This window comes from Zea mays, chromosome 7, assembly GCF_902167145.1.
Source record: "Zea mays cultivar B73 chromosome 7, Zm-B73-REFERENCE-NAM-5.0, whole genome shotgun sequence".
Classification (NCBI taxonomy): domain Eukaryota; kingdom Viridiplantae; phylum Streptophyta; class Magnoliopsida; order Poales; family Poaceae; genus Zea; species Zea mays.
This window is the reverse complement of record NC_050102.1, coordinates 6733377-6805465: the sequence shown is the minus strand read 5'-3', so window position 1 is coordinate 6805465 and position 72089 is coordinate 6733377. Positions and strand designations below refer to the sequence as shown.

Sequence of the window (72089 nt, the reverse complement as noted above, 5' to 3'; positions counted from 1 at the left end):
TCCGCAGACAGATGGTCAGACCGAAAGAACTAATCAAATCCTCGAAGATATGTTGAGAGCTTGTGTGTTGCAAGATCAGTCCGGATGGGACAAGAGATTACCTTACGCAGAATTCTCCTATAACAACAGTTACCAGGCCAGCTTGAAGACGTCACCATTTCAGGCACTCTATGGAAGGAGTTGTAGAACTCCGTTGCAATGGGATCAGCCTGGAGAAAAGCAAGTGTTCGGGCCAGACATTTTGCTCGAAGCTGAAGAGAACATCAAGATGGTTCGGGAGAATCTAAAGATAGCGCAATCAAGGCAGCAAAGTTATGTAGACACAAGAAGGAGAGAGCTGAGTTTCAAAGTCGGAGATTTTGTCTACCTGAAAGTATCACCGATCAGAGGAGTCAGAAGATTCGGAGTCAAAGGCAAGCTAGCACCCCGCTATGTTGGTCCGTATCAGATTCTCGCAAAGCGTGGAGAAGTGGCCTATCAGCTCAGTCTACTAGAAGGCTTGTCCGTAGTGCATGATGTCTTCCACGTGTCTCAATTGAAGAAGTGTCTGCGTGTGCCAGAAGAGCAGTTGCCAGTGGAAGGTCTGGAGGTCCAGGAGGACCTGACCTACATAGAGAAGTCAACGCAGATTCTTGAGACTGTAGACAGAGTCACCCGGAGGAAAACTATCAGAATGTGCAAAGTCAGATGGAGTCACCACTCTGAGAAAGAAGCAACCTGGGAGCATGAAGATGATCTGATGGCCAAGTATCCTGAACTCTTTGCTGGCCAACCTTGAATCTCGAGGGCGAGATTCTTTTAAGGGGGATAGGTTTGTAACGCCCTGAATTTTGGGGTAGAATTTTTTCTTCTTTTTACTCACCAAATTCAGGCGTTACTCTCTTTTCTCTTCCCGTTTTGCTCCTTTTCCCAATTTCAAAGCAGTATAGCGACTGGTGCTCGTGTCATGTGTAAACAAAAACCTAAGTTGACATGGGTGTTGCATCATGCCGAATCATATTTCTTTTGTCTGATTTCGTGCTTAATCGTGTGCGTTGCTTAGTCTCGTTTCGGATTTTGCTTCGCGAATTGGATTCCGATCTGTGGTTGTGCGTGCCACGGGATTTTGACCCGCGGTGCGGCCCAGCCCAGCCCGACCCGGCCCAGCTTGGCCTGGCCCTGGCCCGCGTGCCCCTAGCGCCTTTGCCCCTCCCCCTCCCCTGGTCTTTTCCTCTCATTCAATTCTCCCGCGCAACAACTTCCTCTCTCTCCCACCTCTCTCTCTCCCCTGTGGTGCCCTAGGTTTTGGAGACGATGATCGCCGGATTTGGACCCCGAGGTGAGCTCCCCTCCCCTCTCCCTCTCCCCTCTCTCTTCCCCTCCCCTATGGAAGAACCTCCCAAGTTATTGGACACACATGCACCTGTCCTTGTCTCAAAGACCTCAGACGGCTATGCATGTGCACCAGATAACTTAACCGGATCCGTTTGAGTGTCCCAAGGACCTCGGATAAACCACTTTTAACCAGGACCGCAAGATTAAGTAACACAAATCACACACACCAATATTTTTGCAGCGGAAATCTTATTACCAAATTTTACAAGTTACAAAAATTTTACATTATTTTATCGGAGTGATTACAAAAGTATAAGTGAGAGCACCTAGAGGGGGAGTGAATAGGTGATCCTGTAAAAATTCAACAACTAATAGCCACAAAAGTCGGTTATAGAAATATTAGTGCGACCAAGTAGTTGCGAAGCGAGTTCTTGTGGGCAAGACAATCACAAAAAGATCAACACAAGAGACACGCGATTTTATCCCGTGGTTCGGCCAAGTAACACTTGCCTACTTCCACGTTGTGGCGTCCCAATGGACGAGGGTTGCACTCAACCCCTTTCAAGTGATCCAATGATCAACTTGAATACCATGGTGTTCTTCTTTCTTAGACTTTCTCCCGTTTGCGAGGAATCTCCACAACTTGGAGCCTCTCGTCCTTACAATTGATGATCACAAAGAAGCACGGAAGTAAGGGAGGGGAGAGCAACATACACAAGACTCAAAACGAGAGCACAATCATGCACACAAGTCACAACTCGAGCTCAAAATACAACGCAAGGAGTTCTCAACTCAAATGGAGCTCAAGTCACTATCTTAAAGAATCGAATGCGTGAGAATGAAGTCTTGGAGTCTTAGGATCTTTCTTGTAAGCTTGGGTGACTCCTCCATGCGCCTAGGGGTCCCTTTTATAACCCCAAGGCAGCTAGGAGCCGTTGGAGACAATCTTGGAAGGCTAATCTTGCCTTCTGTCGGGTGGCGCACCGGACAGTCCGGTGCGCCACTGGATAGTCACTGTAGACGGTCCGGTGCGGATCTCCTTCCTTTTCTGGCGCAGACGACCGTTGCACCTTGGCGTCTATTGGCGCACCGGACAGTCCGGTGCCCCCTTCCGACCGTTGGTGCGGGCCACGTGTCGCCCACCGATTTCGCTGCCGACCATTGCGCAGTCGACCATTGGCTCACCGGACAGTCCGGTGCACCACCGGACAGTCCGGCGAATTTTAGTCGTACGCCATTGAACTTTTCCCGAGAGCGACGACTTCGCCGCGGACGACTCACTAGACAGTCCAGTGCACCACCAGACAGTCCGGTGAATTATAGCCGTACGCCGCCGTCGAGTCCCGAGAGCGGCCGGTTCACCTTGGACTCGTCTGGCGCACTGGACACAATCCGGTGCACCACCGGACACTATCCGGTGCACCCAGACCGAGCAGCAGTTGGCTGTACACAGCTAACTCTTTTCCAATCTATTTTCTCCTGTTTCTAGCACTTAGACACAATACATTAGTACCCAAATCAATGTACTAAGTCTAGAAATGTACCTTGTCACATGATTTGCACTTCTTCAATCTTTGGCACAAATTACCACTTAGAGAATATGTGTTGGGCACTTAATCACCAAAACACTTTAGAAATGACCCATGGGCACATTTCCCTTTCAATCTCCCCCTTTTTGGTGATTTATGCCAACACATCCAAAAGCAACAAAAAGAAGTGCAATATCAATGCAAAAAGAACCAAATTGTTTTTGACTCTAATTTGGCATATTTGGATCATACTTTGCCACCACTTGGTTTGTTTTTGCGAATCAAATTCATTTTCCTATCTCTACAACAAACTCAATTGTTTGGGCACAAAGAGAGATAGTCCAAGAGTAAAATTGATTAAGAGCCAAAAACTCCCCCTTTTCCCATAGTCATAAATTCTCCCCACAAGAGACCAAAATTTTGCAATAAGAGTGTTTTGGATAAATCAAAAAGTTCTAACTCTACTCTTTTCGAAATTTCACAAGTGGTAGCTGATCCATTTGCTTTGGCCTTAATTTCTCCCCCTTTGGCATTAAGCACCAAAACGGGATTATTATTGGCCCTTTAACCCCATTGCCTCACCAAGAATGTCAGTTAAGAGTAAAAAGGCAATACGAGTATAAGAATGAACTTGGAGGTGAGTACACTAATACCGGAGTGCAGTGGAAGTCTTTGCATGGTCCAAGTTCACCTTTCCCTTTCAATTCACCTTTGAAACTACATTAAGTAAACTCAAACACAAAGGTTAGTCTTCAAAGGGTCAAGTTGTAGCACTTCTCCCCCTAAATATGTGCATCACTCACACATGGACTGGTGAGGTCCGGGGATCCCTTGCACAACTTGAGCACCATAAATAAACAACAAATCTCATAAATGCATAAAGTAACATGATCAAAGCATAAAAAACATGTATGCTAGAGATCAATCCAAGTTACGCGAATCTAAGACATTTAGCTCACTACGCAGCCTGCAAAAGGTTTTCTCATCTAAAGGTTTGGTAAAGATATCGGCTAGCTGGTTCTCGGTGCTAATATAGAACACTTCAATATCTCCCTTTTGCTAGTGGTCTCTCAAAAAGTGGTGCCGGATGTCTATGTGCTTAGTGCGGCTGTGTTCAACAGGATTGTCCGCCAAGCGGATTGCACTCTCATTGTCACATAGGAGTGGGACTTTGCTCAGATTGTAGCCAAAGTCCCGGAGGGTTTGCCTCATCCTAAGTAGTTGTGCGCAACACTGTCCTGCGGCAACATACTCGACCTCAGCGGTGGATAGGGCAACGGAGGTTTGTTTCTTAGAACTCCAAGACACCAGGGACCTTCCTAGGAATTGGCACGTCCCTGATGTACTCTTCCTATCAACCTTGCATCCAGCATAATCGGAGTCTGAATATCCAATCAAGTCAAAGGTAGACCCCTTTGGATACCAGATCCCGAAGCAAGGCGTAGCAACTAAATATCTAAGAATCTGCTTAACGGCCACTAGGTGACATTCCCTTGGATCAGATTGAAATCTAGCACACATGCATACGCTAAGCATAATATCCGGTCTACTAGCACATAAATAAAGTAATGACCCTATCATAGACCGTTATGCCTTTTGATCAACGGACTTACCTCCTTTATTGAGGTCGACATGTCCGTCGGTTCCCATCGACGGCTTTGCGGGCTTGGCGTCCTTCACCCCAAACCTCTTGAGAAGATCTTGAGTGTACTTCGTTTGGGAGAGGAAGGTGTCGTCCTTGAGTTGTCTCACTTGGAACCCAAGAAAGTATGTCAACTCGCCCATCATCGACATCTCAAATTTCTGTGTCATCACCCTGCTAAACTCCTCACAAGACTTTTGATTAGTAGAACCAAATATTATGTCATCGACATAAATTTGGCACACAAAAAGATCACCGTCACAAGTCTTAGTGAAAAGAGTGGGATCAACTTTCCCAACCTTAAAAGCATTAGCAATTAAGAAATCTCTAAGGCATTCATACCATGCTCTTGGGGCTTGCTTAAGTTCATAGAGCACCTTAGAGAGCTTAAAAACGTGGTCGGGATACCTGTCATCCTCAAAGCCAGGGGGTTGTTCCACATACACCTCCTCCTTGATTGGCCCATTGAGGAAAGCGCTCTTCACGTCCATTTGAAACAACCTAAAAGAATGGTGAGCGACATAGGCTAACCGAATGTGAATAGACTCTAGCCTAGCCACAGGAGCAAAAGTCTCCTCAAAATCCAAACCTACGACTTGGGCATAACCTTTTGCCACAAGTCGAGCCTTGTTTCTTGTCACCACCCCGTGCTTGTCTTGCTTGTTGCGGAACACCCACTTGGTTCCCACAACGTTTTGCTTTGGACGAGGCACTAGGCTCCAGACTTCATTTCGCTTGAAGTTGTTGAGCTCTTCCTGCATGGCCAACACCCAGTCCGAATCTTGCAAGGCCTCTTCTACCCTGAAAGGCTCAATAGAAGAGACAAACGAGTAATGCTCACAAAAATTAGCTATCTTGAGTGAGTAGTTACTCCCTTGCTTATGTCACCCAGAATCTGGTCAACGGGGTGATTCATTTGAATCGTCGCTCGGACTTGAGTTGGAGGGGCCCGTGGTGCTTCTTCCTCCATAGCTGGTTCTTCTTGTGCTCCCCCTTGATCACACGCCTCTTCTTGAGGAACCTGTTCATCATCTTGAGTAGGGGGATGCACCATCGTTGAGGAAGAAGGTTGATCTTGCTCTTGTTGTTCCTGTGGTCGCACATTTCCAATCGCCATGGTACGTATCGTGGCCGTTGGAACATCATCTTCATCTACATCATCAAGATCAACTTGCTCTCTTGGAGAGCCATTAGTCTCATCAAATACAACGTCGCTAGAGACTTCAACCAAACCCGATGATTTGTTGAAGACTCTATACGCCCTTGTATTTGAGTCATACCCTAGTAAAAACCCTTCTACAACTTTGGGAGCAAATTTAGAATTTCTACCTTTCTTCACTAGAATGTAACATTTGCTCCCAAATACACGAAAGTATGAGACGTTGGGTTTGTTACTGGTAAGAAGTTCATACGAGGTCTTCTTGAGGAGGCGATGAAGGTAGAGCTGGTTTATGGTGTGGCAAGCTGTGTTCACAGCTTCCGACCAGAACCGCTCAGGCGTCTTGAACTCTCCAAGCATCGTCCTCGCCATGTCGATAAGCGTCCTGTTCTTCCTCTCTACCACACCATTTTGCTGTGGTGTGTAGGCAGCGGAGAACTCGTGCTTGATGCCTTCCTCCTCAAGGTACTCCTCCACTTGCAGATTCTTGAACTCAGACCCGTTGTCGCTTCTTATCTTTTTCACCTTGAGCTCAAACTCGTTTTGAGCCCTCCTTAGAAAGCGCTTTAGGGTCCTTTGGGTTTCTGATTTATCCTACAAAAAGAATACCCAAGTGAAGCGGGAAAAATCATCAACAATTACTAAACCATACTTACTTCCCCCGATGCTAAGGTAGGCGATGGGTCCGAAGAGGTCCATATGGAGAAGCTCCAGTGGTCTTGATGTAGTCATCACATTCTTGTTGTGATGAGTGCTTCCCACCTGTTTCCCTGCTTGACAAGCTACACAAGGTCTATCTTTTTCGAAGCAGACATTGGTTAGTCCTAACACATGTTCTCCCTTTAGAAGTTTATGAAGGTTCTTTATCCCAACATGTGCTAGACGGTGATGCCACAACCAGCCCATGCTAGTCTTAGCTATTAAGCATGCATCTAGATCGGCCTCCTCTTTCAAAAAATCAACTAAGTAGAGTTTGTCGTCTAATACACCCTTAAACGCTAATGAACTATCACTCCTTCTAAAGATAGAAACATCAACATTTGTAAACAAGCAATTGTAGCCCATGTGGCACAATTGACTTATAGACAGGAGATTATATCCTAATGACTCTACTAAGAATACATTGGATATGGAATGCTTGCTTGTGATGGCTATCTTTCCCAAGCCTTTAACCTTGCCTTGGTTCCCATCTCCAAAAATAATCGTGTCCTGGGAATCTTTGTTCTTGACGTAGGAGGTGAACATCTTCTTCTCCCCCGTCATGTGGTTTGTGCATCCGCTGTCGATAATCCAGCTTGAGCCCCCGGATGCATAAACCTGCAAGGCAATTTACACTTGGGTTTTAGGTACCCAACTCTTGTTGGGTCCTACAAGGTTAGTCACAATAGCCTTTGGAACCCAAATACAAGTCTTATCTCCCTTGCATTTGGATCCCAATTTTCTAGCAACCACTTTTTCATTTTTACATGAAAGTACAAACGTAGTGTTGCAAGCATGAAAGACAGTGGTAGGTTTATTCCACATTTCTTAGGAGCATGAGACACAAAATTTCTCCTAGGCCTACCATTAAAATTAGAACTTGAAGCAAACATAGCATGAGAGTCATCAACATAACTCCTATTAAAATGATCATTTCTAGAAAATTTCCTATCATAAATGAAAGCATGATTCTTTTGATTGCTACTAGCCATAGGGCCCTTCCCTTTCTCCTTGTTGGGAATGGGAGCCCTTTGGCTTGTTAAGTTCTTGGCTTCCTTTCGAAAGCCAAGTCCATCCTTAATCGAGGGGTGTCTACCAATTGTGTAGGCATCCCTAGCAAACTTTAATTTATCAAAATCTATCTTGCAAGTCTTAAGTTGAGCATTAAGACTTGCCACTTCATTTAATTTAGTAATGGTTGCAAGCTGTTCATTACAAGCATTAATATCAAAATCCTTGCATCTATTGCAAATTACAACATGTTCCACACATGAACTAGATTTATTAGCTTCTTCTAACTTAGCATTTAAATCATCATTAACACTCTTTAAGCTAGACACAGTTTCATGACAAGCAGATAATTTAGAAGATAGCATTTCATTCCTTTTAACCTCTAAAGCAAGAGATTTTTGCACACTAACAAACTTTTCATGTTCTTCATACAAAATATCCTCTTGCTTTTCTAAAAGTCTATCCTTTTCATTTAAAGCATCAATTAACTCATTAATTTTATCTACTTTTGCTCTATCTAAATCCTTAAATAACTCGGTATAATCTACTTCATCATCACCAGAATCATCATCGCTTGAAGTAGTATACTTAGGGGTTTCTCGAATGCTTACCTTTTTCTCCTTTGCGATGAGGCAGGTATGGCGTTCGTTGGGGAAGAGAGAGGACTTGTTGAAGGCTGAGGCAGCAAGTCCTTCGTCGTCAGAGTCGGAGGAAGAGCAGTCCGAATCCCATTCTTTGCCAAGATGCGCCTCGCCCTTCGCCTTCTTGTAGGCCTTCTTCTTCTCCCTCTTCCCGCTCTTTTCTTGTCCCTGGTCACTATCATTATCGAGACAGTTTGCAATAAAGTGAACAGTCTTACCGCATTTGAAGCAGGAGCGCTTTCCCCTTGTTTTGTTCTTGTTGGGGTACTCCTTGCGTCCTTTAAGAGCGGTCTTGAAACGCTTGATGATAAGCGCCATTTCACTCTCGTTGAGTCCGACAGCCTCTACTTGTGCTACCTTGCTTGGTAGCGCCTCCTTGCTGCTTGTTGCCTTGAGCGCAACAGGCCGTGGCTCGTAGATGGGCATGGGGCCGTTTAATGCATCATCAACATACCTTGCCTCCTTGACCATCATGCGCCCACTCACAAATTTTCCGAGTATCTCCTCGGGCGTCATCTTTGTGTACCTGGGATTTTCACGGATGAGGTTCACAAGATGAGGGTCAATAACAGTAAAGGACCTGAGCATAAGTTGGACGACATCGTGGTCCGTCCATCTCGTGCTCCCATAGCTCCTAATCTTGTTGACCAGGGTCTTGAGCCTGTTGTACGTCTGTGTTGGCTCCTCTCCCCTGATCATAGCGAACCTTCCTAGCTTGCCTTCCACCAACTCCATTTTGGTGATCATGGTGGTGTCGTTTCCCTCATGTGATATTTTGAGGGTGTCCCAGATTTGCTTGGCGTTGTCCAAGCCGCTCACCTTGTTGTACTCATCCCTGCACAAAGATGCTAGCAGAACAGTGGTAGCTTGTGCATTTTTATGAATTTGCTCGTTAATAAACACAAGGTTATCCGTACTATCAAATTGCATTCCATTTTCAACTATCTCCCATATACTAGGATGGAGAGAAAATAGGTGACTACGCATTTTGTGAATCCAAAAGGAGTAGTCCTCTCCATCAAAGTGTGGAGGTTTACCAAGAGGAATTGAAAGCAGATGAGCATTGAAATTAAAAGGAATACGAGAATAATCAAATGAAAATTTTGAATTAATCGGTTTCTTTTTCTCGTCGTCGTCGTCTCTTGGTGAAGAAGATTCGTCGTTGTCGTAGTAGACGATCTTCTTGATGCGCCTCTTCTTCTTCCTGTCCTTCTTCTTGTGACTCGAGCCAGAGTCAGTGGGCTTGTCGTCCCTTGGCTCGTTGAAGATGGACTCCTTCTCCTTATCATTGACCACCATCCCCTTTCCCTTAGGATCCATCTCTTCGGCCGATTAGTCCCTTAAGTGAAGAGAACGGCTCCGATACCAATTGAGAGCACTTAGAGGGGGGGTGAATAGGTGATCCTGTAAAAATTCAACAACTAATAGCCACAAAACTCGGTTATAGAAATGTTAGTGCGACTAAGTAGTTGCGAAGCGAGTTCTTGTGGGCAAGACAATCACAAAAAGATCAACACAAGAGACACGCAATTTTATCCCGTGGTTCAGCCAAGTAACACTTGCCTACTTCCATGTTGTGGCGTCCCAATGGACGAGGGTTGCACTCAACCCCTTTCAAGTGATCCAATGATCAACTTGAATACCACGATGTTCTTCTTTCTTAGACTTTCTCCCGTTTGCGAGGAATCTCCACAACTTGGAGCCTCTCGCCCTTACAAATGATGATCACAAAGAAGCACGGAAGTAAGAGAGGGAAGAGCAACACACACAAGACTCAAAACGAGAGCACAATCACGCACACAAGTCACAACTCGAGCTCAAAATACAACGCAAGGAGTTCTCAACTCAAATAGAGCTCAAGTCACTATCTTAAAGAATCGAATGCGTGAGAATGGAGTCTTGGAGTCTTTGGATCTTTCTTGTAAGCTTGGTGACTCCTCCATGCGCCTAGGGGTCCCTTTTATAGCCCCAAGGTAGCTAGGAGCCGTTGGAGACAATCTTGGAAGGCTAATCTTGCCTTTGTCGGGTGGCGCACCGGACAGTCCAGTGTGCCACCAGACAGTCACTGTAGACGGTCCGGTGCGGATCTCCTTCCTTTTCTGGCGCAGATGACCGTTGCACCTCGGCGTCGGTTGGCGCACCGGACACTGTCCGATGCACACCAGACAGTCCGGTGCCCCCTTCCGACCGTTGGCGCGGGCCACGTGTTGCCCACCGATTTCACTGCCGACCGTTGCGCAGTCGACCGTTGGCTCACCGGACAGTCCGGTGCACCATCGGACAGTCCGGTGAATTTTAGTCGTACGCTGTTGAACTTTTCCCGAGAGCAATGACTTCGCCGCGGACGACTCACCGGACAGTCCGGTGCACCACCGGACAGTTCGATGAATTATAGCCGTACGCCGCGATCGAGTCTCGAGAGCGGCCGGTTCTCCTTGGACTCGTCTGGCGCACCGGACACAGTCCGGTGCACCCAGACCGAGCAGTAGTTGGCTGCACACAGCTAACTCTTTTCCAATCTATTTTCTCCTGTTTCTAGCACTTAGACACAATACATTAGTACCCAAATCAATGTACTAAGTCTAGAAACGTACCTTGTCACATGATTTGCACTTCTTCAATCTTTGGCACAAATTACCACTTAGAGAATATGTGTTGGGCACTTAATCACCAAAACACTTTAGAAATGACCCATGGGCACATTTCCCTTTCAATAAGTTTGAAATATATTGTAACACCCCTGGTGTTACTGTTACTAAAACTTGAGCATAACATCATGAGCATCAGCATTTCATATGTTTGATACACCTAGGATGCATTCACTAGGTAAAAATTTCGAACAAGTTGTATTGCTATAGCATTTTGCAAATAAGACCCTAGTGTAGGACACTTAACCCTAAAGGGGATCCTGAAGGGTAAAACAAGAGCCAAATAGAGAAAACCCCAAAGACTAAGTAAAATAGTCATAAAATATTACTAAGGATGTGTTTAAGTTACATTTACACCATTGAGATACCAGAAACCCTAATTGAAACCCTAGAAAACCCTAAATCCAAACCCTAGGGGGTTAAGTGCAAAATTAGTCCACTTTTGGGCTAAGGTGCAAAAACCATGTTAATAAAGCATCTTAAGTATTATGGTTCACAATAAGGTGGATTTGTAATCCAAAACTTGAGATTTGGACTTAAGTGCAAAAGAGCCACACTTGACCCTTTTGGTTAAGTCTGAATTTCAGTGTGGTTGACTCAACTTTGAGCCCTTGTATCTTCCAAATTATTGAGAATTTACCCTAGGTCACCACATTAGATGTGTAAACCTATCAAAGGAGAACAACTTTGCTTAAGAAGGTAAGCCTAGTTGTTATGAAGAAATTGGAGATAAGCAGACCCAAAGTTGGGCTGTCAGGTCAATTTAAGTCTGAATTTTCAGACTGATAGTGCACTGCAGGAACTTTGGGCACCAATTCAAACATGATTTAGTAGGATTTTGGCTATAGATGCTGTGGCAAAATTGTAGCTGAATCCTTGGTCTACAACTTTGCTGCAGAACCTTAAGTGAGTTGCCATCAAAATTTGGGAGAAATTTGGCCCTGAACTTCGACTGTCAGGTACACTGAATCGGATTTCGCCATGGTACAGTGACCTGATAAGGATCAGCACGCCAGCGCAAAATGCTCACCGCCGGCGACCTCTTCGCCGGGATTCGTGCCACGGGCGTATGGATTTCGTTCACCGGGTAAAGATCTCGTCGCGGATGTGCATGAGCTAATGTGGCCTCGCTGTCCCCTGCCCCTTTTCACCGGCGACGTGGCCTCATGGCCGTCACCAGAGTTGTCGTGCTTTACTGCGGCTGTGCCACGCTCCAAGCCTTCCACCACGTCATCCCTAGCCGCACCAGCTCACCGGTAACCGCCGTAGCTCCTCAACCGGTGATCACGGGAGAAAGCGCCACGGTGAAAGCCACCCATCCCCTGCTCTAGTATCCCTGTTTCCCTCCGGCCGCCAGCACGACCTTGCAAAATTGGACACCACCGTCGATGGGATCTATAAATTGAGCCCCCTCGGCTTTGCCATATATTCCAGCAGCTACTGCACCCACCTGCATCCCAAACCCCCCACCAGAGAGCGCTAATTTCAGATTCTCCCCAAACCGGTTCGAATACACCGCGAAGAACAGCTCGCCGCGGCTAGCGCGATTCAGGTCAGCCCACACCTTCTGCTCCCTTGTTTGAGTATTCTCATAACCCCGTGATGCTTGCCAAACCACCGAATTGAACTAGGAGCCCACTAGTCGCGGGGAACGCGTGCAATAGTCCTCATCGTCCGCAGTCCGCGTGGACAGAGCTTGATAGTTTACCAACCATGAAATTAAGCTAGGGGAATTGTTCGGGGGAGATCCAATTCGGTGTTCACCACTCGGGGCCGCCAGTCTTGGCTCCCTCCGACCGGTCCAGGTGCTCGCCGGAGTACGTCCCTACGCGGTTCGCCGCCATGGATTTCGAACGGAGAAAGGATAGAAGCGCGGGGTTGTTTTTGTAGATGTCAGTGAAACGTTGAACAGTAGCCAGGGGTTCTTAACGGATATCCAAAGCTGCGAGGGCCTCTGTGCAAACCTGCCTCCTCGGGCGCGGCCGCGCGCGCGTTTCTGCCTAGGTTTGGGCCGCCTGGGCTAGAATCAGCCCAACACTATTCATAGCTTTCCTTTTTCTTTTTCTGTCCACATTTAGAAATTTGTAGAAAATTGCAGAAAAATGGCAAAAACTTCAAACTAATTTTCCTAGATTCTTAATTTTCAATAGAATTTAATAAAAATAGTTTTATGATTTTTAGGACAAATAGGGAATTTTGGGTTATTTAAAATATCCTAAAGCATGGCTTCTAGATTTTTAGAAAATAGATAATAATTCCAAAAATGCCCAAACTTTTTATTTGAACCTTAAACATTATTTAGAAGCCTTGGGTAGAATTTGGTTTGATTTGGACCTTGTTTGATACTAGAACCCAAAACCCTACCCCCTGCTCTTTGAACTTCACTATTGACTCCGGAAACCCTAGGTTCTCGGAGTTCCATGAAGGAAAGTTGTATCAAGACTTTAGATAATAAACTATTATTATCTTTGCACTCTCATGAGCATTACATGGCATTCATTCTTATATATATATCTATATGGTTATATTTAGAAAACGAGGAAGAGGTTGAGATAGAAGAAGAGAAGACTGCACCACCACCACCTGCGGAACATCAGGCAGGAAATTGTTTCTACTTTGACATCTGCAGATCCGAGCCTGACTCACCTATAAACAAAGGCAAGCCCCGGTGCATTTGCCACCTCCTTGATGCTTTTAAAATCTTTCTCACTTGCTTGATGCATTAGGTGATAGGAGTTGATTGCTAAAATAATTCTTGCATTACCTTCCTTCGATTTGATTACCTTCCTTGATCACCCGTTTTACAAAAGATTTTTGATGCTTAGCCTTGCTTTAGAAAAACAAAATATGTTGTTTTTACAAAAAGATGATGTGGCAAAAGTGGGTGGGATGTTTTCGAAAATAAAACTTGATGGTGGATCCATCATGGCCGTGATGGGTTCAACATCGGAAAAGATGTACCTCTGTCAGGTACCAAACTTTGGGTTTGAAATGATTAAGCTGAGACCGGGTGTTGGGGACTTGTTCTTAACTTCTTCGAAATCAAGAACAAGGCAACACAAAAATGGTTAAATATTATGGTCCTTCGTCCTTCGAAACATTATCTCCCTTAGGATATAATGAATTCCGGACGAAGGTTATGAATGACATACCTTCATAAGCACAATGAACAGTGAAGAAGGATTTACATAAAATATGAAGAAATAATATAAGCAATTGATTATTATTATTATTAACTCGTTTTTATTCTATCATTATGGAAATGATGACAAATTATAAATGTACCTTTGGCTTGAAGGAAAGCTGAAATACCAGTGTAATACAGAAGCAAATGCCCAATGCGTGATTACAGAATTCCGTGAACAGTATAGGGGTACTGTTCACCTATTTATAGGCACAGGATGCAGCCTGTGTATAATTACATTTATGCCCTTTACAACAAACTATAATAATGACACAGAATATCATGGGTCTTTAAGTCATTTCATCTTTAAGTCGGTTCATCCCTTCGTCTTGAGACATGTCACTATGCCGAAGCTTTATAGGCAATAGCTTCGGCGCTGCTTTGAAGTGAACTTACCGAAGGTGTTTCTTTCTTTAGGATCTTCGGCTTCGAAGCATACCCCCAACACCGGGCGGGTGACTTGCACGAGAAAGGAGTCTCGGTGTAGTGTCTCCATCTGAGTCGATTAAGGACCGTCTCGATGTAGGCTTGATGACCGAGGACCCTTTAACTGGTCACATGCCTCTTCATGGGTAAGCTTTGCCTCGGGCAGACTAAGGCTAGATTAAGATAACACGCAATGGGCGTGGAGCGGTGGCGAGAGTAGCGTGTACCCTCCGTGGCAAGAGGCTGGACGGTGGTGTATCTGTGCTCTCGGTTGACGTGAACCTGATCTGGTCTTAAGAACCCCGGTGGCGGGTTGACATATGCAAGGGTTAAGTGCTACATATGTCGTGTGATTGGAGATCCTCAGCTAAGTATAATCGATTCGGATCGCCGTACCTTCGCGGTTATGAAGACTTGGTTACTGCCCTATACGTAGAACTCCAGTAAAGATGATGGTTTGTTAAGAAATTGGCTAGTGCAGGTCAAGTGCTTGAACTAGGGTAGAAAGAACTCTAGATGCAGGTAATTTTACCTAACCTGACAATAAAACTGGATTTTTAAGGATCCACTTTTAGTAAGCATTTCTGCAAAACAGAGTCTTTGATCATTGAGAAACCTTACCTTTACGCCCTTAAGCCAGCATACCCTTGAGTCTTTTCTTTAGTCGGGTAAGACTTGCTGAGTAATTCCATACTCAGGGTTTTATTCCCTGTTGTTTTTAGGTGAGGAAGCGACAAACTTTTGTTGCTTCTGTTCTAAGGTGGTACCGAAGGAAGAACACCAGGAATGAAGTTGCGGGAGGAAAGGATCCTCCATAAGAACTTTTGTTTAAAAACTTTATGGGAGGAATTTTTGCCTCCCTTGGTATGTGTAATAATATTACTCTGCACTCATAGGATATATTCTGGTCTGTAAATATTCAACTCTATCTTACTTTTAAATAAAGGTAAGTTCATGTAATTGCTTCCGCATTCTCGTAACTTCGATGCTTGTAATGTCTGCGTGACGGGTGAAACGCTCTTAGGAAAGGTAAGAAAAGCAGATACCGAACTTGTCAAGTGATTCAGGGGCACCTACAGGGTTGTTTGAGGTCCGTTGGACAAGGACAACTGTAGGTGGGCCTAATTACTTGGGAGGTTCCATCACAGCTGGTATCGGAGCGAAGCCCTTCTCTGCAGATATTATGAGGCATCTTCAAAAGAATTTTCTAAAGACTTATCTAGAAAATCTCTTCCCTTCTCACCTAACTATTTCTGAAGAGTTTATCTTAAAGACCAGATAGTAAGAGTGCAACATATAGAAGGTGTGAATCAACTAAGGTTGATTCTGTAATTACACATGCATCATGCTAAGAACTATGCTAATAAAATTTTTCTCCTTAGCAAAATGCCGCCGCGCACGAGGAGAACTGCGCACAAGCATACTGGACCAATTGGTGTGCCATGTCATCAACTGGCCCCAAGACACGAGGATAGCAGTAGTGGGAGTAATGATCCGATAGGGGATCTTGAAGCGCAAGTGAATCGGCTCCAAGCGAAACTCCGCCGCAGGACTGACGTATGGGTCGTAGATGGCGACAGAATTAATGAATTGAGAAGTGACGTCCGTCGCCTGCGAGATCAGCTCGCGGACCGAGATTTAGCGCTCGATTGGGTAGTTCAATCTCGTTCGCTTGCCTGGGCCAAGGAGGAAAAAGCTCAAGCTCGGGTACTCGGCCATTGATGACCTGCAGGCTTATTGCAATACCCTACATGAAGAAGTTCATGTACTGTATTCGCAATTGCACCCGAATGAACCTGCGGATCCTGTCGGGACGGAAGCCGGACTCTCCCACGTAGCGGGAGAAGCTTTTGGTGGTGAATTGGACCTTTTCAGGCCCCCTCCCTCTGTGAGGTTGGTCGATGAGTGGTCTCCCACACCCGACGATGAGGCTGCCAGGAGCAACAGGAAGCAGGAGTGGTGGTGTGATAGTAGAAATAGAAGTAGTGTTATTGTATAATAGGTAGTGTTATTGTATAATAAGTAGTGAAATCCTGTTGTAAAATTTGAGTCTGTAACATTACTCTTTTTAGTAATGTAAAATGGATGGTTTTCTTTGGCATATTATATTGCTTTCAAATGTTTGTTGCCACAGATGCCTTCCCGGACTCGTGCTCAGGACGGAGCTAGTACCTCCCGTGGGAGGGAGGCAACACCAAACCCACCTCCAGTCCCTCCCACACTTGCCGAGGCTATCGCCGCCTTGGTAAACGTGACAGCGGATAATACCCGTTTTCTACGAGAGATGGCGGGTCAATAGCTCCAACAACAAGGCGGGCGGGGTTATCAGCAGGGCCCCCGTGAAACCTCTTATTTGGATTTCTCCGAAACACGCCCACCGTTGTTCGTTAAGGCGGAAGACCCTTTAGAAGCAGACGAATGGATCCGCGTTATTGAGCAGAATTTCGGACATCTTCGGTGTTCCGAAACTCAGAAGCCCCTGTTCGCGGCTCAGCAATTGCGTGGCCCTGCCAGCACCTGGTGGGGGAACTTTGTTGCCGTGCAACCGACTGGTCATCAAGTAACCTGGGATGAATTCAAGTTAGCCTTCAGAGAGCATTATGTGCCTGAGGGAGTCCTCCACCTGAAACAGGAGGAATTTATGAAGCTGAAGCAAGGAGGGGATACTGTTAATCAGTATCTCAATAAATTTAATCACTTATCCTAGTACGCAATCGATCAAGTTAACACAGATTTGAAGAAGAAGAATTGTTTTATGAGAGGTTTAAATGATCGACTGCAAAGAAAGATGGCAACCTGCATCGACCTTACTTATGGAAGAGCTGTCAGTACAGCATTAGCAGTTGAAGCAAAGTATGCAGGCGCCGGAAAATCCAAGGGTTTTGGAGGTGACAGGCCTAGTCAGGGCCCTATGAAAAGGCAACGGTTTGTTATCCGGCCTTTTAACCAAAATCGCTCTTTCTCTCGTCCACCCTCCTTCCCTTTTAAGCAACCAGTGTTCATCTGTCCCAATGCTGCCCCCACTGCAACAAGTCAGCCGGGTGCCCCAGGCACTCGATTCCCTGCCCTTCCCAATTCGTCAACGGGATGCTTCAATTGCGGAAAATCTGGGCATTTTATTAAGGATTGCCCTTACCCGAAACAGAATCACTCAAACGATCAACAAGGTACTGGGAATTCTTCTCAAGCTAAGGGAAATGCGGGCAAGAACATAAAGAAGACATGACAAATTTATTATACGCAAGTGGCCACTACACCGGACGGTGAGCCGGTAATGATGGGTACGTTCCTTGTGGCCAATCATCCCGCAGTTATTCTCTTTGATTCTGGTGCTTCTCATACATTCATCAGCAAGAAATTTGTGGAGCAATATTGCATTTCATACCATGAATCAAAGGAAGGGTTTAAAATTCACTCACATGGGGGACAAATATTTACTAGAGAAGTGGCCTATCAAGTGCCCGTAACATTGGCCGGACGGGACTTTCCTACTAATATGATTGTTCTGAAAGGCCAAGACATAGATGTGATTTTGGGCATGAATTGGTTGGCCCGACATAAAGCAACCCTCAACACTGATCAGAGAACCATCAGGTTGAGTCATAATCAAGAGGAAATTCTTTTGTCTATCCCCATTTCAACCAAAACTACTGGCAGAGCTTATGAAGCCATTATACCGGAGATCAAGGATATTCCGGTAGTAAGCGAGTTCCCAGATGTCTTTCCAGAGGATTTGCCTGGATTGCCACCTGAAAGGGATGTAGAGTTTGTAATTGAGTTGAATCCCGGTACGGCTCCCATTTCTAGAAGATCGTACCGAATGCCTCCAAATGAGCTGGCAGAACTGAAGATTCAATTACAAGATCTACTAGAGAAAGGATTCATCCGGCCAAGCTCATCACCATGGGGTTGTCCAGCCATATTCGTCAAGAAGAAGGATCAAACTTTACGGATGTGTGTGGATTATCGACCCCTGAATGAGGTCACTATCAAGAACAAGTACCCTCTTCCGCGGATTGACATTTTATTTTATCAACTGACCGGAGCGAGGGTATTCTCCAAGATTGATCTCAGATCGGGCTATCATCAGATCCGTATCAGGCCCGAGGATATACCAAAAACCGCATTCACTACGCAGTATGGATTATTTGAATACCTGGTAATATCTTTCGGACTGACAAATGCTCCTGCCCACTTCACTTATTTGATGAACTCGGTATTTATGCCCGAGTTGGACAAATTCGTGGTGGTCTTCATAGATGATATTTTAATATATTCCAAGAATGAAGAGGAGCATGCCCAACACTTACGGATCGTGTTAACGCGCTTGAGAGAACATCAATTATATGCCAAGTTCAGTAAGTGCACGTTTTGGCTGGAAGAAATTCAATTTCTGGGACATAAACTGTCTGCCAAGGGGATTGCGGTGGATCCCAGCAAAGTCAAGGACATCTTGGAGTGGAAACCCCCAACCACTGTTCATCAAGTCCGAAGTTTCCTTGGACTGGCTGGTTATTACCGCCGATTTATACCAGATTTTTCCAAGCTTGTGAAGCCAATCACAAGTCTATTGAAGAATGATACTAAATTCAATTGGTCTTCAAAATGTAATGAAGCTTTTGAGCAATTGAAGGTATTATTAACCACTGCTCCGGTATTGGCTCAACCGGATATTAATAAGCCCTTTGATGTGTATTGTGACGCATCAGGCAGTGGTCTCGGCTGCGTATTAATGTAGGAAGGCCGAGTAATCGCATATGCTTCAAGGCAGTTGCGCCGACATGAGGAGCATTATCCCACTCATGATCTGGAGCTAGCTGCAGTGGTTCATGCCCTGAAGATCTGGCGTCATTATCTGCTGGGTAATATCTGTCACATTTATACAGATCATAAAAGCTTGAAGTATATCTTCACCTAGTCAGAGTTGAACATGAGACAAAGGCGGTGGCTCGAGCTTATTAAGGACTATGAATTGGAGATTCATTATCACCCAGGCAAGGCCAATGTAGTGGCAGATGCACTTAGCCGTAAGGTTTCCTGTCACTGTCTTACGGTGAAGACCTCTGACAATACACTATGCCAGGAGATGGAGAAGTTAAACCTGAGAATGATCCAACAAGGAGCCTTAAGTCAACTAAAGCTTGAGTCAGTCCTTTTACAAAGGATAATTGACGCACAGAAAAATGATGAGGGTATGAAACATATACGTGAGAAGATAAGGGCTGGAAAAGCCAAATGTTTCAAAAAAGACGATCAAGGTGTTGTATGGTTCAACAATCGCATAGTTGTGCCAAAGAATGAAGAGCTCCGCCAGCAAATTTTGGATGAATCACATATTAGTCGCTATTCTATTCATCCCGGAAGCACTAAGATGTATCATGATCTAAAACAACATTATTGGTGGATGAAGATGAAAATTGAAATCGCACGCTATGTGGCTAGATGTGACACTTGTAAACGTGTCAAGGCCATACACCTGAAAGCTGCCGGTCCATTACAATCTTTACCAATACCAACATGGAAATGGGAAGATATTAGTATGGACTTCATTGTGGGATTACCCAGAACAACAAAAGGCTTTGACTCCATTTGGGCTATCATTGATCGACTTACAAAGATCGCCCACTTCCTTCCAGTCAAAGTAAAATATCTCGTCATCACCTATGCGGAACTGTACATTGCTCGTATTCTCAGCCTGCATGGTATTCCGAAGACTATAGTGTCGGATCGTGGACCTCAATTCATATCCAAATTCTGGGAAGAACTTCATAAATCCTTGGGTACTAAATTGCTCCACAGTTCGGCCTATCATCCTCAAACCAGTGGGCAGACTGAGAGTGTCAATCAGGTACTTGAAGATATGTTGCGAGCATGTGTTCTGGAGTTTCCACAGAAATGGGACGAATGTTTGCCGTTAGCGGAATTCTCATATAATAATAGCTATCAAGAAAGCATTAAGATGGCACCCTTCGAAGCTTTATATGGATGACGTACTCCGCTAAATTGGTCTGAACCAGGTGAAAGGTACTTTTTTAGGCCTGATATGGTGAAAGAGACCGAAGAAAAAGTTCAAAGAATAATTCATAATTTGAAGAAAGCTCAAGCTATGCAGACAAACGACGGATGCCCTTATACTTTATGGTTGGAGATTATGTCTACCTAAAAGTTTCACCAATGAAGGGTGTAACACGTTTCGGGGTAAAAGGGAAGCTCGCACCTTGATACATTGGTCCCTTTCTTATTCTTGAAAGATATGGACCAGTGGCGTATCGACTTCAGTTACCCGAAACCTTGTCTGCAGTACATAATGTGTTCCATGTGTCACAACTGAAGAAGTGTCTTCGGCTTCTCGATCGAACCGTTGAAGTGACAGATGTTGTCCTAGAGCCAGACTTGACATATTCTGAGCATCCCATTCGAGTCTTGGATCAAAAGGACAGGATTACCCGAAGGAAAACTCTCAAGTTTTACAAGATATAGTGGAACCAACATTCCGAAGATGAGGCTACTTGGGAAACTCAAGACTTCTTAGATAAGAATTTCCCAGGCGTTTTAGCCTCATGTAATTTGTAAAGTGTATAAAGTGGTTGCAATAAAGGAGTGAGTCCCAAACCACCCCTGCCTTGTACCAAAAATAAGGAAATAAAAGTATGTCGCGTTTCCTTTTCCATTACTTACCCTAGGACTTTTAATCTCGGGACGAGATTATTTTATGGGGGGAAGGATGTAACACCCCTGGTGTTACTGTTACTAAAACTTGAGCATAACATCATGAGCATCAACATTTCATATGTTTGATACACCTAGGATGCATTCACTAGGTAAAAATTTCGAACAAGTTGTATTGCTATAGCATTTTGCAAATAAGACCCTAGTGTAGGACACTTAACCCTAAAGGGGATCCTGAAGGGTAAAACAAGAGCCAAATAGAGAAAACCCCAAAGACTAAGTAAAATAGTCATAAAATATTACTAAGGATGGTTTTAAGTTACATTTACACCCTTGAGATACCAGAAACCCTAATTGAAACCCTAGAAAACCCTAAATCCAAACCCTAGGGGGTTAAGTGCAAAATTAGTCCACTTTTGGGCAAAGGTGCAAAAACCATGTTAATAAAGCATCTTAAGTATTATGGTTCACAAGAAGGTGGATTTGCAATCCAAAACTTGAGATTTGGACTTAAGTGCAAAAGCGCCACACTTGACCCTTTTGGTTAAGTCTGAATTTCAGTGTGGTTGACTCAACTTTGAGCCCTTGTATCTTCCAAATTATTGAGAATTTACCCTAGGTCACCACATTAGATGTGTAAACCTATCAAAGGAGAACAACTTTGCTTAAGAAGGTAAGCCTAGTTGTTATGAAGAAATTGGAGATAAGCAGACCCAAAGTTGGGCTGTCAGGTCAATTTAAGTCTGAATTTTCAGACTGACAGTGCACTGCAGGAACTTTGGGCACCAATTCAAACATGATTTAGTAGGATTTTGGCTATAGATGTTGTGGAAAAATTGTAGCTGAATCCTTGGTCTACAACTTTGCTGCAGAACCTTAAGTGAGTTGCCATCAAAATTTGGGAGAAATTTGGCCCTGAACTTCGACTGTCAGGTACACTGAATCGGATTTCGCCATGGTACAGTGACCTGATAAGGATCAGCACGCCAGCGCAAAATGCTCACCGCCAGCGACCTCTTCGCCGAGATTCGTGCCACGGGCGTATGGATTTCGTTCACCGGGTAAAGATCTCGTCGCGGATGTGCATGAGCTAATGTGGCCTCGCTGTCCCCTGCCCCTTCTCACCGGCGACGTGGCCTCATGGCCGTCACCGGAGTTGCCGTGCATTACTGCGGCTGTGCCACGCTCCAAGCCTTCCACCACGTCGTCCCTAGCCGCACCAGCTCACCGGTAACTGTCGTAGCTCCTCAACCGGTGATCACCGGAGAAAGCGCCACGGTGAAAGCCACCCATCCCCTGCTCCAGTATCCCTGTTTCCCTCCGGCCGCCAGCACGACCTTGCGAAATTGGACACCACCGTCGATGGGATCTATAAATTGAGCCCCTTCGGCTTCGCCATGTATTCCAGCAGCTACTGCACACACCTGCATCCCAAACCCCCCCCCCACTAGAGAGCACTAATTTCAGATTCTCCCCAAACCGGTTCGAATACACCGCGAAGAACAGCTCACCGCGGCTAGCGCGATTCAGGTCAGCCCACACCTTCTGCTCCCTCGTTTGAGTATTCTCATAACCCTATGATGCTTGCCTAACCACCGAATTGAACTAGGAGCCCACTAGTCGCCGGGAACGCGTGCAATTGTCCTCATCGTCCGCGGTCCGCGTGGACAGAGCTTGATAGTTTACCAACCATGAAATTAAGTTAGGGGAATTGTTCGGGGGAGATCCAATTCGGTGTTCGCCACTCGGGGCCACCAGTCTTGGCTCCCTCCGGCTGGTCCAGGTGCTCGCCGGAGTACGTCCCTGCGCGGTTCGCCGCCGTGGACTTCGAACGGAGAAAGGATAGAAGCGCGGGGTTGTTTTTGTAGATGTCAGTAAAACGTTGAACAGTAGCCAGGGGTTCTTAACGGATACCAAAGCTGCGAGGGCCTCTGTGCAAACCTGCCTCCGCGGATGCGGGCGCGCGCGCGTTTCTGCCTGGGTTTGGGCCGCCTGGGCTAGAATCAGCCCAGCACTATTCATGGCTTTCCTTTTTCTTTTTCTGTCCAAATTTAGAAATTTGTAGAAAAATGCAGAAAAATGGTAAAAATGTCAAACTAATTTTCCTAGATTCCTAATTTTCCATAGAATTTAATAAAAATAGTTTTATGATTTTTTAGGACAAATAGGGAATTTTGGGTTATTTAAAATAGCCTAAAGCATGGCTTCTGGATTTTTAGAAAATAGATAATAATTCCAAAAATGCCCAAACTTTTTATTTGAACCCTAAACATTATTTAGAAGCCTTGGGTAGAATTTGGTTTGATTTGGACCTTGTTTGATACTAGAACCCAAAATCCTACCCCCTTGCTCTTTGAACTTCACTATTGACTCCGGAAACCCTAGGTTCTTGGAGTTCCGTGAAGGAAAGTTGTATTCAAGACTTTAGATAATAAACTATTATTATCTTTGCACTCTCATGAGCATTACATGGCATTCATTCTTATATATATACCTATATGGTTATATTTAGAAAATGAGGAAGAGATTGAGATAGAAGAAGAGAAGACTGCACCACCACCACCTGCGGAACATCAGACAGGAAATTGTTTTTACTTTGACATATGCGGATCCGAGCCTGACTCACCTATAAACGAAGGCAAGCCCCAGTTCATTTGCCACCTCCTTGATGCTTTTAAAATCTTTCTCACTTGCTTGATGCATTAGGTGATAGGAGTTGATTGCTAAAACAATTCCTACATTACCTTCCTTGGATTTGATTACCTTCCTTGATCACCCATTTTACAAAAGATTTTTTATGCTTAGCCTTGCTTTAGAAAAACAAAATGTTTTGTTTTTACAAAAAGATGATGTGGCAAAAGTGGGTGGGATGTTTTCAAAAATAAAACTTGATGGTGGATCCATCATGGACGTGATGGGTTCAACATCGGAAAAGATGTACCTCTGCCAGGTACCAAACTTTGGGTTTGAAATGATTAAGCTGAGACCGGGCAGGTGACTTGCACGAGAAAGGAGTCTCAGTGTAGTGTCTCCGTCTGAGTCGATTAAGGACCGTCTTGATGTAGGCTTGATGACCGAGGACCCTTTAACTGGTCACATGCCTCGTCATGGGTAAGCTTTGCCTCAGGCAGACTAAGGCCATAATAAGATAACACGCAATGGTCGTGGAGCGGTGGCGAGAGTAGCGTGTACCCTCCGTGGCAAGAGGCTGGACGGTGGTGTATCTGTGCTCTCAGTTGACGTGAACCTGATCTGGTCTTAAGAACCCCGGTGGCGGGTTGACATATGCAAGGGTTAAGTGCTACATATGTCGTGTGATTGGAGATCCTCAGCTGAGTATAATCGATTCGGATCGCCGTACCTTCGCGATTATGAAGACTTGGTCACTGCCCTATACGTAGAACTCCAGTAAAGATGATGGTTTGTTAAGAAATTGGCTAGTGCAGGTCAAGTGCTTGAACTAGGGTAGAAAGAACTCTAAATGCAGGTAATTTTACCTAACCTGACAATAAAACTGGATTTTTAAGGATCCACTTTTAGTAAGCATTTCTGCTAAACAGAGTCTTTGATCATTGAGAAACCTTACCTTGACTCCCTTAAGCCAGCATACCCTTGAGAGTCTTTTCTTTAGTCGAGTAAGACTTGCTGAGTAATTCCATACTCAGGGTTTTATTCCCCGTTGTTTTTAGGTGAGGAAGCGACAAACTTTTGTTGCTTCTGTTCTAAGGTGGTACCGAAGGAAGAACACCAGGAATGAAGTTGCGGGAGGAAAGGATCCTCCATAAGAACTTTTGTTTAAAAACTTTATGGGAGGAGTTTTTGCCTCCCTTGGTATGTGTAATAATATTACTCTGCACTCATAGGATATATTCTGGTCTGTAAATATTCAACTCTATCTTACTTTTAAATAAAGGTAAGTTCATGTAATTGCTTCCGCATTCTCGTAACTCCGATGCTTGTAATGTCTGCGTGACGGGTGAAACACTCTTGGGAAAGGTAAGAAAAGCAGATACCGAACTTGTCAAGTGATTCAGGGGCACCCACAGGGTTGTCTGAGGTCCGTTGGACAAGGACAACTGTAGGTGGGCCTAATTACTTGGGAGGTTTCGTCACATATATGCTAGCTCAAGTGACCATCCTCAATAAGAAGTATAGAAGAGTTCCTTAGACTTATAAGAAGGCCGAGCCCACCGACACTTAACACCATCATCAGCAGCACAAAAATATAACCTGAAAACAACAGGGAATAAAACCCTGAGTACAGAATTACTCAGCAAGACTTACCCGACTAAAGAAAAGACTCTTAAGGGTATGCTGGCTAGAGGGATTCAAGGTATGGCTTATCAAGAATCAAAGACCATGTTTTGCAGAAAAGCTTACTATGAGTGGATCCTTAAAAATCCATTTTTACTTGTCAGGTTAAGTAAAATTACCTGCATCTAGAGTTCTTTCTACCCAAGTGCAATCACTTGACCTGCACTAGCCATCTTTTATCAACCCTTTAAGTTCACTGGAATGCTACGTGTAAGTCAGTGACCAAGTCTTCATGTCCGCGAAGTTACGGCGATCCGAATCGATTATACTCAGTTGAGGATCTCCAATCACACGACATATGTAGCACTTAACCCTTGCATATGTCAACTCGCCACCAGGGTTCTTAAGACCAGATCAGGTTCACGCCAACCGAGAGCACAGATACACCACCGTCCAGCCTCTTGCCACGGAGGGTACACGCTACTCTCACCATCTCTCCACTCCCATTGTGTGTTATCTTATTCTGGTATTAGTCTGCCCGAGGCAAAGCTTACCCATGATGAGGCATGTGACCAGTTAAAGGGTCCTCGGTCAGCAGGCCTACATCGAGAAGGTCCTTAATTGACTTAGACGGAGACACTACACCGAGACTCCCTTCTCGTGCAAGTCAACCGCCCTGTCTCAGCTTTATTATTTTCAACCCAAAGTCTGGTACCTGGCAGAGGTACATTTTTCCGATGTTGAACCCCTCACGGTCGTGATGGATCCACCATCAAGTTTTATTTTAAAAACTTCCCACCCACTGAAGCATCACCTTTGTTTTAAAACAAAACATTTTTGTTTGCTAAAGCAAGGCTAAGCATCATAAAATTCTTTTCAAAAAGGGTATCAAGGAAGGTTAATCAATTGTTCAAGGAAGGAAATGCATCAACGGTTTAGCACACAACTCCTATCACCTAATGCATCAAACAAGGTGATAAAGATTTTTAAAACATCAAGGAGGTGGCAAATGCACCGAGGCTTGCCTGAATAACACTAGGTTAGTGTTGTTAGACGACGTCTTGGCGAGTATCCTTTGACTTGGCACTCGTTCAGATTATCCATCTTCCGGTTTGTCCATCAGCATCATCCTGCGGATTAGCCCGCGCTTGGGGTCGACATGGCTCGTCTTCCGCACCACGCGATTATTTATCGTACCTCATGAGATGCACGATGCACATGTATGAGCACGAGTATAAAGAGTATAAGATAGATAATCTACACTAAAAAGGATGAAACACTTAAAACCAAGCATTAAGCATCATGGATATCACAGCAGGGCATCGACTCCATACAATTTAGACGAAACCCGCCATATGCTATACTTTGACTAGACACTAGAAACACAAACACAAGACCTACTTTCCGTAACGTTACTTCGACCACACATCAGATACGAAGTACCGATTTAATTCTTCTTGCTACTAATTTCCCGGTTAACCTGTGTATCACATATATATTAATAAAACATCACATTTTTAACACCTGCAATCCCGCAAGCACTAGGACCTATTGCGACCTCTTTCATCCTACGACATTGATCAAATTACCAAAGCGACTCAGGCAATCTAATAAATATTATACCTAGTCAAACCATTCATCAATCCACTAGCACGAATAACAAATTTGCTTACCCTAACTAATTCGACGCGATAGTCGGAAGCACGATGACGATTTCCGGTTGACGTCATTGATCACACACGTCTGGTGAGCGAGGCACACAGTTTCTATTCTTGACCAGATACCCATGGGATTCCTTTTTGTCGAGCTGGTGATGTGTGGCCAGCATAAGAGTGTCTTCATGGCTTGGGGCTTGACGTAGATGAGGATGGCGATCGATGACTTGTTCGAGCTTTTGTTGAGCACTTGGTGAATATCACATGGCTAGCTTCATCTTCACCTGATTCTTGGGATTTCTTGATGACGTACGGAACGACGACGAGATCGGGTTTGGAGCGAGCTGGCGAGGACACAAATCTAGTGAGGGCTCTGGCGACGACGAAGTCACGAACAAGGAAGGACGAGTTCAGCATCTCGACCACAAACGAGAGCATGCGCGAAGCTCGATGGATGAGGAGCGAGCGCACGGATGGGTCGGGCTGGGACCAGAGGACGACGATGAACTTCACCGGTAAAGTCCGGCAAGCGCCATGGCGGGTTGGAGACCAGATCTAACAGCGGTGTTGTACTATAGCGAATAGGAAATCAACGACCGGCCAAGATGCGATTGGCGAGTTGAGCGACTCCAACAATTTTGACGGCGGGCTGTAGCATAGACCAAGGCGAGGCCGCGGCCGACAAGTTGGAACAGAGATGCATCAACATGGGGATGGATTCGGTGTGGGAGCTCGACGCGTGCAGGGAAACTTCACGACGCAAAGTCACAGCAAGGATGACGGAACACACACGACGCAGGGAAAAGCTCCGGCCATGTGCGCGGCGAGCGCGAACCGATGGAGTAGCATCGGCCATCCATGGAGAAGCACCGAGTGTCGAACTAAGGAGTGCGCGATGAAATCCGAGCTGGGCGAGCGCCAGGGAACTTCAGGGCCGAGCGAACGCAGGGAAAACGACGCCGTGGGGAAGAACCGCGCAGCGGGTCAAACAGGAGCTGAGCACCGACAGGAACCGAGTAGGGAGATTGGGCGACCGCGAAGCTGTATGCCTGCCATGGGAAATCAGCTGGAGGTAGAGGAAGGAGACAGGGAGGAGCAGAGAAGGCACTGTCTGATTTGGGCGAGCTCGGGGGGCAGCGCGCGCGGCGCGCAGAGCCGAGCTAGGGGCGCGATAGGGGAGCTTCGACGGCGAGCTTGGAGCAGGGAGTGCGCGATGCTGGGGAGGCGCGCTGAGGGAGAGAGAGAGAGGCAGCTGGGCACGACGCTGGGAGCAGGGAGGCGGGCGCTGCCATGGCTGGGAAGCCCCTGCACGTAGAGAGCTTCGACGGCTGGGAGCTGAAGGAGGAGCGGGCAGGGAACTCGGCGGCGGCGCGGCAAGGAACTGACCAGGAAAAAGCTGCGCGCGGGGAGGAGATAAGCATCGCGAGAAGTATCCAGGGAGAGGGATAGCGACAGGAGACGATGGAGATGAGCACACCGCGCAGGATAAACTCGATCCCCACGGCGGCGGCGGAAAAATCTGAAGGCGAGGGCGGCGGTAGAGATTATCAGGGGTAGGGGGCGGCGGGGATAAGGAGGAAGACGACTGGTAGTTTGTTTTTTTATTATTATTATAAAATTCGCAGATATTTCTAACTCTAGATTTTAGCGAAAAATGAGCCGAGTCAAATGAGATTGATAGAAATAAATGGGACATGATTTTATTTAGCGAGTACTTCAGAATTAGATGAATTTGCATCCGTTATTTATATCCAAAGTTTTGGATCGGGGCGAGACGTCGTCGGAACAAATTCGAACGGTGTTAACAACAGTACTTCAGACTGTAACCTATTTGATTTGGAATAAAATAATTTCATCCACAGTCGACACCCGATTCCACGACAACAGATAATTTACGTGGAGAACCAAATCTTAATTATAAATTCTCAGACGCGATTTTCTCGGTTGATGAGTGGGGACAGAATTATTTGCGCCGAAAACCTTAGTCGACGAGTTCCAATTAATTTGCCCGGGATAAAAATCTCAAGAGTCGATCGAGGCTCCAAATTCGTATTCGCGCGAGCGATGAATTTTAAATAATCACCGAACGCACCGATATTCGAAACGACTATGTTCCGAACAATACGAAAATTTTGGAAGAGCCCGGATAAATAAAAATAAAAATGATGTCGCACTCGCGATAGACGAAACCGACGCGATATTAAAATCGCGATAGGCGAAGATGATTAAAATTTAGCGTCCATTTACCCACTGATATTACGTGCTTAAATCCATGCTCGTTGTCGAGCGGAATATAAACACCTGGGGTGTTACAGCCCTCCCCCCTTAAAAGAATCTCGTCCCGAGATTCAGAGCGAAAGACTTCTAAGGGTAGAGAAGTATGTAACCCATGTTCATATCAACGATAATCGTGAGACATTTCCAATTAAAGGCGAGTGTCTCAGGATGTTGTTTCTCTAGTGGACATAACATATATTGCCTTAGGCCAATTTAGAGATGTCCAACAATAGAGGCAATGTCTGCCAGAGGAACACATAGGGTTCCATGTGTGCAGTATGCTTTTTCTGATGACACTGTACTACTTGAGTCTGTTGAGCGAGCGGTAGATATACGACTTTACCCGAACAAAACCAGATGCAACCTCTTGGGTAAAACACATAGAAAGAGGTTTACCAACAAGTGGTCACAGTAAGTTCATAACACACGAGACGGGTGTGAAGGTCGAATAACATCACAGTTGACCCGTGGCTAGCCCGAAAATCCAAGTTCAATGATGCTAATGGAGACTCGAGGAAACATCAGTGAAGATTATCAAAAAATGTTGGCTTTACAATCAATCCACTTTTTTGAGCACTAAGCATGACTCGACCTGATCACACATACTGGAAAAGCACACGTGAGGCGATCAAGGCACGACTAGAGCGATGATTAGGTGGTTAATGGCCGACTTAATCTCAATTCTTATAAATACTTCCTTAGGATGGGTTGAACCAAAGTGAGTTTAGACAACTCGATGAAACGATCTCTAAACTCAACCTTCGTTCACTGGGCAGTTACAAGTTAGTAAAACCAACTTATTGAACTACTTTTGACATTGAGTAGGTCCTCTCAGTACCATCGGTAAGCCAAGGGTTGAGAGTTCACATTTACTAGCAAAAGGTCATGCATTTGGGTAGAAATCCATTTGGTCAGATCGTTCATCTGTTTCTTCCATGCGAGAGGAACTGGCTTGTTTCAAGAATGCATGGATTAAATAAGAGAGCGAATGAACAAACTCCTGCATCTCAGCAGCTGGGAAACAAATCTCCATTTTGAGAGCTAATCAGTTGTTTTCCAACACTAAAAAGCCCCAAGGCTATCAAAACAGTTACAAGTAGAGAGTCAAATAGATCATGGCCCAATGAAATGAACAAGGCATGGCCATAACCTAAACTTGATGAAAGAAGTATGATGGGAGACTGATAATTTAGCCCCAAGCATATTTCTATGCCCATCACAGAGATTACAAGGTTAAGGATTAGTATCTGATTAGATACGGAGGGAAAACAATCATAATATTAAGTTGGTATGCCTTCGATAGATATGGGGAAACCAAAGGCATCAAATTCATGAAAATGGTCGGACATGCTTTCCTAAATTAGGTTGGTCTTCAAGAATAGGCAAACTGGAATAGAGACATCAGCTTGCACAAATCAAACAAGGAAATGGTTTTAGAAGAAACATGACTCGAGATTCTTGTTTTAAGCTCGGGTACACTTTTATGTCCAACAAAGAAATTATCTAGGCATTTATTTGTATGTGTTTGGTCATGGAGTGATAACAGAAAATTCAACTTTGGGTCGGGTCATGGTTCACTAAATACGAATATGGCCTAATTTTGTGTTTAGGCAAACAAGTCACTAACCTTCTATCGGCACATCGAGTACCAGAGCAAACACATATAACACCTAAATATATTATCTAAAGAATGGAGGACATCTATTTCTTTGGGGGTTCTTAACACAACATTACACCATATTATTTACAATCATCGGCTACTGGAATAAAGGCGAGAGAAGCATTTTGGATATATAGGTGACAAACATGATGCAACAATCAGGATGCATGCTTGTCCTATGCGTCCTCACAAATTTTTGCCAATCTAACATGGCAATAGCGTTCTATATCGGTGGCATACGTTTTCTCTCGGTATTTTGCTAGTCGTCAGCTGCACATACATTTTCGAGGTTAGCGTACCTGCAGAAAAATCCATCACAGCCCAATTTCCCATGATGCAGTTCACACATGACAGTTTATCACAGTTTATACTCCATATATTGCTATATGGAGGCCAGCTCATCATTAAGCGCCGAGCCACGCATAGGCGTCGTTGCCACACTTTAACCATAAGGCAACTCATTATGGTAACTCACCTTCTTACCTGAGCGTAGGTGCGTCGTTACAAGTACATTACACTTCTCAGTATTCCCATGTCTGTATACCCATACACATCCATGGGGTACTGAATTCCCGGAAAAGTAAATACTCCACATCACAGCCTTCATATATACATATGTGTAACATGTATATAAGCAAGCGCCACAATTAAGCACTCCCCTAAACCGACGTTTGTTCGGTCATGCTCTCACATCTCACCTTACCTGAGCGTCGATCCATTCAAAACTGAATGGCCTCAAAAATAACAATACACATGTATGCAATACCCCCGGTTGTGGGTTAGTGGTTTTGAACTAAGCCACCTGATAGTCCTTAACATAGGGCTTAACAAAGGATGTCGCTAGCATTATAGTTTTTTTAAAGCTGTTTTTCAAAGCCAAACAATGTGTTTAGTTGAAAATAGGTTTTCTAAAACCAAAACTTTATTTTTAAAATACGTATGTGACCGTATTATACTTAATCCTGCTCCGATACCAGCTGTGGCAGAACCTCCCAAGTTATTGGACCCACATGCACTTGTCCTTGTCTCAAAGACCTCAGACGGCTATGCATGTGCACCAGATAACTTAACATGATTCGTCCGAGTGTCCCAAGGACCCCGGATAAACCACTTTTAACCAGGATCGCAAGATTAAGTAACACAAATCACACACACCAATATTTTTGCAGCGGAAATCTTATTACCAAATTTTACAAGTTACAAAAAATTACATTATTTTATCGGAGTGATTACAAAAGTATAAGTTTGAAATATATGCTAGCTCAAGTGACCATCCTCAATAAGAAGTATAGAAGAGTTACTTAAGCTTATAAGAAGGCCAAGCCCACCGGCACTTAAAACCATCATCAGCAGCACAAAACTATAACCTAAAAAACAACAGGGAATAAAACCCTGAGTACGGAATTACTCAGCAAGACTTACCCGACTAAAGAAAAGACTCTCAAGGGTATGCTAGCTAGAGTGATTCAAGGTATGGCTTATCAAGAATCAAAGACTCTATTTTGTAGAAAAGCTTACTATGAGTGGATCCTTAAAAATCCATTTTTACTTGTCAGGTTAAGTAAAATTACCTGCATCTAGAGTTCTTTCTACCCTAGTTCAATCACTTGACCTGCACTAGCCGTCTTTTATCAACCCTTTAAGTTCACTGGAATGCTACGTGTAAGTCAGTGACCAAGTCTTCATGTCCACGAAGTTACAGCGATCCGAATCGATTATACTCAGCTGAGGATCTCCAATCACACGACATATGTAGCACTTAAACCCTTGCATATGTCAACTCGCCACCGAGGTTCTTAAGACCAGATCAGGTTCACGCCAACCGAGAGCACAGATACACCACCGTCCAGCCTCTTGCCACGGAGGGTACACGCTACTCTCGCCATCTCTCCACTCCCATTGCGTGTTATCTTATTCTGGTATTAGTATGCCCGAGGCAAAGCTTACCCATGATGAGGCATGTGACCAGTTAAAGGGTCCACGGTGAGCAGGCCTACATCGAAAAGGTCCTTAATCGACTCAGACGGAGACACTACACCGAGACTCCCTTCTCGTGCAAGTCAACCGCCCGGTCTCAGCTTTATTATTTTCAACCCAAAGTCTGGTACCTGGCAGAGGTACATCTTTTCCGATGTTGAACCCATCACGGCTGTGATGGATCCACCATCAAGTTTTATTTTCGAAAACTTCCCACCCACTGAAGCATCACCTTTGTTTTAAAACAAAACATTTTTTTTTGCTAAAGCAAGGCTAAGCATCATAAAATTCTTTTCAAAAAGGGTATCAAGGAAGGGTAATCAATTGTTCAAGGAAGGAAATGCATCAACGGTTTAGCACACAACTCCTATCACCTAATGCATCAAACAAGGTGATAAAGATTTTTAAAACATCAAGGAGGTGGCAAATGCACCGGGGCTTGCCTGAATAACAGTAGGTTAGTGTTGTTAGACGACGTATTGGCGAGTATCCTTTGACTTAGCACTCGTTTAGATTATCCATCTTCCGGTTTGTCCATCAGCATCATCCTGCGGATTAGCCCGCGCTTGGGGTCGACTTGGCTCGTCTTCCGCACCACACGATTATTTATCGTACCTCATGAGATACACGATGCACATGTATGAGCACGAGTTTAAAGAGTATAAGATAGATAATCTACACTAAAAAGGATGAAACACTTAAAACCAAGCATTAAGCATCATGGATATCACAGCAGGGCATCGACTCCATACAATTTAGACGAAACCCGCCATATGCTATACTTTGACTAGACACTAGAAACACAAACACAAGACCTACTTTCCGTAACGTTACTTCGACCACGCATCAGATACAAAGCACCGATTTAATTCTTCTCGCTACTAATTTCCCGGTTAACCTGTGTATCACATATATATTAATAAAACATCACATTTTTAACACCTGCAATCCCGCAAGCACTAGGACCTATTGCGACCTCTTTCATCCTACGACATCGATCAAATTACCAAAGCGACTCAGACAATCTAATAAATATTATACCTAGTCAAACCATTCATCAATCCACTAGCACGAATAACAAATTTGCTTACCCTGACTAATTCGACGCGATAGTCGGAAGCACGATGACGGTTTCCGGTTGACGTCATTGATCACACACGTCTGATGAGCGAGGCACACAGTTTCTATTCTTGACCAGATACCCATGGGATTCCTTTTTATCGAGCTGGTGACGCGTGGCCAGCATAAGAGTGTCTTCACGGCTTGGGGCTTGACGTAGATGAGGATGGTGATCGACGACTTGTTCGAGCTTTTGTCGAGCACTTGGTGAATATCACCCGGCTAGCTTCGTCTTCACCTGATTCTTGGGATTTCTTGATGACGTACAGAACGACGACGAGATCGGGCTTGGAGCTAGCTGACGAGGACACAAATCCAGTGAGGACTCTGGCGACGATGAAGTCAGGAACAAGGAAGGACGAGTTCAGCAGCTCGACCACAAACAAGAGCACGCGCGAAGCTCGATGGATGAGGAGCGAGTGCACGGATGGGTCGGGCTGGGACCAGAGGACGACGACAAACTTCACCGGCAAAGTCCGGCAAGCGCCATGGCGGGTTGGAGACCGGATCTAACAACAACGGTGTTGTACTATGGCGAAAAAGAAATCGACGACCGGCCAAGATGCGATTGGCGAGTTGAGCGACTCCGACGATTTTGACGGTGGGCTGCAGCATAGACCAAGGCGAGGCCGTGGCTGACAAGTTGGAATAGAGACGCATCAACATGGGGCTGGATTCGGCGCGGGAGCTCGACGCGTGCAGGGAAACTTCACGACGCGAAGTCACAGCAAGGATGACGGAACGCACACGACGCAGGGAAGAGCTCCGGCCATGTGCGCGACGAGCGCGAACCGATGGAGCAGCATCGGCCATCCATGGAGAAGCATCAGGTGTCGAACTAAGGAGTGCGCAACGAAATCTGAGCTGGGCGAGCGCCAGGGAACTTCAGGGCCGAGCGAACGCAGGGAAAACGATGTCGTGGGGAAGAACCGCGCAGCGGGTCAAACAGGAGCTGAGCACCGGCAGGAACCGAGTAGGGAGATTGGGCGACCGCGAAGCCATACGCCGGCCATGGGAAAGCAGCTGGAGGTAGAGGAAGGAGACGGGGAGGAGCAGAGAAGGCACTGTCTGATTTGGGCGAGCTCGGAAAGCAGCGCGCGGCGCGCAGAGCCGAGCCAAGGGCGCGACAGGGGAGCTTTGACGGCAAGCTTGGAGCAGGGAGCGCGCGATGCAGGGGAGGCGCGCTGAGGGAGAGAGAGAGGCAGCTGGGCACGACGTTGGGAGCAGGGAGGCGGGCGCTGCCATGGCTGGGAAGCCCCTGCGCGCAGAGAGCTTCGACGGCTGGGAGCTGAAGGAGGAGCGGGCAGGGAACTTGGCGGCGGCGCGGCAAGGAACTGAGCTGGAAAAAGCTGCGCGCGGGGAGGAGATAAGCATCGCGAGAAATATCCAAGGAGAGGGATAGCGATGGGAGACGATGGAGATGAGCACACCGCGCAGGATAAACTCGATCCCCACGGTGGCGGCAGAAAAATCTGAAGGAGAGGGCGGCGGTAGAGATTATCAGGGGTAGGGGGCGGCGAGGATAAGGAGGAAGACAGCTGGTAGTTTGTTTTTTTTTTATTATTATTATAAAATTCGTAGATATTTCTAACTCCAGATTTTAGCGAAAAATGAGTCGAGTCAAATGAGATTGATAGAAATAAATGGGACATGATTTTATTTAGCGAGTACTTCGGAATTAGATGAATTTGCATCCGTTATTTATATCCAAAGTTTTGGATCGGGGCGAGACGTCGTCGGAACAAATCCGAACGGTGTTAACAACAGTACTTCAGACTGTAACCTATTTGATTTGGAATAAAATAATTTCATCCACAGTCGACACCCGATTCCACGACAACAGATAATTTACGTGGAGAATCAAATCTTAATTATAAATTCTCAGACGCGATTTTCTCGGTTGACGAGTGGGAACAGAATTATTTGCGCCAAAAACCTTAGTCGACGAGTTCCAATTAATTTGCCCGGGATAAAAATCTCAAGAGTCGATCGAGGCTCCAAATTCGTATTCGCGCGAGCGATGTATTTTAAATAACCACCGAATGCACCGATTTTCGGAACGACTATGGTCCGAACAATACGAAAATTTTGGAAGAGCCCGGATAGATAAAAATAAAAATGATGTCGCACTCGCGACAGACGAAACCGACGCGATATTAAAATCGCGATAGGTGAAGATGATTAAAATTTAGCGTCCGTTTACCCACTGATATTACGTGCTTAAATCCATACTCGTTGTCGAGCGGAATATAAACACCTGGGGTCTTACACCCCTCCCCTTTCTTCTTCCATGCGCACCCCCTGTTTCCCCCTGCGCGTGCACCTTGCGCGGCCTCAGCCCCCGGCGGCGCGGCCCCTGCCCTCCCCCGTGGCGCACCCCCTGCTCCCCGGTGGCGCGCCCCCCTGCCCTCCCCCACGGCGGCCCCCTGCTCCCCCCGGCGGCGCGACCCCTGCCCCCTAGTGGCGGCCCCTGCTCCCCCCGGTGGCGTGGCCCCCTGCTCCCCCGGTGGCGCGGCCCCCTGCTCCCCCGCGGTGGCCCCTGCCCCTCCCAAGGCGCGGCCCCCTGCTCCCCCCGCGGAACGCCCCTGCCCTCCCCCGGTGGCGCGGCCCCGGCTACCCCCGCGGCACACCCCTGCTCCCGCGCGGCGCGGTCTCGGCGCCCTCCCCCTGCGCGGCCCCTGCCCTCCCGGCGGTGCGACCCTTGCCCCTCCCGCGACGCGGCCCCCTGCCCCCCCCCCCCCCCCCGCGGCGCGGCCTCGGCACCCCGGCGGCCTCGCACCCCGCACGCCTGCGCGCCCCGCGACCCCGCGCCCTCGTGGCCCGGCGTGGCCTCACGTGCCCCCGGCGCGCGCAGCGTGTTCGCGCGCGCGACTATAGTTGCGCGGTGTTCGACTTTCAGTTTAATCCATTTTTAATTTTAGTTTAGTCGACATGCTGCGTCGCGCGATGATTCATTTTAAATTCATCTTTATTAATGAGCTATGTCTCGCGCTTCATCGCGCGACGTTTCGTTTTAAATTCAGTTCAGTTGACGTATGCCGTCGTGCGTTTCGTCGCGCGACGCTTAACGTCTCTTTATAATTAATGCAAGTGTCTCGTTGCGTGCCCCGTCGCGCGACGAGTCGTTTATTTCTTAATTCAATTGAAGTGTTGTGTCGCGTCTTGTCGCGCGACAATCCTTTTAATTTACCTTTATCTGCTTATAATGATTAAACATGGAACATGACTTTACCCTATGTTAAACGCGATGGCTAAATTAATATCATTCTGTTTAGACGAGTATTTTAATTTATAATCGTGTAACGTGATCGCTTCTCGACCGTAGCCTCGACCGTTACTTTCTCTTTCTCGCTTAGTCGTAGGTGTGAACCCTGCATCGAACGTCTGTTTATTTATTGCATTCTATTGTTTGGTGTACTGTTCTTCTGTATTAAAACTTGTGGAATGTATGTTTGAAACTCGTATAGATAACAGTCAGTTGGCGGAGTCCGAAGGAATTGCAGGTGAAGACCCTGAGGAGCAGCTGGTTGGTGAAGGCAAGTGTCCCTTGACCCATCTATGTCCTACTCATTCTTATAATTCATTCCCCGCATTTACACAGTTTATACCTAAGGATTGACTAGCTTTTGTCTATCTTGTCCTTATTTACCTATTCTGGTTGGGTTATTACGGTTTAGCGTTATGCTAGTGCTTCACATTAATCAATGAACATGATGAGATTATCTATGATACGTTGTTTTCCCTTTTGATTATGATGATGGTACTTGTGGCCCTAAAGGGGACTCGAGCTGTTTCTCGAGTGCCTCTCCGTAAGGACCTGTTCGTTGGATGACCGCCCGAGAAAACAGTGCAACCATGAGGGTGGAGTGGGACGCCCTTAGCTGAGTAATTAGAGGAACTGGGGTGTAGTTCGCTTCGCCGTCGTGCCGTTAATGGGGCTCGGTGTATGCGGCTTGCTCTGCCAAGGTTGGTTCGCCCCTTGGGGAGGAGTGCGGTGCATTTAGGAAACCTAACGGGCGGCTACAACCCCAGAGAATCTTTGTAAAGGCTACGTAGTGAGACCCTGCCTATTCACCTTGGTAGTGTTTAAGGGTTTGATGGACCCGAAGCAAAAGGGAATCACGGCTTGTGGGTAAAGTGTGCAACCTCTGCAGAGTGTTATGAAATTGATATATCAGCCGTGCTCGCGGTTATGAGCGGCCAAGGGAGCTCCATTGATTATAGATACTTGATCAGAGATGTATGGTTTACAGGTGGTGACGAGGATGATGGTTTTGGTTATGACTATGGTACTGGTAAGTGGTATTCTTTCCGTTTGAAAAGGGTACATCGGGTTAATAGCTTGGGTTAATGCTAAAACCTGGCTTTTCTACTAGTAAATAATAACCGACCAACTAAAAACAACTGTTTGACTTAACTCCACATAAAGCTAGTCCACTACAGCCAAACGGGACATTTTGCTGAGTATGTTGATGTGTACTCACCCTTGCTTTACACACCAACCCCCCAGGTTGTCCGCGTTGCTACCACTGCTCAGGTGAAGATGAAGCCGTGGAGGAGGACTTCCAGGAGTTCCAAGAGTACGATGAGTTCTAGGCATGGGTTAGCGGTAAACCCCCAGTCAGCTGCCTGTGTAGGCCGTGTGTATCTACGTTTCTTTCCCGCACTTTGATTATTGTTAAAGACTATGTGGATGTCTCGGACATCATGATGTAATCGACTATTATACCCTCTTTATTGTCATTATTTGAGCACTGTGTGATGATGTCCAGTTATGTAACTGTTGTGTACGTGAATTGTTGATCCTGACACGTACATAGTTCGTATTCGGTTTGCCTTCTAAAACCGGGTGTGGCACTCGCTGACCGATGGACCCAAGGGACCGGGGATCATATCCCCAACACATATATATATATATGGTAAGCTTGGTGTAGATAATAAGTATTATATCTTTTCAATGGTTGAGCAGCATAATCATACACTTATCTCGCCTGATAAAACTCATCTTCTCCGATCAAATTGTTCAGTCAGCTAGAGAGAGAAGAATACATGTTTACTTGCCACAAGGCGAGCGTGGGTACCTACGAGGCATATAGAATTCTACCAGTCAATGATGGTGGGTCCAACAACATTGGGTGCACGAAGCGTGACCATCAGCAATTATCTCTATTTTTCTGATACAGTATAGATGTACTGCATGTGGCATATATTGGAAAAAATTCCTGAAAAAGTTGGGCATGCAAAATGTAATGACAAGGATTTTTTGCCCATGTTGAATGCTTGTGTGTGGGGTTCAGAGAGACCGGAGAAGAATTTGAGATGTGTTGGAATGCTTTCATAACTAAGTATGGTCTCGAGAATAATGAGTGTATGGCTAATAGGTATGAAATTCATGAGTCATGGATTCCAACATATTTTTGATAGATGTGTACCTCTTGTCGAAGCCAAGAAAGTCGAAAACTTCCAATCAACAGTCACCATCAGAATAGATAATGCTTTTGTGTGTTTTCCCTTTAAGTTTGTAACGAATCTTTAAGTTTGTGGATTATGCTATAGTTTTGGTGCTTACGTTCTAATGCTTGGAAATACAGTTCAGTTTTTACTGTAAATATAGTTCATGTTCCGAAAATACAGCTCAGTTAACTAAAAATATAGTTCATGTTCTGAACATACAGATACAGTTCACTTAACTGAAATTACAATTCAATTCTGTTCACTGAAATATTTTCTGACCATTTCTGAAAAATACAGTTCAATTCTGTTTATTGAAAATTCAGTCCAGAAAAATTTAGTTAACTGAAAATTTAGTTTGTTTCAATTTACTAGAAATTCAGTTCAGTTCACTAAAAGTTAAGTTCAATTCAATACCAAAGCAACACAGTTGTCTTGCATATAGACTACTACCTCCATTCAGGAGCAAGAACTAATAATGAGCTCAGACCTGTCAAAACAATATATGAAAAACTTGGAAGTGGTCTGTACTCTTGGCGAAAAGGGAAGGTTGAGTGTCGTGTGTAGCAGTCGTCGGGCAGACTCCTGGCAGGAGATAGTGGAGTTTTACGCCTAGGGGGCTTGCTGCAAAAAAAATCATTGTCTGAGGAGAGAGTTGGGAGGAGTTTTTTTCGTAAAACTGATGGTTGTAGTTGGATGTACGATGGATGTCTCAGATTTAATATGTGTATATGAGCACGGTACCTGTTTGAGCACCAGATATAATATCTTTCAGTAGAACCGATATGTTATAATCATGTTTGGTACGGTTTAAAAAAAGACGTGAAGCCACAACGGAAGCCACTAGCGAGAAGCCCTAACAAAAGGATCCTAGGTAGAAATCTGGATTCGATAGATCTACTGCCAGGGATGGATCCAAGGGGTGGGCAAGGTGGGCCATGGCCCCACCTCAATTTTTTAACCCCTTATACCTAGGTTTAGGTACTGTTGGGGGCCTTCGTCTTCCGAAGGTCCTAAACTAACATGTTTTCCAAGTATAATACATTCACAGGGACCTTCGGCCTCGGAATGAAGCTGTACACGATATAAAAAGCATGGTCTGGGAGAAGGTTGAACCGGTTCCGAAGCTGCGCGTAGAGAAGCTTCAGCTTAGCGGCGGAAAATGAAACTGACTTAAAGAGGAAAAAGACTATCTAGTCCTCGATAGATTGTCCCTAAGTCAATAGTAAACATAAAAGGCATGGATGTAATTCAACACAGGCTACGTCATGTGCCTATAAATAGATGAACAGTAACACGCTGACTGGTATTCGCTCGTACGTTACACCTGGATTTTCACCTTCTGTCAAGCCGAAGGTATAAATGTAATTTCATATTGTCCATGTTTATTCATGATGATATAATAAAAATATCATAAGAATGTCATATGACTATTCATGTTATTTTTCATGTTTCATATGCTTCTACTTTCATTATTATATACTGAGATGATGAAGGTACGTCCTTCACAACCTTTGTCTGAAGATCATTATATCCTAAGGGAGATAATGCTTCGAAGGACGAAGGTCCTTAATCATTAACATTTTGTGTTGTCTTGTTCTTAACTCATAGCATTTGAGAACAAGTCCCCAACATTGGCGCCCACCTCCGGTGAACTCATTCGACCACCTTCGGCAAACTGTGACCTTCGTCATGCCGCCGAAGGAAGCTTGAGGGCTAGGGGCTGCACTGCAGCCACTGGACGTCAACCAGGAAACACTGCGTGAAGCCAGAACTCAAAAAAGGAAGGCTACAAGTCCAATGCCTCAGGAGGAGGAGCTGGACCAAGAAATAAGGGACCTCGAAGCCATCCATCAACAGGTCCAGAGGAAGAAGGAGAAGATGCTTCGCCTCTCCGATTTACAGAAGAAGATCGACGAAGCTGCTAAGAAAATGCGTCATCTCACTCAATATGACCAGGACCGACGACCTCAATGCAGAGAGCTTCGTCAGGACAATTCCTACGATGATGATGAGTGCTATGATGATTTCCATCATGGAAATTTTGCTTTTGATGATGCTTCTCCTCTGTCAGCAGAACTGCAGGCTACCCCATGGCCCCCATCATACAAGCCACCCCAGCTCCCCATGTATGATGGGCACTCAGATCCGAAGCAGTTTCTGATGAGCTACGAAGCAACCATATCTTCATATGGGGGCAATACCGCAGTCATGGCAAAATCTTTCGTCATGGCAGTCAAGAATGTTGCGCAAACCTGGTACTCCTCTCTTCGGCCAGGAACAATCACATCATGGCAGAAGCTGAAGGACATGCTGATCACCAGTTTCCAAGGGTTTCAGACGAAGCCGGTTACTGCTCAAGCTTTGTTCCAGTGCACGCAAGACCACGAAGAATACCTCCAGGCGTATGTCCGAAGGTTCTTGCGTATGAGGGCACAAGCGCCAACAGTGCCCAATGAAATCGTCATTGAGGCCATGATCAAAGGGCTTCGGCCAGGACCTACGACCCAATACTTCATCAGGAAACCCCCTCAGACCCTGGAGAAGTTGCTTCAGAAGATGGATGAGTACATCTGAGCCGATAATGATTTTCGCCAAAGAAGGGAAGAAGCTTATAGGTTTTCTAAGATGACTAAGGGCTTCGGAGGAAGAATCCACCCTAGGCATGTCAGATCAATTCATAGCTCCAGTCAGAGTGACGACAGAGGAAGCCAGTTTCAGAGACCACAACACAGCTCACAGTCTTTAGGGCAGCAGCAGAGCTCCTTCAGGCCACTAGCCCCAAGGGGCAGAGGCGGCAGGGGCTTCGAAGGAAGATATGGGATCAACCCAGGAAACTCTACTGCTTATTCTGTGGTGAAGACAAGGGCCACACCACAAGAACATGCCAGGTCACCATTCAAAAGCAAAAAGAGATTGCCGAAGCAGAAGCGTGGCAGAATCAGCCGAAGCAAGTTTTACATACTGCTTCGTGCTACTCTCCCTACATACCAGAATATGTGGGCAATCAACCTGCAGCTTCTGTTGCTTCGGCAAGTCATTCACAAGCGTCCTGGCCTCATCTCCCACTGCCACCACCTTTGCCACCTACTCATACCCGAAGCCAACAGCCAGAAGGCACCAGCATGCCCAACAGCAGCGCGACTTCAGAGAGGAGTCTGAAGCTCGTACAGTCAACAACATTGTACCAGAGTCAAAGCATATATACTGAGGAATATCCTACTATTGATGTACTTTTATCTTTCATGTCATTTTATTTTCTGTGTGAGAAACAAGTAATGAAAAACTTAATTTCAAATTTCTTGTAATAGTTGTGCCTACAACAAAGTGAAATATATCTTCCTCATGGATTTACGAAGCTCGAAAGACGTCTCTAAGGAAATGAAAGTAAATTTTGAAGCTCAAAAGTCGTTCCTATGGGAATGTAGAGCCAAAAATCACAATCTGAAGCTTCAAAAGTCGTTCCTAAGGGAGCGCAGCGTAAGCTTTCTGCTCAAAAGTCGTTCCTAAGGGGATGCAGAGCCAAAAATTACAATCTGAAGCTTCAAAAGTCGTTCCTAAGGGAGCGCAGCGTAAGTTTTCTACTCAAAAGTCGTTCCTAAGGGGATGCAGAGCCAAATACCACCGAAATATAAGGTGAAGAAGCTCAAAAGTCGTTCCTACGGGAATGCAGAGCTTAAATGCCACCGAAATAGAAGATGAAGAAGCTCAAAAGTCGTTCCTAAGGGGATGCAGAGCTTAAAGACTCAAAAGATGTTCCTAAGGGGATGCGGAGTATTGTGTATTCCAGTATACGCGTGGGTGTGTGTCTTCGGCATCCACATCATTTCGCATCATATCATCACATCATTTCGCATAACATTACATCATACATCATATTGCATTAACGGTACAAAAATTGAATATGAAGCAAACCTTCGGCAAATGCTTCGTCAAAATGAAAATTTGCTGAGGCACGAAGTATGCTTCGGGAAATACAATTTTATTAGACTTGTTATAGAAGGGATCTCTTTCTTTACGAAGCATGAAAAGAAGGGAAGGTGTTTTTTCGCCGAAGGCTCAAAAACGGTATGTGTGTAAATTTCACGCATCATAAAGAAATATATTACATTAATTTACATGTCTCATCAATTGTTTCATACACCAAATGTCACAAAGTATTTTTACAATAAGGTTACAAAGTATTATTACATCAAAGTCTACTCTTCTCTAAGGATCTTTTCTGCAGCTTCGATTAATAATTTGTCGACAACTTCGTCGATAATAAAATTTGCAAGGCTCATAATGTCCAGTGCTTCTTTCATCTCCGGATCAGCCAGGGGATTATACGGCTCCGGCTACGGTGATAGCTCAGCTGTGATAGATAAACTATTAGTTCGAAGACATAAAGCAAGTACCGAAGTTAAAATTCAAAAAACAATACCTATGCACCTTTCGCGCTCAACAGCCTCTTCAGTTCGCCTAGCTTCTTCTCGGGCGTCATGGGTGTCTTTTTCATTCTTTTTTATAATTTCGTGGGCTAATTCTCGGCCACCGTTTACCCAGACATCAGAGTAAAACTTTCTGCCCATTAAAGTTGCTTCGGCTGAAGGGTCCTTCGTATCGTTTAAGGAGAAGGCGGCTTCGGCTTGAGCTACAGCTTTCACGTGTTCGCATCCAGCCTTCTCCAGAATAGCTGCGACTCCCTGGGTGTCGGAGAAAGCACAAATATCGCCGCAGTTATTCAAATTTTCCTCAAAAGCTTTGACTTCCCCGCTTATCCACTCAATGACACCTTCGGAGTCGCCTCGAATGAAGTTCTCAGAGGAGTAGGCACCTACCTTTGCAAAGCTGTTTTTCAAATTTTTCACGCAATCCAAGGATTTATCGAAGCATCTTTCCTTGGATTCGCGGAGCTCTTCAATATTTTTCTCTAGCCTAGCTTGTGTCCATTCACTGATCTCTTTGCTAGCTTTTGCAACTGCATAGTTTTCATTAGCCTCGGTGAGTTTTTTTCGAAGTTCTTCGACCTTGCCTTTTTGGGCTTCGACCTGAGCATTGTATTTAGCTTCATCTTCTTTCATTTTACTCACCAATGAAATCAAAATCTTGTCTTTCTCCAAACCTTCATGTCTCAGCTCAATTACCTCTGAGCGAAGGTTGATGAGAGCTATTGTGCAACTTTCGTCTTCGACGTTCTTTTGTGCCCACAAGGCATTACTAAGAATTAGGCCCTGCAAGGAAAAGAAAGAATTAAGCATGACAATGAAATACTTCATTTCCAACTTTAAAGTTAACAGCTTCTGTACCTTTATACTGTTGTATGCAAGGCTGTCAGCAAGATGATCCTTCGACATGGCCAAAAGGCCTTCCTCAAGTTTCGGAAATCCCATACTTTTGGCTATCTCCCGGCAAACGGATATTTCTTTGTTATCCGGGAGACAGTACAGGAAATCGTCTTCGTCTGTGCCATTAAACACCAAGGCCCCCTCTGGATATTTCAGTTTCCGGGCGTAATGTTTGGCTTCCAAGACTTCTTCTTTGGATATTCTCTTTCCCGAAGCATGTCGAATAATGTAATTAATATCTTCAGACGGAGCTTCGGGAGCAGGAGCTTCAACTTTTTCTATTACGATCTGCCCTGCTGCTTTGCCGGTATCCGAAGTCTGTTGCTCGGTTTTATCCTCAGGCGCGGCAGGCTTCGTCTCAATGGCCACTGAAGGCCCAGCTTCGGCTTCGGCCTGGACTTTGACAGCCTCGGCAACTTTCTTGATAGGAGCAGGGGTCAAGGCTTTTGTGGTCTCCATGACAGTGTCTAGCACGCTAGCCATCCTCCTTCTCTTGGGAGTTGCGGCAGGAGCTTTTTGCACTTTCGGCAATTCTGCCTCTGTTGGTGGGCTCAGAATTTCTGGCATTTTCACTGTTTTTTCCACTTTTGGCTCTTCAGCCGTATCATCCTTGGCTTCGGCTGGCCCGACTGTAGGCACTACAATCGATTCTTCAGCGCTCTGCACGACGGGAGCAACTTGTTTTGCTTCGACAGTTGAAGAAGTCCCTTTGCCAAATTCAGGCACTATGGCCGGTTCAATATATCGCGGCCGGTGGGTCAGAACCTTTATTTTCTTGCCCTTCGGCACAACAGTGGTGGCCAAAGCGGCAGTTTTTCTCTTCTTTCCTTGCCTTCGCAGTGGGTAGTGATAGTCAGGGTATACGAAGGCAATTGCATCAAACACCATGTTCAATCTTTTCTTCCCCCGCCCCCCGAAGGCTGCAGACCCGCATCATCTTCGGCCTTGGAATATGTCCCAAGTAGCTCGTCGCCGGTAGCTTCAATGCATTTCAACCAGTCATCATTTGGTTCGTCAAACTTCTCTAAATCTAAAGGTATATTTTAATCGCACTAGGCCACCTTCACTGGATTCGGCAGTAGTCTCCTTCGGCATATCCCAGCGCTCCACAAGTGACCACACCCTATAGGCTATGTGCTCTTCGACTATATCTCTTGTGCCAATGAAGGCACAAACATTGCTAAAGGCCCTCTAGCATGCTTCGACGTCACCTTCAATAGCTACCTTTGGCCTTCGGAGGCCAAAGCAAGACCAGATGGGGCGTTGGATGATTTCCTTGATATCCTTTCTTTCAATCAAATCATTTTTAACATAAAACCATTCCTCCATCCAGGCCCTGGACCATCTTTTCCGGTATGTTGGCACCGGGTAGCTTGCATTAGAGCGGGCAATAAACCCATAACAACCGAAGTTGTTGTGGTATTGTTCTTTGCCGGTAGCCTTCGTCTCGTATAATAGCTCGTGCATATTGCAGAAGCACTTCGCGCTCGGCTCCAGCCCCTGGCTCCTTACAGCCCAAACATACATCCCCATCCTAATTATAGCTTCGAGGGTAATCCGATGAAGAAAGATTTGGAATATCTTTAACACTTCAACCACAAATTTGCTCAACAGAAACCGAAGGTCTGCCTTCAAGAAGCTTCGGTAAATAACAACTTCATTTTCCTCAGGCACAGGGGCAGTGTTGTCTCCTCCAACTCTAACAATAGACATGTCACGAAAATATCTCCCTCTCATGGCGTCAATATGACTTTGTTTGATGGTCGATTTCCCGAAGATGGTATGGCTTGGCCGCTAGGGCCGGTCCTCAGAATCTTCATCTCCACTTTCCACATCATAACTATCACTGTCATCAGAATCTTCAGACAAACCCTCCATTATCTCCTTAGTAATTTTCTCTGTGTTCGTTTTTGCCATAGACTCATAAAACCCAGCAATAAAAGGACCCACAACTTTCTTCTCTTCATACAGCTTCTCCTCTTCAGTCATCTTCTCCTCCTCACTCATCTTCTTCTCCTTAGATTTGGAGCAAACACGTCTTTAAACCGAAGCTCAAAAACCAAGCAAGAGCTGATAAGCAAGGGTTAAAAAATTGAGAAAATAACGCAAACAGCAGAAATGTCGCATCAAATGATGTCGTTGTGTGTTCCTATTTATACGCCTAGCGCTTTGCAACTTGGTGGGTCCCGTTTGTCATTGACTTTCGCTATTCTAGCGAAGGGAAAGTGTTCTTTCGGACCTTCGGCTTAAGGCCTTCGTTCACGTCGTAGTCTGAATTTATTGCTATAACAAATTAATACTGCGAGGGGCTACTGTTGGGGGCCTTCGGCTTCCGAAGGTCCTCAAAAACACAACTAACATGTTTTCCATGTATAATACATTCACAGGGACCTTCGGCCTCGGAATGAAGCTGTACACGATATGAAAAGCATGGTCTGGGAGAAGGTTGAACCGGTTCCGAAGCTGCGCGTAGAGAAGCTTCGGCTTAGCGACGGAAAATGAAACCGACTTAAAGAGGAAAAGGCTACCTAGTCCTCGATAGATTGTCCCTAAGTCAATAGTAAACATAAAGGGCATGGATGTAATTCAACACAGGCCGCGTCTTATGCCTATAAATAGATGAACAGTAACACCGTGCTGTTCACGCTGACTGGTATGCGCTCGTACGTTACACCTGGATTTTCATCTTCTGTCAAGCCGAAGGTATAAATGTAATTTCATATTGTCCATGTTTATTCATGATGATATAATAAAAATATCATAAGGATGTCATATGACTATTCATGTTATTTTTCATGTTTCATATGCTTCTACTTTCATTGTTATATACTGAGATAATGAAGGTACGTCCTTCACAACCTTCGTCTGAAGATCATTATATCCTAAGGGAGTTAATGCTTCGAAGGACGAAGGTCCTTAATCATTAACATTTTGTGTTGCCTTGTTCTTAACTCATAGCATTTGAGAACAAGTCCCCAACAGGTACACAAGGAAATAAACACACTTTTGTATAGTAAGCGTGGATAAATCTAATGAAAACTAGGTTTTAATGTATTTTTCTCTCGATGCTTCACTGCTTAGTCCACACTCCACCTGAGCCATTCGATTCTCTTCCCTAGCGCAAGCCCACTCGTGGCTCACTCGCTTCTTCGGTTATCAACTGACCAGTAAGTTGATGATCTAACCCGCCCGCTGCAGCGCCACCTTGCCTCCTCATCACTCATCAGCTCGTCACCTCGTCGAGATCCTGCAACGATGATACTTTCCCTCCTAGTCCGCAGGCAACACCGCGCCGTCGCAACACGACAACGGTTGTTGCTTGCCGTCACCGTTATCTATCGCTACCTCGCCTCCTGCACTCGATCCTCCCATCTGTCATCGTCTCATCGACGCCATCTCACGTCAAATTCGATGACTCGCCACAACGACGCGTCGATGCAGCTGCTCTGCCCCAATGCCTCGTCCTCAGCCAGTCCACTTATTTTCTCTATCTAGCTCTTCTTTAGGTAGCCAAAAAGTTTTTTGGTATTCATATCATTTTGGAAACAATAGATAGTATCATTTAACATTCATGTTATTATCTCAATCTACATTGTCTAGTAGTCTAGTATGATGACTTCACGATACATTATCTAAAAATCAGCGAAAATCATCATAAAATTCAATTGTCTTCTAAAATACTTAGAGACGGACATTTTATTTATGAAGACAGTCATAGTTGACTGGCTTGCAAAATACATTTATAGAGGCAAACATTTCATTTATGGAGACATTTGAAGTTTTTCGTCTCCTAAAATCGTTTTAGGAAGGAGGTCAAACAAAACGAATGCCTCCTAAAACTAATTTACGTAGGAGGTCTAATACCTTACAACCAAACATGACATTAGGAGTTGGAGCTGTAAGAGGTCCATCTCCATTAAAAGGTCTCTGAGGCACATTCAACAGCTAGCTCCAAATCCTAACAACCTATATACACAACCTCTCACTCCATCGATCTCACCAGCCATATCTAGCTGCCCACTACACCACGGTTCAGTTTTAGCAATCCTTATCAAACACTAATTGTTGGTTACTAAATATTGAACATCACACTTGTTGACGAGGACATCACTTCAAATACATGCCAAGGAGATGAAGAGTCCGCATATTAAACCTCTCATTACTCATGATGACTGAGTTCAGAGATTCTAGGTAGGAGATACTTCGATGAGTGGGCTCTACGTGTCAGTCAACGTGATTGAGAGTCCATGCCCGTGGCTTGGATGAACCGATGGTACATCGTGGTCAATACATATAGGGCAGCAAGAGGGCTATGGGTGTGCTATTCTCGCTAGGACATAGTGCTCGCGTAGATAAGAAATAGTCTCGATCGAACTCGATAATTTACACCATTGACGTATCCTGGGCCGGCGCGGGCAACCGATACGAGATGGGCCGAGGTCAGGGAATCAACCCGCGAAACCAGATAAAAATAGGAGGAAAATCCTTTTGGATTTTCTAGAAAAGAGTTTAAATGTAAATTCAAATTTTGAGATGCAATTTGAATTCACACAGGCAAAAATAATGCTCCAACATGTAGTGCACAAACAAAATATTTATTTTCAAAAAAAATATCCTTTTAAATGTATAATCCATATAAAAGTTCTCAAATTCAAATAAATCATAGGAGATCTTTTTATTTAAATTTCAAATTAGAATTTTAGGTGTTACTCATGGGTCGAAAAGAAGATTTTTTACTGTATCCTGATTTGAATTGGTATCTATAAGTTACTAACAAAGGTACAACACATGCGACACAAGAAGTATTTTTTTAAAATTTTTAGGTTAGCTCTAGTTTTTGGGCAAAGATTTACCCTCACAATTTCATGGGAAGGGTTTACTTTACTTATTGTGTCCTTATTCAAGTCATGGATAGCCAATTAATCCTTTATTCCATAACCTATCTCTTACACTAAATATTGGATTTGGTTACTTACTTCATGTATATTTAGATATATGTAGTAGTGGTCGATTCTGCTAGGGGTGGATATCGAGCCTGCTCGGCTCGGCTCGACCGAGCTCGAGCTGGCTCGTTAAGGAAACGAGTTGGCTCGGCTTGACTCGTTAAACAACCGAGCCAAAGAACTAGCTCGGCTCGGCTCGTTTGCGAGCTTGAGCTGGCTCGTTTAGCTCGCGAGCCACAACAAAAAATAGTATACATGTATATATACAACAATATAATCAATTGCTAGTTAATTTCATACTAATTTAACACTAGAAAAGACAAACAATAATCATAATTTTATATATCACATCATTTAAACCCTAAATTAACATAGTTCATCACTTATTAATTCATCAAATACAAGTATAGGCTTTGTTCTACAGATAAATGCTAGCTCATTCGAGCTAACGAGTTGGCTCGAGCTTGTGTCGAGCTGGCTCGTTAACGAACCGAGCTGGGATGTTAGCTCAGCTCGTGATAAAATTGAAACGAGCCGAGTCGAGTCGAGCCGAGCTGACCACGAGTCGAGGAGCTCACGAGTATTTTATCCAACCCTAGATTCTGCTATCTATTTGATTTGGGCTAAACAATTTCAAAAGCTCCATGCTTTGGTTACCATTGAGTACAACCCTAAATCACAAAAGCATCTATCAAATAAAGGAAAGTGTCTGACAATTATATTCCGTGAAGATGTTTTTTCAATAAAGGAGGATTTAGAAGTGCACGAGAATTTAGGTGTTACACTTGTGTAATCTCAATTATCTCCTAACAGTAGCCACAATGTCCAAATTGCTCTTAAAGCCTATTTAGATTGCAAAGGCTAATTATTAGCCATTAAGGGTTGTTTGGTAATACAATATTTTTCTAGTCCCAAGATAATACTGTGGTATTGGAGAATAGGGATGGCAACAAGCAAAATTTTCCCGCGTGCCCACCGGTAAAAACCCGATAGGGTGTGGGTTTGATTCTCAACCTGACGAGTTTTTTTCTCGTGGGTATATATATATATATATATATATATATATATATATATATATATATATATATATATATATATATATATATATATATATATATATATATATATATATATATATATATAGTTTATGTATTAAGAGCTCTAGTCTTCTAATAACTAAATGAAGCCCTAGCCAACCAAGTAAGTCTAGTTCGACCAAACCGAGCATATAGCTTACCGAAACTGCCCCGTGCACCACCTTCGTAAAAAAACAACCGCCCCTCGAATTTCGTTCCAATCTGACCAAACTTTGCATCTTCACCCGGTGTGCCCCATTGCCGAGATCCATGGCGGCGATCCTGTCCGTCCCCGTGCTAATCACGGAACATGGGTCCCAGCCCATCGAGGACGGTGATGTGGTGGCGAGTTGGGAGGTCAAAGGGGCCCGTGACAATGCTGTTGGGGTTTACATGCGCCGGAAGGGGCAGGAATGCGCCACCGAGGAGGACGAGGACGGAGGTGGTGACGACTATGATGCTTTGCCAAAGGCCCACACTAGATCTAGTGCGATGAAAGTGGGTGCTTCTGCTTCGTCCTATCCGTCTCCGTTTCAATTCTCCACTCCTCGCGATGCTGCCGATCTCTTCTTGTCTTTCGCCTTATTTCAGATTATTAAGGCAGAACACCGACCTTTATGCTTGATCATCTCCTTTTTCTAGATTCGGAATAACTCCCTTGCTCTCTACGGCGAAAGACGGGAAGAGGAAAGGTATGCCTCTGATTCCAGAGTGAACGAGATTGCCGCCCTTGTTGATTGTTGATAGTCTATCGCCAGGGGCCTCATATGAATTGCTCTGCAGAGGTGAATGTTGTGGGGCACTCCCCTAGTTTTCCCCGCTTCGAAACTAATGCGGTCGGATGATGTTCGGTGTTCGTTTTGTCTAGAGATATATATAATCTATAAGAATAAAATAACATACCTTGAAAAATAACCCTTATCGTGAAATGAACCTGGCACCTAAATGTAAGACGTCTAAATGAAGTTTGTTAGGATTAATGCAATCAAGAAGATCAGATACACCAGATAAAAGTAAAAGTCAATACAATATCTAAATATCTGTCTAAAATGGAGAATCAAAATAGTTCAAAGTAGCCTAGAGGGGGTGAATAGGCTAAACCTGAAAATTGTCACCACAAACTTTGAGATAATGTCAAATCAACTATTCAACTGGTGCAGGTTGGTTCAACTGCTATAGAGGTGAGTTGAACCACTCTGAACTCGTCCAACTACTAGAGTAAATCTAGGCTTCGAACTACGTGGAAATACAATGAGAGATTCCTTTAAAAGGGGAACACAAGGGATAAGCTAAGTGTGGATGGTGAGAAATACAATAGTGAATCCACCATGAGATCCACACGAAGAACTACTCTATATGCCTATCTTGCCAACTAGAAAACACAACCACAGATCCAAGCAAGAGCACAAGACACAAGATTTTATCCCGAGGTTCGGCCACACCACAAAGGTGTACTACTTCCCATTGAGGAGCCCACAAAGGGCCAGGACTTTTCCAACCCTAATCCATCACAACCCGACCACAAAGGTCAAGGGAAATCTGTAGCATCCCAAAAATTCAAATCTTGGAATTTTCTCAAACTCGCTCTAAATTCAAAATGAATTTCAAATTTCGTTTCAAAATGTTTATTTGCAAGTTGATATCAACAAATAAATTATAGTGGTCTATATTTTATCCAAAAATCCTCCTCAAAATATCCTACAAATATTTCCCCAGTGATCACCCTCAATTTCTTTTCAGAAATACTGCCCAGATATTTCTCCAGTGACCCCCCTCAAATTCTTCCAGAAATACCGCCCAGATATTTCCCGAGTGATCCCCTTCAAGTTCTTTCTAGAAATACTATCCAAATATTTTCCACCGATATATCTCCAAGTATTTTCTTCCTAAGAAATACCTTCAGAATCATTTTTCAAGTCCATACAAATAATTTCTTCATAACTTTTCTCATGCTCATACGTATGCGTATGCCTCCAGTGTCATACGGTGAGCTCTACAAGCTAATCTCACTTATACAAGACAAATACATGCTAATCTCCAACTAATCCTCTCATCCTCCCACTAATCCTCTCATCCCTCCCCCTAATCCCCCCACCATGGCTATAAATAGAGGGGCAAGGGCCTCCTCTCATCCCACCCCAAGCCATTTCATGGCAACTCTCTTCCCCCCCACACACACCCACTCCATGTTCCACACAAGCACACACTAGCACAAGGATCGTTCGATCGTTCGTCCCCTGTTCTTAGTTTGTTCGTTCGTTCGTCCGATCGTTCGATCGTTCGTCCGATCGTTCATGGTTCGTTCGTCCGATCGTTCGATCGTTCGTTCGTCCAAATAATCTTTTTCCTACCGTTATGCTGCCGAAATTCCGATTGTTCGTTCGTTCGATCATTCGATCGTTCATCGTTCGTTCATAGTTCCTATTCATCGTTCATCGTTCGTTCATAGTCCCTATTCATCGTTCTCCTAGATAATCTTTGTCCTGCCGTTATGCAGCCGAAATTTCGATCGTTCGTTCGTCCGATCATTCGATCGTTCGTCCGTTCGTTCATCCAAATAATCTTTTTCCTGTCGTTATGCTGCCGAAATTCCAATCGTTCGTTCGTTCGATCATTCGATCGTTCATCGTTCGTTCATAGTTCCTATTCATCGTTCATCGTTCGTTCATACGATTATTCATCGTTACTATTCATCGTTACTATTCACCGACACTATTCACCATCGTTACTATTCATCATCGTTACTACTCAACGATGATATCTATGGTAACTTTTTCGTCATCACTATTCATCGTTACTATTCATTGTTACTATTCATCGATTAGCCGATCACCCAAAATTTCAACTACTCATCCATCATGCTGTCCAGTCCACCCAAGACCAGCCAGACCCATATTCCAGTCATACGAACTCCGGTGACTGTGATTTTCCTTCTAGTAGGGAACTTCCCATCTGGTCACCCATCCCAGGTTTCTCCAAGTTGAGCACGCTTAACTTTGAGATTCCTTCGAACCAGGCTCCCAAACTCAGATTCCAATAATTCTCGTTTCTAAATTCTTATCAAACTATTCCCTATCCAACCATGTCATCCCTTAAGCATGGTCCATATTCCAGAAAACTCCCAAAATACTCTTGTCCCATATTCTGCCTATAACTCTCCTGTTCAGACTAAGTCAGACGATTCATTCGTCACTATTCTCACCAACAGTGAACTTCACTGTGCTACACCACATACACCCAACTATAAATAGACCCAGCTACCCTCTCCCTCTCCCCACACACTCAACACCCTCAGCCAAGGCAAACACCCCACCCACTCAGTTACTCTACTCTGCCGGCTACACGCATAGTGTCGCTTCGCCTCCAGTCCACCCTCCTGGTAAGCACCTCCGCTCCACCACTAGTAGTATCTCAACACCACATGACACATATTCTACTCAAGACTCTACCCATCCATGTATCGCTATTTTGACCACTATACTAAATATTTGTTGCTATACTTGTTGGTTTGTATGTTTGCTTGTTCATGTTGCATAGTTATCGGAGCGTTCGTGCCGTCTCGTGGAGGCCAGATCTGCAAGTCTACGCCAGGCGGTGGAGCCAGAAGCCAGTTCCGCGAGCTCCCCTTCCCCCTTCGCCGAATAAGCACGGCAAGCTCACTGGATCCCTTTGATGCATAAATTACCTATGATTTTTCAACCACAACCCTCAGCCTGTTATTTTATGCATGATATGATTTTGAGACAAGTTATTATGGACACCCAAGCCGCTTGCCGCAATCAATCCCTGATATATTTGTTACAAATGATTTGAGAAAAGGTGTGAGTTTTCAAAAGAAAATGCTTTTCAACATGTGTATGATGAAGGGTTTTCACCCTTATCTCCTTGTGAGTGGGATAATCAGGGACTCCCTGGTTTAGGGGAGGGCCTAAGGTGATGGCTCAGCTGGTTTAGGCGTGAGCAGAAGGATTGTCCCATCGTATAAGGACCGGTTTGTCATCTTTCACTACCTGTACTCATGATAAGTACAACCACTCGAGACTGTGTGGGCAGTCACTCAATCTGAACTCGTACGGTCCAACCCCAGGGTTATGAAGGCTGGGGAGCACCGTGAGGATAAGGAGGGGGAATGTTTTGTCCGGTTTGGACATGGCGGTGACCTGACTCCTTCCGGTATAACCGTTAAGGTTAGGACGTGCGAGGAAAGAAAGAGATTCGGATTCGGATCTCACTAGCTATGAGATCGCAGAGCCGGACTAGTGGGTAAAGTGTACACCTCTGCGCAGAGTTTGAAAACCTATTCGAATAGTCTGTGTCCACAGGAATGGACGAGTCTGGTATGGTATGTGAAAGGGAATTAGGGTCACACCTATTTCCTAATTGATTTTGGTGGTTGAATTGCCCAACACAAATAATTGGACTAACTAGTTTGCTCTAGTGTACAAGTTATACAGGTGCCAAAGGTTCACACTTAGCCAATAAAAAGACCAAGTATTGGGTTCAACAAAAGAGCAAAGGGACAACCGAAGGCACCTCTGGTCTGGCGCACCGGACTGTCCGGTGTGCCACCGGACAGTGTCCGGTGCACCAGAGGACTCCAAGTCAAACTCGTCACCTTTGGGAAAATCCAGAGGCGCTCCGCTATAATTCACCGGACTGTCCGGTGCACACCGGACAATGTCCGGTGCTCCAAGGAAGAGCGGCCTCCGGAACTCGCCAGCTTCGGGAATTCGCAACGGCTAGTCCGCTATAATTCACCGGACATGTCCGGTGTGACAACGAAGCAACAGATATTTCGGCGCCAACGGCTACCTGCAGCGCATTGAATGCGCGCCAGCGCGCGCAGAAGTCAGGCACGCCCATGCTGGCGCACCGGACACTCTACAGTACATGTCCGGTGCGCCACCGGACATCCAGGCGGGCCCAGAAGATAGTGCTCCAACGGTCGAATCCCAACGGCTTTGGTGACGTGGCTGGCGCACCGGACATGTCCGGTGTGCACCGGACTGTCCGGTGCACCATACGACAGTCAGCCCCACCAAACGGCTAGTTTGGTGGTTGGGGCTATAAATACCCCCAACCACCCACCATTCATTGCATCCAAGTTTTCACACTTCCAACCACTTACAAGAGCTAGGCATTCAATTCTAGACACACTCAAGAGATCAAATCCTCTCCCAAATTCCACACAAAGCTTTAGTGACTAGTGAGAGAGATTTGCTTGTGTTCTTTCGAGCTCTTGCGCTTGGATTGCTTTCTTCTTTCTTGATTCTTTCTTGCAATCAAACTCACTTGTAATTGAGGCAAGAGACACCAATCTTGTGGTGGTCCTTGTAGGAACTTTGTGTTCCAAGTGATTGAGAAGAGAAAGCTCACTCGGTCCGAGAGACCGTTTGAGAGAGGGAAAGGGTTGAAAGAGACCCGGTCTTTGTGACCACCTCAACGGGGAGTAGGTTTGCGAGAACCAAACCTCAGTAAAACAAATCCGTGTGTCACACTCTTTATTCACTTGCGATTTGTTTTGCACCCTCTCTCGCGGACTTGATTATATCTCTAACGCTAACCCAGCTTGTAGTTGTGATTATTTTTGAGAATTTCAGTTTCGCCCTATTCACCCCCCCTCTAGGCGACTATCAATTGGTATCAGAGCCCGGTGCTTCATTAGATCCTAACCGCTCGAAGTGATGTCGGGAGAACTCGCCAAGAGGGAGATGGAGACCGGCGACAAGCCCGCTACAAGCGATGGGTCAACTTCATCGGAAGAGTCCCGCAACAAGAGGAAGGAGAAGAAAAGCTCCTCCAACAAAGGGAAGGGGAAGGAGAGGAAATCCTCTTCCCACAAGTCGGATCGGAGAGGCGACAAACACAAGAGGATGAGGAAAGTGGTATACTACGAGACCGACTCTTCATCACCATCGACCTCCGACTCCGATGAACCGTCCGTTACTTCTAAGCGCCAAGAGCGCAAGAAGTATAGTAAGATTCCTCTACGCTATCCCCATGTTTCAAAGCGTACTCCTTTACTCTCTGTTCCATTAGGCAAACCACCGGTTTTTGACGGTGAAGATTATAATATGTGGAGTGACAAAATGAGGCATCATCTAACCTCACTCCACACAAGCATATGGAATGTTGTTGAGTTTGGTGTACAGGTACCATCCATAGGGGATGAAGACTACGACTTGGACGAGGCGGCCCAAATTCACCACTTTAACTCCCAAGCCACTACTATACTCCTCGCCTCTCTAAGTCGAAAGGAGTATAATAAGGTGCAAGGGTTAAAAAGTGCGAAGGAAATTTGGGACGTACTCAAGACCGCGCACGAAGGAGACGAGGTGACAAATATCACCAAGTGGGAAACGATCGAGGGGGAGCTCGGTCGCTTCATGCTTCACCAAGGGGAGGATCCACAAGCTATGTACAACCGCTTGAAGACCTTGGTGAACCAAGTGCGCAACCTCGGGAGCAAAAAATGGGATGACCATGAGATGGTCAAGGTTATTCTTAGATCCCTCGTATTTCTTAACCCTACACAAGTTCAATTAATTCGAGGTGATCCTAGATATAAGCTAATGTCTCCCGAGGAAGTTATAGGAAAATTTGTGAGCTTTGAGCTAATGATTAAGGGCTCCAAGAAAATCATCGAGCAAGGCACCTCCTCCACACCCGAAGCACAACCGGTCGCATTCAAGGCGACGGAGGAGAAGAAAGAGGAGTCTACATCGAGTAGACAACCCATCGACGCTTCCAAGCTCGACAATGAGGAGATGGCGCTCATCATCAAGAGCTTCCGTCAAATCCTCAAACAAAGGAGGGGGAAGGACTACAAACCCCGCTCCAAGAAAGTGTGCTACAAATGTGGTAAGCCCGGTCATTTTATTGCAAAATGTCCAATATCTAGTGACAGTGACAGGGGCGACGACAAGAAGGGCAAGAGGAGAGAAAAGAAGAGGTACTACAAGAAGAAGGGCGGCGATGCCCATGTTTGTCGGGAGTGGGACTCCGACGAAAGCTCTAGCGACTCCTCCGACGACGAGGACGCCGCCAACATCGCCGTCACCAAAGGCCTTCTCTTCCCCAACGTCGGCCACAAGTGCCTCATGGCAAAGGACGGCAAAAAGAAGAAGGTTAAATCTAAATCCTCCACTAGATATGAGTCTTCTAGTGATGAAAATGCTAGTGATGAGGAAGATAACTTACGCACTCTTTTTGCCAACCTCAACATGCAACAAAAAGAGAAACTTAATGAATTGGTTAGTGCTATTCATGAGAAGGATGATCTCTTGGACACCCAAGAGGACTTCCTTATTAAAGAAAATAAGAAACATGTTAAGATAAAAAATGCTTACGCTCTAGAAGTAGAAAAATGTGAAAAACTTTCTAGTGAGCTAAGTTCTTGCCATGAAACTATTGACAACCTTAGAAATGAAAATGCTAATCTGTTAGCTAAGGTCGATTCTCATGTTTGTAATGTTTCAACTTCCAATCCTAGAGATGATAATGTTGATTTACTTGCTAGGATTGATGAGTTAAATGTTTCTATTTCTAGCCTTAGGATTGAAAATGAAAAATTGCTTGCTAAGGCTAAAAATTTTGATGTTTGCAATATTACTATTTCTAACCTTAGAAGTGAGAATGATATATTACATGCTAAGGTTGTAGAATTAAAATCTTGCAAACCCTCTACATCTGTCGTTGAGCATGTATCTATTTGTACTAGATGTAGAGATGTTGACATTAATGCTATTGATGATCACATGTCTTTAATTAAACAACAAAATGATCATATAGCAAAATTAGATGCTAAAATTGCCGAGCATAACTTAGAGAATGAAAAATTTAAATTTGCTCGTAGTATGCTTTATAATGGGAGACGCCCTGGCATCAAGGATGACATTGGCTTCCAAAGGGGAGACAATGTCAAACTTAATGCCCCTCCTAAAAGATTGTCTAATTTTGTTAAGGGCAAGGCTCCCATGCCTCAGGATAACGAGGGTTACATTTTGTACCCTGCCGGTTATCCCGAGAGCAAGATTAGGAGAATTCACTCTAGGAAGTCTCACTCTGGCCCAAACCATGCTTTTATGTATAAGGGTGAGACATCCAGTTCTAGGCAACCAACCCGTGCTAAGTTGCCTAAGAAGAGAACTCCTAATGCATCAAATGATCATGACATTTCATTCAAAACTTTTGATGCATCATATGTTTTAACTAACAAATCCGGCAAAGTAGTTGCCAAGTTTGTTGGGGGCAAACACAAGGGCTCCAAGACTTGTGTTTGGGTACCCAAAGTTCTTGTTTCTAATGCCAAAGGACCCAAAACCGTTTGGGTACCTAAAGTCAAGAACTAAACTTGTTTTGTAGGTTTATGCATCCAGGGGATCAAGTTGGATACTCGACAGCGGGTGCACAAACCACATGACAGGGGAGAAGAAGATGTTCTCCTCCTACGAGAAAAACAAAGATCCCCAACGAGCGATCACAATCGGGGATGGAAACCATGGTTTGGTCAAAGGATTGGGTAAAATTGCTATATCTCCTAACCACTCTATTTCCAATGTTTTTCTTGTAGATTCATTAGATTACAATTTGCTTTCTGTATCTCAATTATGCAAAATGGGTTACAACTGTCTTTTCACTGATGTAGGTGTCACTGTCTTTAGAAGAAGTGATGATTCAATAGCATTTAAGGGAGTGTTGGAGGGTCAGCTATACTTGGTAGATTTTGATAGAGCTGAACTCGACACTTGCTTAATTGCTAAGACTAACATGGGTTGGCTCTGGCACCGCCGACTAGCCCATGTTGGGATGAAGAATCTTCATAAGCTTCTAAAGGGAGAACACATTTTAGGACTAACCAATGTTCATTTTGAGAAAGACAGGGTTTGTAGCGCATGCCAAGCAGGAAAGCAAGTTGGTGCCCATCATCCACACAAGAACATCATGACGACCGACAGGCCGCTTGAGCTACTCCACATGGATCTATTCGGCCCGATTGCTTACATAAGCATCGGCGGGAGTAAGTACTGTCTTGTAATAGTGGATGATTACTCTCGCTTCACTTGGGTATTCTTTTTGCAGGAAAAATCTCAAACCCAAGAGACCTTAAAAGGATTCTTGAGACGGGCTCAAAATGAGTTCGGCTTAAGGATCAAGAAAATTAGAAGCGACAACGGGACGGAGTTCAAGAACTCTCGAATTGAAGGCTTCCTTGAGGAGGAGGGCATCAAGCATGAGTTCTCCTCTCCCTACACGCCACAACAAAATGGCGTTGTAGAGAGGAAGAATAGAACTCTATTGGACATGGCAAGAACCATGCTTGATGAGTACAAGACTTCGGATCGGTTTTGGGCCGAGGCGGTCAACACCGCTTGCTACGCCATCAACCGGTTGTATCTACACCGAATCCTCGAGAAGACATCCTATGAACTCCTAACCGGTAAAAAGCCTAACATTTCATATTTTAGAGTCTTTGGTAGCAAATGCTTTATTCTTGTTAAAAGAGGTAGAAAATCTAAATTTGCTCCTAAGGCAGTAGAAGGCTTTTTACTAGGATATGATTCAAACACAAGGGCATATAGAGTCTTCAACAAGTCCTCCGGACTAGTTGAAGTTTCTTGTGACGTTGTGTTTGATGAAACTAACGGCTCTCAAGTAGAGCAAGTTGATCTTGATGAGATAGGTGATGAAGAGGCTCCGTGCATCGCGCTAAGGAACATGTCCATTGGGGATGTGTGTCCTAAGGAATCCGAAGAGTCTCCAAATGCACAGGATCAACCATCCTCCTCCACGCAAGCATCCCCACCAACTCAAAATGAGGATGAGGCTCAAATTGATGAAGGAGAAGATCAAGCAAACGAGCCACCTCAAGATAACAGCAATGATCAAGGGGGAGATGCAAATGACCAAGACAAAGAGGATGAAGAACAAAGGCCGCCACACCCAAGAGTCCACCAAGCAATCCAACGAGATCACCCCGTCGACACCATACTAGGTGACATTCATAAGGGGGTAACTACTCGATCTCGTGTTGCACATTTTTGTGAGCATTACTCTTTTGTTTCCTCTATTGAGCCACACAGGGTAGAGGAAGCACTCCAAGATTCGGATTGGGTGATGGCGATGCAAGAGGAGCTCAACAACTTCACTAGGAATGAGGTATGGCATTTAGTTCCACGTCCTAACCAAAATGTTGTAGGAACCAAGTGGGTTTTCCGTAACAAGCAAGATGAGCATGGTTTGGTGACAAGGAACAAAGCTCGACTTGTGGCCAAAGGATACTCCCAAGTCGAAGGTTTGGATTTCGGTGAAACCTATGCACCTGTAGCTAGGCTTGAGTCAATTCGCATATTATTGGCCTATGCTACTTACCATGGCTTTAAGCTTTATCAAATGGACGTGAAAAGTGCCTTCCTCAATGGACCAATCAAGGAAGAGGTCTATGTTGAGCAACCTCCCGGCTTTGAAGATAGTGAGTACCCTAACCATGTTTATAAACTCTCTAAGGCGCTTTATGGGCTCAAGCAAGCCCCAAGAGCATGGTATGAATGCCTTAGGGATTTTCTTTTAGATAATGGCTTCAAAGTCGGAAAGGCTGATCCTACTTTATTTACTAAAACTCTTGAGAATGACTTGTTTGTATGCCAAATTTATGTTGATGATATTATATTTGGGTCTACTAACGAGTCTACATGTGAAGAATTTAGTAGGATCATGACACAAAAAATCGAGATGTCTATGATGGGGGAGTTGAAGTACTTCTTAGGATTTCAAGTGAAGCAACTCCAAGAAGGCACCTTCCTAAGCCAAACGAAGTATACTCAAGATATTCTAAGCAAGTTTGGAATGAAAGATGCCAAACCTATCAAGACACCCATGGGAACCAATGGGCATCTCGACCTCGACACGGAAGGTAAATCCGTCGATCAAAAGGTATACCGGTCGATGATAGGATCTTTGCTATATTTATGTGCATCTCGACCGAATATTATGCTTTCTGTATCCATGTGTGCAAGATTCCAAGCCGACCCTAAGGAAGCTCACCTTACGGCCGTAAAACGAATCTTGAGATATTTGGTTTATACTCCTAAGTTTGGGCTTTGGTATCCTAGGGGATCCACATTTGATTTAATTGGTTATTCGGATACCGATTGGGCAGGGTGTAAAATTAATAGAAAGAGCACATCGGGGACTTGCCAGTTCTTGGGAAGATCCTTGGTGTCTTGGGCTTCAAAGAAGCAAAATTCGGTCGCTCTTTCTACCGCCGAAGCCGAGTACATTGCCGCAGGCCATTGTTGCGCGCAACTACTTTGGATGAGGCAAACCCCTTAGGGACTATGGTTACAAATTAACCAAAGTTCCTCTTCTATGTGATAATGAGAGTGCAATCCGCATGGCAGATAATCCCATTGAGCATAGCCGCACTAAACACATAGCCATTCAGTATCACTTTTTAAGGGATCACCAACAAAAGGGAGATATCGAGATTTCATACATTGATACTAAAGATCAATTAGCCGATATCTTTACCAAGCCTCTTGATGAACAAACTTTTAACAAACTTAGGCATGAGCTAAATATTCTTGATTCTAGGAACTTCTTTTGCTAATTTGCACACATAGCTCTTTTTATATACCTTTGATCATATCTCTTTCATATGCTATGACTAATGTGTTTTCAAGTCTATTTCAAACCAAGTCATAGGTGTATTGAAAGGGAATTGGAGTCTTCGGCGAAGACAAAGGCTTCCACTCCGTAACTCATCCTTCGCCATCACTCCGAGCAACTCTCCATCTTTGGGGGAGAAAAGGACTCCATCTTTGGTATAATCTTCACTCATTTATTTATGACCAAAGAGGGAGAGAGTAATTCTAAGGGCTTATATCTCACTCAAAGTATCCGTTTTTGGCGATTCATGCCAAAGGTGGAGAAAGTATGAGCCCAAAGCAAAAGGACCGCACCACCACCCTAATTTTACAAATGATTTTCAATTGATAAATTTAAAATTGGTATCTTATTGTGTTCTAAAGGGGGAGAAAGTAGCATTTCAAAATTGATATATCAAAACCCTCTTAAACACTAAGAGGAGGATTTCATTAAGGGGGAGTTTTGTTTAGTCAAAGGAAAAGCATTTGAAACAGGGGGAGAAAATTTCAAATCCTGACAATGCTTCGAAAAATCTTATTCATTTACCTTTGACTATTTGCAAAAGAATTTTGAAAAGGATTTACAAAAGAAATTGCAAAAACAAAACATGTGGTGCAAGCGTGGTCCAAAATATTAAGAATGAAAGAAACAATCCATGCATATCTTGTAAGTATTTATATTGGCTCAATTCCAAGCAATCTTTGCACTTACATTATGCAAACTAGTTCAATTATGCATTTCTATACTTGCTTTGGTTTGTGTTGGCATCAATCACCAAAAAGGGGGAGATTGAAAGGGAATTAGGGTCACACCTATTTCCTAATTGATTTTGGTGGTTGAATTGTCCAACACAAATAATTGGACTAACTAGTTTGCTCTAGTGTACAAGTTATACAGGTGCCAAAGGTTCACACTTAGCCAATAAAAAGACCAAGTATTGGGTTCAACAAAAGAGCAAAGGGACAACCGAAGGCACCTCTGGTCTGGCGCACCGGACTGTCCGGTGCACCACCGGACAATGTCCGGTGCACCAGAGGACTCCAAGTCAAACTCGTCACCTTCGGGAAAATCCAGAGGCGCTTCGCTATAATTCACCGGACTGTCCGGTGCTCCAAGGAAGAGCGGCCTCCGGAACTCGCCAGCTTCGGAAATTCGCAACGGCTAGTCCGCTATAATTCACCGGACTGTCCGGTGTGACAACGAAGCAACGGATATTTCGGCGCTAATGGCTACCTGCAGCGCATTGAATGCGCGCCAGCGCGCGCAGAAGTCAGGCACGCCCATGCTGGCGCACCGGACACTCTACAGTACATGTCCGGTGCGCCACCGGACATCCAGGCGGGCCCAGAAGACAGTGCTCCAACGGTCGAATCCCAACGGCTTTGGTAACATGGCTGGCGCACCGGACATGTCCGGTGTGCACCGGACTGTCCGGTGCACCATACGACAGTCAGCCCCACCAAACGGCTAGTTTGGTGGTTGGGGCTATAAATACCCCCAACCACCCACCATTCATTGCATCCAAGTTTTCACACTTCCAACCACTTACAAGAGTTAGGCATTCAATTCTAGACACACTCAAGAGATCAAATCCTCTCCCAAATTCCACACAAAGCTTTAGTGACTAGTGAGAGAGATTTGCTTGTGTTCTTTCGAGCTCTTGCGCTTGGATTGCTTTCTTCTTTCTTGATTCTTTCTTGCAATCAAACTCACTTGTAATTGAGGCAAGAGACACCAATATTGTGGTGGTCCTTGTAGGAACTTTGTGTTCCAAGTGATTGAGAAGAGAAAGCTCACTCGGTCCGAGGGACCGTTTGAGAGAGGGAAAGGGTTGAAAGAGACCCGGTCTTTGTGACCACCTCAACGGGGAGTAGGTTTGCGAGAACCGAACCTCGGTAAAACAAATCCGTGTGTCACACTCTTTATTCGCTTGCGATTTGTTTTGCACCCTCTCTCGCGGACTTGATTATATCTCTAACGCTAACCCGGCTTGTAGTTGTGATTATTTTTGAGAATTTCAGTTTCGCCCTATTCACCCCCCTCTAGGCGACTATCAGTATGGCAATTAATGTTTTGTTTTAAAAAAAGATGCTTTTGAAAAGTGGTTTTTAAAAGGTCTGGCTGTTGAACCGTGAGCTATGGTGGACGGGAAGTCCAGTAGTTGTTTTTGAAAATGAAAACCAGTGGGAACTGCTGAGATACCTGGATGGTTCAGTCCAGGGGATTTTGTTATAATACTGAAAAACTTCCTGCTCCTTTTGGAGAGGATGCGCTTTGCAAAATACAAAATGTTTTTCAAAAACAACCCTGCATAAAATATTGATGTTTCTGCAAATATCCTTAGCTCCACATATTCCATGCATTATATCTGATTTCCCATTCCGCGGGTGAAGGTGGGCTGCTGAGTACGTTTGTACTCACCCTTGCTTATTTGTTGTTTTTCAGAAAAAGGAGATCGGGTAAGAGTTACGACTGTTCCCAACCTTGCCTGTGGCTGTTGGACCGCTGATTTGCTTCGCTGCGTATATCAGGCTGCTTCAGCCCCACTCTGATGATATGTCCCGAGTTGTGGACCAACTCTTAAAGTTGATCGTCACCTTTATAGGTTTGTCTCGTTTAAGCAGATCTGAAATCATCTGATGTATAAATGTGTTTACTAGCCTCCTGGGACTAGTAATTGTATCACATTTGAGTCCCAGAGGATCGGGACGCTTCAAAATCTTTTCTCAAATCTGCTCACAAGAGCGGGTGATACAAACTTCTTGGGGTCGTTCACAACTTTGGAGACTCCCAAGCAACCTCAATCCATCAAGGAACTCGAAGGTTCCTAGAACAACAAGTTCGCACAAGAGGTGTTTGCAACAATCTCAAGAGATGTGAAAGAGAAGGGAGAGGAAAACCAAATCTGAAGGTCACAAGCACAAACCACACACCAAAGGGGCTCCTTCAACCGATTGATTTAAGAGCTAGATCGAGTGAGAGAGAGAGAGAGGGAGAGTGCTTTGTCTCAAGTTAGGTGAGCAATAAGTATGAGAAGTGACCTAAGTCAATGAGGAGAGAGAGGTATGTAGGGGTATTTATAGAGTCACCTCAAAAAGAGCTGTTGGGCTGAACTTTTTTGTGCAAGGCTGGTTGAACTGCCCCTAATTCCTAGTTGAACTGGTTTTGACCTAGTTCAAAATGGGTAGTTTGACTATGGTCAAATGGTCTAAGACTGGTTGAACCGTCCCTAGGGCCGGTTCAATCGCCTAGAGGTCAGATTGATAGTGAGAATGCCAGTCAGACTGGCAGAGAGGAAGTCAGACTGGTCAGCTGACCCTGACACCGGTTTAACCACCCCTGGGGCCAGTTCAACTTGTATCGACAAGAGAGGTTTGGAGAGAAAACCCAAGTTCAATGGCCCTGAGGCAGGTTCAACTGGTTTTGACTAGAGAGTTTCTCAGTTGAAGTCAAGTGGAGTTGTTCTAGAGAAAAGCTCAACTCAAATGAAGTCAAGTTCAACTGTTCTAAAGAAAAGCTCAACTCAGTTGAAGTCAATTTCAAATGTTCTGGAGACAAGATCAACTCATCTGAAGTCAAGTTGAACTTTTCTGAAAGAAAGTTTAGCTGCTTCTCAATAGGAAGACTCTCCGTCTCTCAAACCTAACATCAGTCGAACTCACATAGTGTCCAAAGAATTTGGTTTTCAAAATAGCTTTTGAATTTAGAGGCTTGAACAATACCAAACACCATTATTTGTGTGAAAACTACCAAGGGAAAAAATCCTGCGACTCAAGAAATTTAGAAAGTTTTACATGATCGTCGCATGGAATCTTTTCAAGGCATCACTTGATGTATTTCCTTTGTCCTTGATACTTCCTTTTTCATTTATCAATTAAAGTTGCTACTTATTTTATAGTTACTGAAACTAAATATACACTAGGAGAAAACTTGTTAAAAACCTTATTTGTTTTGTCATTTAATCACCAAAACCCTCAATTAAGGTTGATTGCACTTACAATCTCCCCTTTATGGTGATTGATGCCAAAACACATAAGGTCAAAAAAGATTAATATTTGAAGAAATTAAATGCTTTTGGATAATTGTACATATGTGGCTTCCCCTAAATGTGTGCGTTCGCTTTGAATTACAATGATGACTTAACATGTCAAGCTTGCGACACATTTGGAGTAAGTGGACAAGTCCACACTATATACAATTATCCGAGGTGTGCAAATAGTGCCATATAAAATTTTTGATGCACATGACAACAATTTTACAAATCTCATCACATATCATAAAGGAGAAATTAACAGTAGCAAATAGTAGAATCAAGCATCACAGATGTTCATCTAGCTATTACAATAGATGAGATTATAAAAATGATATCTATGGCCCAATGACCATCATAACTCAACATAAAGTACTCATTACAAACCAAGAGTTCAATACATAACTGTAAATTACATAAAAAATAGAAGGTCAAGGCCACACTGACGACCATCCTGCTACGGGCTTCAATCTTTGTCTTAATATCCTCTAGAAGTTCTCCCCCTTTTTGTCAACAAGTACCAAAGAAGAGAGAGGCACATAAACTCATCAGCCACTAGGGTCACTACCACCATAGGGACCAAGTGGAGGAGGATAGGGAGGATAAGCCGCGAAGAAGGCATGGACCATCTCCTCTTCATACGATGAGTCCCAAGGAGGGTCGTTAGAAGGAGGATAGGCAGAAGAGAGAGGACCCTAAAAAGGTGACAGAGGAGGAGGATGAGTAGAGCCAGATGGTCTGGGATCACCTGGAATGGGTCCTAGAGCGGCAGCAGGAGTAGACTGGAAGTAAGATGAATCATCATAATTCTCTTCCTCATCTTCCTGAGTGATAAATGACATGCCATTTTTCTTGTTGGTGCCATTCATTGAGATTTTCTGGGTATACAGGAATTGGAATAGGAGGAGGTTGTTGTGGCATGGGATGTCCAATGGAAGCTACAAAGCTTCACATGTCATCATGAAGGGCCCGAGTCTCACGTCGGTGCATAGCCTCATCAACACCACGATTGCGACACATGGCAAAAACCTTGGCGATGCCCTTGGCCAGACACATAAACAAACCTCATCCCCGACCCCTGCCCTGGCCTCTTCCTCGACTGCCACGATCCATCAAATGAGAAGCGGCAATAGCACGAGAGGATGCTGAGGTGGTGGCTCATCAAAAGACGCATGACCACTTGAACTAGCTGGAGCCCACTTCGACCTTGCCGCTGGATTGTTGGAATCAACCCAATAAGGAACATAATGGAAATGCTTGACTGGCTTCTCATAGCGAACCTAGGTGACTACTTCGATCATCTTCATGATGAAGGGTGCATGAAGGCAAGCCTTCAGTGGTGACCAAGATGCTCGAATAATCTCTTCCTAGATCGTATCAAAAACATTGATCTTGCCGGTGCAGGTAGGAGTCATAAGCATGATAAAGACATGACTCTCCCCAAGGACATTCATCTGGTTGCCTTGCTTAAGAAGGATTGTCATCCTGGATAATGAGTTGAGGTACTGATAGTACCTGTACATGTTAGAAGTAATCTAGTACCCTCTCATTTGAGATATGCACCACTTCCTGCTCTTCACACCTGGGTTGACGAATATCATGAACCCGAAGGTTCCTCCCTTTGATGTTCTCGTCAGAGAAACCCATGATATGATCAAAACGATGATAACATACTTTGTGTCAAACTCCCTAGAGGTAGAAGTACATGACTGGGTGATCGTACGCATCCGCTTCCTCATCAACCTTCTTTATCCAAAGAGTTGCATAGAACTGAGTAATAACCTCATCATTCCATGGATGTTCCATAGTCAAGATATCCTTCATCCCCTTCTGCTCGCATGCTCTTAGAACCCGAATCATATCAGCATCATTTATATTTTCACAACCTTCCCAATCAATCACTCTATGCCTAATGATTGGGTGCTTCTTGGTAAGAATAACATAATTATAGAAGTTATCTTGAAAGAGATTCCAGAACCTTGGATCATGAACCCTGGGTGGTGCTTGGGAGCAAGAGTGGGGTTGGTGAACCTCAGCTCCTAGAGAACATCGACTGCCCTTGCACTAAAGTCGGTCAGGTCATCATGAGGGCCCTGAGACACATTGGCTTAATGCGGACTGAGACCTTCAACAATAGGAGCATCTAGAGGTGGAAGATTGACGAAGTCATCTAGAGAGTCATCTTTCTCTTGAATAGGAAGACCCCCCCAGCAGAAGATGCCCCTCGTCGAGAGCGAGAGGCGGACACCTTTTGCCTCCCCTGAGAAGGTTGGGAAGGTCAAGAGGGTCCCTCCCCCTCAATCTTGCCACACTCTTGACCCCTTTTGGAGAGGGATCGACGAGGAGGAGGAGAGGGAACCAGAGATTCCTCCTGAATCTCCTGTTCATCACTGTTGCTTCTGCTGAAATCAATGACTAATGGATTCCGATGACGAACCATCTTGAATTAGATGAATAAACAAGGTATGAGGTGGATTTGTTAAATGTAAGAAATAACATATGCAAAGGAGAAGGTTTGAGTGACATGTGCAGTTCAACCGTTCATATGAATAGTTCAACTGTACATGAACACAACACACAATCTACCTTAACAAATGTGTACAACAAGGCTAAACTTCTTTAAGCAAGTGTTCCATATGAACCAACTAGCCTTCTCCTCAAACGGATTCAGAAAAAGATTCCTAGAAATATAGATCGAGGCAAAAGAGTGAAAATGGAGAGCTACCTGGATCTAAGAATTCGGTTGATGAAACTACAACCGAAGAGGTGGAAATGGAGGAGCATCTCCCTAGGAGTAATCCCTCCAAGTTTCAAGTGATTTGAGTGGGTGGATTTAAGGGATTGGAGAGGAAATAGAGAGAGAAGACTCGAGCTAGAGGCGACTAGGTTGGAGAAAACTGAGTCAAATTGGGGAGAGGGTTTAAACCCTGGGCGCCGCTGGTGAAAACCAGTTGAACCGGGGGGTAGGTCCGGTTCAATCGCCACCTGTCACTCTGTCAGAGGTGCCTGACTGTCAGACTGATAGCAGAGCAGACTAACAGGAGCAAAGCAGACAGGTCATAAAAGATGTCAGTTGACTTTGACGAGGGACCGGATTGAACTGAAGTTCAATTGGTTTTCACCAGTGAACTTCAAGAAGATTGAGATTTTTATATGGCTATTATTATTGCCATTCTCAACCAAATTTAGGGATTTATAGATAGAAATATATGTTTTTATACAGTTTTAAAATTTAACAAAACATAGAATCTATCTCAAACAATTTTGTGTGCAGGCCCTCAAGAGACGTTACGAGAATCCAAAATATTTAGTTCACTCCTAAGAAAGCAAAACCTAGTCTCATCAAGAGGTTTGGTGAAGACATCGGCTAGTTGATTTTTGGTGTTTACGTGACGTAATTCGATATCTCCTTTGGCTTCATGGCCTCTCAAGAAATGATGTCTAATATCAATGTGTTTAGTTCTAGAGTGTTGCATGGGATTCTTTGCAAGTTTAATGGAACTCTCATTATCACAAAGTAGCAGAATTCTATTAAACTCACAACCAAAGTCCCTCAAGGTTTGCTTCATCCTTAGCAACTAGGCACAACATGCATCGGCTGCTATGTACTCAGCTTCTGCAGTGGAAAGTGCAACATAATTTTGTTTCTTAGAACTCCATGACACCAAAGACTGCCCAAGGAATTAGAAAGTCCCCATGGTGCCTTTTCGATCCACTTTGCAACCAGCATAATCTGAGTCAGAATAGCCAAGTAAATCGAAAAAGGAGCCTTTGGGATACCAAAGCCCTAAGTTTTGGGTGTGAACTAGATATCTTAAGATTCTCTTAACGGCCACTAAATGACACTCTTTTGGGTTAGCTTGAAAACAAGCATACATGCACACACTTAACATTATGTCAGGTCTAGATGCACATAAGTAAAGCAGTAAACCTATCCTAGATCTATAGAGCTTTTGATCGACATGTTTACCTTCTTCATTTAGGTCGAGATGCCCATTTGAAGCCATTGGTGTATTGGTGGGCTTCGCCTTTTCTATGCCAAACTTCTTCAACATGTCTTGTGTGTACTTGGTCTGGCACATAAAAGTTCCTTCCCTTAACTGTTTCACTTGGAACCCCAGGAAGAACTTGAGCTCACCCATCATAGACATCTCGAACCTATCTGTCATGACCCTACTAAATTACTCACAAAACTTCTCATTAGTACTACCAAATATAATGTCATCGACATATATTTGGCACACAAATAATTCATTATCTACTTTGCGAGTAAATAAAGTAGAGTTCGCTTTTCCTATTTCAAAACTATTCTTAAGTAAGAAATCTTTAAGACACTCATACTAAGCTCTAAGGGCTTGTTTGAGCCTATAGAGTGCTTTGTGGAGGAGGAAAACATGGTTTGGCTTCTTTAGATCTTCAAAGCCCGGCGGTTGCTCCACATAGACCAACTCTTGCAGTGGGCCATTTAGGAATGCACTCTTGACGTTCATTTGATACAATTTAAAATAATGGTTAGTAGCATAGGCAATTAATATTCTTATGGACTCTAACCTTGCTACTAGTGCATAGGTTTCCCCAAAGTCAATGTTGAATTGGTCCATCATCCTCTTGTTCAAGAGGGACTTCACAGTCTTCCACATCTTCATGCTCATCAACACTTGGCATGTCTTGTGGTTGGATGGATTCTTCAAGAATTGGGTGACTTGAGGTTGATGGATTTACTTGGGTGGAAGGTCCATTACCCGTCACCTTTATAATTCCATCAATGACCTCATTTGTCATCCAAATTCTTCTTTCGTCATCGTCCTTCTCTTGGGGCTTGACTTCACCTATTGCAAGCTCCTTGATGGCCTCACAAGGTGGTTTTTCATTTCCTGCAACATCACTAGAGACATGCCCTTGCGAGCCATTAGATTCATCAAATCTCACATCTACGCTATTTCAACAAGACCCGTGGAATTGTTTAAAACATGGTATCCATGAGCGTTTGATGCATAACCAAGCAAGAATCCCTCGTCTACTTTAGGAGCAAACTTTGAGCTCTTAGTTTTCTTGTTAAGAATGAAACATCTATAACCAAAAACTCTAAACTAATCAACTTTGGGTTTGTTACCAGTGAGTAATTCATAAGCAGTCATCTTGTAGATCTTGTGAAGGTAGATGCAGTTGATTGCATGACACGCCATATTGACCGCTTCGGCCCAAAAGTTGTCTAGTGTCTTGTACTCATCCAACATGATCCTTGCAGCCTCAATGAGAGTTTGGTTCTTTATCTCCGCAACACCATTTTGTTGTGGAGTGTAGAGAACAGAAAACTCATGCTTGATCCCGTCTTCAACCAAGAACTCTTCCACACCAGTGTTCTTGAACTCGGTCCTGTTGTCACTTCTCACCTTCTTGATCTTCAGATAAAACTCATTTTGAGCTCGCTTGCTGCACTTCTTAAGTATCTCTTGAGTTTCACCTTTGTCACTCAAAAATAAAACCCAAGTGAAGCGAGAAAAATCATCAACAATTACTAGACCGTGTTTGTTACCGCCAATGCTTATGTAGGCCACAGGCCCGAAGAGATCCATGTACAGAAGCTTCAATGGTCTCTTGGTAGTGACTACATTCTTTTGGATGATGTGGAGCGCCATGTTGCTTTTCTGCTTGGCATGCTCCACAAACCCTGTCTTTCTCAAAAACAACATTAGTGAGTCCAACAATGTGTCCATCCTTTTGAAGTTTGGCCAAGTTCCTCTGCCAAGAT

The 72089-nt window shown here is 44.5% G+C and overlaps 1 protein-coding gene and 1 pseudogene across 1 annotated transcript; both read right to left on the bottom strand.

Moving 5' to 3' along the window:
• Positions 1–27219: 27219 nt before the first annotated feature.
• On the bottom strand, positions 27220–27687 carry LOC103631957 (uncharacterized; annotated as a pseudogene).
• Positions 27688–33640: 5953 nt separating this feature from the next.
• LOC100274070 (uncharacterized) lies at positions 33641–35183 on the bottom strand. Its single transcript, NM_001148449.1, has one exon. The coding sequence runs from the start codon at positions 34675–34677 to the stop codon at positions 34207–34209; it is 471 nt and encodes a 156-aa protein (NP_001141921.1). The 5' UTR covers positions 34678–35183; the 3' UTR covers positions 33641–34206.
• Between the last annotated feature and the right edge of the window lie 36906 nt (positions 35184–72089).

Bases quoted from the DNA above. Each gene is read 5' to 3' on its own strand.
- LOC100274070 (NM_001148449.1), bottom strand. From the start codon at position 34,677: ATGGCCGATGCTGCTCCATCGGTTCGCGCTCGTCGCGCACATGGCCGG.